Below are 72,089 nucleotides of genomic sequence, written 5' to 3' on the forward strand. Positions count from 1 at the left end.
ACATGCCAGCCTACTGAGCCAGTTGAAGATATTCCTTCTTCAACACCACAAGCATATACCACTGAGAAATTGCTCCAACAGTTACTTGAAAAGTTGGATCGGCATGAATAGAAAGCTAAGATGAGAGAGCGCCGTAACAAGCGCCGATTCACATACCTCAAGGAGCTGATCATGGGCAAATTCAAGGACTCAGACACTCCGGACTCCACTTCTTTTACCAGCACCGGGAGCCATGATGGTCCCGACTGTGGAGATACTGCTACCAGCCCACCCCTGTTTCTGACAGATGGCACCGAGGACGGTGCAAAGCCTTAAGTGTGGGGAGGTCGGTCAGTACCTGACTTCCGGAGGTAATTTCTCTTCTCTGGCACTAATAATTAGGATATTTTAGTTAGATTTTCTTTCTTTTATAGAATAGAATAAATTGCATAGGTTAGAATAGTTGCATGCATGTTCTACTTGATTGAAAAGACAATAAGTTTCTTTTAAAAATCTATCTTTGGAACAAAATTTCACTAATTTTTCAAAATTTTTATGATAAATCTGCTTGAGTTGTATTTGGAACATGATGTTTGAGCTAAAGAACACACAACCTGTGAAAGATTTGAGCCTTTATGTATGGTTAAATTATTTAACCATAATCATTTTATTCTTGTGTGTTTACTTCTCTATGATTGTAATCTATATTTTGTTTTATCTTATATGTCCAATATTTATTATATTTACATGCTTGCACATGATTGAGGCCATTATTTGTTTAAACTCACTTATCCAAATCAAGCCTACCCTTCTCAATTACCTTTGTTAACCACTTTGAGCCTTTAATTCCCATTTGTTCGATATTTTATCACATTACTAACCTTAAGCCGAAAAAAACAATTATATATCCCAAATTGAATCTTTGGTTAGCTTAAGATAGAATTGTGTGTGTTAGTTAAGTATGGGAAATTATGGGAACAAAAGTTGTTGAAGGAATATGTCATGAAAATTTAAAGGGAATTCGGATACCTACTCATGTGAAAATATAACAATGAAAAATCTATGTGCATTGATAAGCTTTATGTATTCCATAAAAAAAATCAAGAAATAAGGGGACAAAATTACTCCAATGTTAAATTCAGAATTCAAAGATCAATGCACATATGATATAATTAAAACACAAAGTTGAAACATGAGTATGGGTTGAAAAAGGGAATTATGGGTAGCTAAGCATGAATTTAAAAGTATATAGAATATATGTATATTAGGTGAGAGCTTAGGTTAATTAAAGATTCAATTTATAAAGCTCACTTAGCCATATGTATATCCTTACCTGCACCTTGGCCCCATTACAACCCTGAAAAGACCTCATGATGTTTGCATTGGTATATTAACTGTTGTTGATTGGTTAAGAGAAAAACAAAAGCTGGAAAACATGACTAGAGAAGAATATAGTGATTACCCTATACACTAGAGATTAGAGCATACATACATTATCAGTGAGGGTTCAATACTTAAATTTTCATGTTTCCTGCTTTCATAAGCTATCTTCTTGCACTTTTATCAGTTTTATTGTATGATGATAGAATTAGGGGAATTTGATTTGTAACTGTTTTGAAGGGCTTATTTACTTTTGATCAAGTGGACAATAATCATATAGTTGCATTTATTTATATATGTAGGACTGCATTGCATTTCATGAGTTTTTGCATGTTCATACTTATTTCCTTGTCTCCTTCAATTTAGCATGAGGACATACTAATGTTTAAGTGTGGGGAGGTTGATAAACCACTATTTTATAGTTTATATTGTGTTTAATTGTGTGGTTTTGTCATGATCCTTACCCACTTATTCATCAATTTAGCATGCACTTAGATTTCCTTCCTAAATTCAGTACATGTTTGAAAATTGCTTCTTAGAGACTTTAATTATTTATTTTTAATTCTCCTTTATTCCATTCGACGTCGTGATCTGTTTGTTAAGTGTTTCAGACTTTATAGGGCATGAATGAGTTGGAGATTGGAAAGGAAGCTAGCAAAAAAATGGAAGGAACACAAGAATTTGAGGAGATAACCAGCGAGAAGTGACGCAGCTGCATGGCTTGCGCGGCCGCGCGGGTTGGAAAGCGCAAGCGACGCGGTAGCGTGGACGACGCGAACGCGTGGAGAGGAAAAAGCGCAAGCGATGCGTCCGCATGGACGACGCGATCGCGTGACATGCGCGATCTGCATAATCCGCAGAATTCGATGGGGGCGATTTTGGACCTTATTTCGGCCCAGTTTTCGGCCCGGAACAGCAGACTAGAGTCAGAGAATATGCAGAAACAACAGACATTCATTCAGTAGTTTTAGATCTAGTTTTTCACTCTCTTAGGTTTTTCTCTCTAGTTTTTAGAATTTTAATTTTCAATTGGTCTTAGCATTAGAACATTGATAAGAGTTATTTCCTCATCAAGACTTCATCATTCTAGTTTGTTCTCTTAACTTGGTTCTAATCTTCCATGTTCTTTGTTATGTTCAATTTTGTCATTCAGATACTTTTATGATTATTTCTTTTTAATTCAATTTCAATTCCAATAATCATGTCTTCTTTTAATTCCCTTTCATGTGCTATGGATTCTTTATTTACAATGCGTGAGTAGTTCCCTTACTTGATGGGGAGTTGATTAAAAGGAACTCTTGAGTTGGAAGGATTGAAAGAAAATTTGTAATTGGGTTAAATGTTGGATTGCTATCCTGTCACCGACGCCAATCCCTTTGAACTAAGTGGGTTGCAACTTGTGAACAGATCTGGCATTCCCACTTGTTTGACTTTCCCTTACCTAGTAAAGGATAACCAAACAGAACAACCATTAATTATAAATTAATCTTACAATCACACCATCAATGATAGAGATTCTAACCAATCAATTTCCAGTCAAGGCTTTTATTTATATTATTTAAAATTCCTCAATTTAATTTCCAATTTACTTAGCTCAACTTCTTAGAACATCTGATTAATAAAACAGCATACTTTTCTGCAACTCGTTGGGAGACGACCTGGGACTTAAAACTCCCAGTAATTTTAATTTAAACTCTCTGTGACATATTTCTAAATTGATAGGCAGATTTTAGGTGAGTTAAGAACTATACTTGCAACGTAACTATTTTAATAAATTTTTAATTCACCAGCTTCTGCTTCCCATCAACAGCCAATTCTCAAGATTTCTAGAAATCTTCAAGAAACTACAGATTAACATACCCTTTGTTGAAGCAATAGAGCAAATGCCACTCTATGCCAAGTTCTTGAAGGAATTGATGACCAAAAAGAGAAGCTGGAAGAATAACGAAACTGTGATACTAACGAAGAGTGTAGTGCCATCATTCAGCATAAACTACCCAAGAAATTAAAGGATCCTGGGAGCTTCCAAATCCCTTGTATTATAGGGGAAATCATAGTAGAAAAGGCTCTATGTGACTTAGGAGCCAACATAAATCTGATGTCCGTAGCTATGATGAGAAAAATGAGGATTGAGGAGGCCAAGCCAACAAAAATGGCCCTGCAACTGGCAGACCGATCATTCAAGTTTCCTCACGGCATAGTAGAAGACTTTTTAGTGAAGGTAGGAGACTTTATCTTCCCCGCAGACTTTGTGGTATTGGATATGAAGGAAGGAGCCAAGGCTTCTATCATCCTGGGAAGACCATTTCTAGCCACTGCTGGAGCTATCATTGATGTCCAAAAAGGTGAACTTACCCTGAGACTACACAATGAGAAGATGATATTCAACGTATTTAAGGCCATGAGTTACCCACAAGAACCATTGGGAGAGTGTATGAGGTTGGATTCACTGGAAGATGCAGTACAAGAGACTCTTGAAGAAGAAGAACTTGAGGGGTTAATAGAAGAGGAATCAGCATCAAGCGAAGAAGTTGCAACAGCAGAGTTTCATGTTCAGGGCACACTAGAAGAGAAGAATGAAAGAAAAGAAGCACCCAAACTTGAACTCAAAGCACTGCCACCCAACCTCAAATATGCATATTTAGGAGAGAATGAAAGTTACCTAGTGATCCTAAACTCAGCCCTCAGCCAAGAACAAGAAGATGAACTACTCCAAGTATTACAAAAGCATAAGGATGCCATTGGATGGGCCCTCGCTGACCTGAAGGGAATCAGTTCGGCCATATGCATGCATAAGATACTGTTGGAAGATAATGCCAAACCATCCATTCAACCCCAAAGGAGGCTGAATCCAGTCATGAAGGAAGTGGTAAAGAAAGAAGTCATGAAGTTATGGCAAGGAGGTGTGATCTATCTGATCTCAGACAGCCCATGGGTTAGCCCCGTGCAAGTTGTCCCAAAAAAAGGAGGAATCACTGTAGTCCCCAATGAGAAGAACGAACTAATCCCTACAAGGACCGTCACAGGATGGCGGATGTGCATAGACTACAGAAAACTCAATGAAGCTACAAGAAAAGATCATTTCCCCCTTCCTTTCATGGATCAGATGCTGGAAAGACTTGCAGGACACGCATATTACTTTTTTCTCGATGGTTATTCAAGATATAACCAAATAGTGGTTGATCCGAGAGACCAAGAGAAAATCTCATTCACTTGCCCATATGGAGTGTTTGCCTACAAGCGCATGCCATTTGGGCTATGTAATACACCTGCAACTTTCCAACGCTACATGCTCTCTATTTTCTCAGATATGATAGAGAAATTCATTGAAGTCTTTGTGGATGACTTTTCAGTATTCGAAGATTCCTTTCCTAATTGCCTAAATCACCTGGCCTTGGTATTAAAAAGATGTCAAGAGACTAATTTGGTCTTGAACTGGGAGAAATGTCACTTTATGGTGACAGGAGGAATAGTTCTTGGCCATAAGGTTTCTAACCAAGGCATTGAGGTAGACAGGGCTAAGGTGGAACTCATTGAAAAATTAACCCCACCAGGTGATGTCAAGGCAATTAGGAGCTTTTTAGGGCATGCTGGCTTTTACAGAAGGTTTATTAAAGATTTTTCAAAGATAGCCAAGCCCTTAAGCAATCTCCTTGTATCTGATACACCATTTATCTTTGATGAAAAGTGCATGCTAGAATTCGAAAACTTGAAAAAGAGGCTGTCCTCTGCCCCTATCATTTCCCCACCTGATTGGAACTTACCATTTGAACTGATGTGCAATGCATCTAATTTCGCAATTAGGGAAGTGTTAGGACAGAGGAAAGATAACTTGGTCCATGTGATATACTATGCCAGGAAAGTCCTCAATGACACTCAAAGAAACTATACCACTACTGAAAAGGAGTTGCTGGCAATAGTTTTTACATTTGACAAGTTTAGATCATACCTCATTGGTGCCAAAGTGATTGTTTTCACAAATCACACAGCACTTAAATATTTGTTTGCCAAGCAAGAATCAAAACCAAGACTAATAAGATGGATATTATTGTTGCAGGAATTCAATATTGAAATTAGAGATAAGAAAGGAATGGAGAATAAGGTAGCAGATCACCTATCCAGAATCCCTCATGATAAAGGAGGAACACATGATACAAGTGTAAATGAGTTCTTCCCAGATGAGCAGTTGATGACGGTTCACAAAGCACCCTGGTTTGCAGATATTGCCAATTTCAAGGCAACTGGGGCTTTACCTCCAAAAATCAACAAACATAAAAAAAAAGCTCATCAATGACGCAAAATATTTTATTTGTGATGAACTATATCTCTTCAAGAAGTGTTCAGATGGAATCCTGAGAAGATGTATTTTGAAAGAAGAGGGACGAGAGGTCTTGTGGAACTGCCACCGCTCGTGCTATGGAGGCCATTTTGGAGGGGACAGAACTGCAGCCAAGGTGTTACAAAGAGGATTCTTTTGGCCCACCCTTTTCAAGGATACCAAAGAACTAGTAAAGAACTGCAATGAATGCAAAAGAGCTGGAAACTTACCCAAAAGAAATGAGATGCCACAAAGTTTTATCTTAGAACTTGAACTGTTTTATGTGTGGGGAATCGATTTCATGGGACCATTCCCAACCTCACATTCAAACAAGTATATCTTGGTAGCAGTAGATTACGTTTCCAAGTGGGTGGAGGCTATCGCAACCCCAACAAATGATAGCAAGGTGGTCATGAACTTCCTCAGAAAGAATATTTTCAGCCGGTTTAGAGTCCCACGAGCGCTCATCAGTGATTGAGGGAGCCATTTTTGTAACAGACCACTAGAAGTTCTTCTCCTAAGATACGGGGTAAAACACAAGGTTGCCATGCCTTACCACCCCCAGACAAGCGGGCAAACCAAGATATCTAACAGAGAGTTGAAAAGGATTCTGGAAAAGACTGTAAGAACATCAAGAAAGGACTGGTCAAAAAAGCTAGATGATGCTCTTTGGGCATCCAGAACGGCATTTAAAACACCGATTGGGATGTTCCCATATCAACTGGTGTATGGAAAAGCCTATCATTTACCACTAGAACTGGAACACAAAGCCCTCTGGGCTCTCAAGCTATTAAATTTTGACAGAATTACTGCTGGTGGAAAAAGGGTCTTGTAGTTGCAAGAAATGGAGGAGTTTAGATCTCAAGCCTATGAAAATGCCAAGATCTATAAAGTAAAGGTGAAGAGAAGACACGACCTCAATCTGACACCCAGGATTTTCGAAAAAGGACAGCAAGTACTCCTCTACAACTCCAAATTGAGACTTTCCCCAGGGAAATTCAAATCAAGATGGTCAGGACCCTTTCTCGTTACAAAGGTCTCGCCATATGGACACATAGAAATCATGGAGGAAAGTTCAAAGAGGACTTTCACTGTGAACGGACAAAGGCTCAAGCACTATATGGGCAACATGGGAAAAACCCCAAAATGAAGTATCATCTCAACTAATGGAGGAATCGTCGAGCTAGCAACGCTAAAAGAGCGCTTCGTTGGGAGGCAACCCAACCTAAGTGCACCATCATCCAAGGAGGCGAAGAAGGATGCAGAAGCTATGGATAATGACAACAAAAGGATAGCTAGAAGTCACCACCAAAAGGTTGTATTGTTACTTGATTCCATATGAGTGCTCAAATTGGAAGTCTGAATGTACCCTTGATTAATAGTTACTCTTCAGATTAAGTCACTAGAATTTAATGTTTGTTTTCTTTGCTTTCTTCACATGTGTGCTGGTCCTAGTTACCTGCTGCATTTTCACCCTGCTCACTTGTATGCTTGTCCTTTAAGTCAAATAAAAAGAGATGTTATGAAATACTAGAGTGAGGTTCAATTTGTGGAGTAAGTTCTTAAGCTTGTGGTGTAGTAATTACTTAGCTAAGTTGGTTCACCAACAAGGTCGGAAGGCAACTATCTGTCCTGAATCATATACTTGAAACAAAACCCATGAGACTAGCTAAATAACAAGATCCTAATAAGAAAAAGGGAAAGAAAAATGAAAGTTGAGAAATAAAGAAAAAGAGTAAGAAATAAGGCTAGGCACCAAGGGTTAAATCTTGAGGCATGTGTCTGTGGTGCTCCTGTGTAAAGGATATGCTTGGATGAATAAGCTCTCAAGGGTGCCTTATCACTTTGTAACTTGGGTTAACTAACCCATGATTATCAGCTGAAAGTCCACTATCAAGAGTAACCTTTGCTACAGAACACTTAGTAACCCAAAGAGGTGCTGGACACCAAGGTCTCAAGCAAGAAAATAACAAACCATGTGCTTGTAGTGGGTATATATGGGGGAAAGAGACTTGAGGGAGTAAGTCCTTAGGGGTGTCTTAACACCCAGCACCTTGGACCAACTGGTTCGGGAGTGCTGGCTGAAAGCTTATCTTAAAGAGTCGCCCCCTCACAAAGCACCTAGTCTAAGAACATAATTAAACCTTGAAAAGACAAAGGGATCAATGAATAAAAGTCTCAAAGGGTGCAATCAAGTGAGTATTCCAGGGCATGATAAAGGTCTGAAAGCCAGTGAAGGAATGAACCTAAGTTGCTATGCATGAAACCCCATAAAACCAAGGACATGACTTCCACAATAATGACTCATTTCTCTTGTTATTTCATTCACCATTCTCATGTTTCAGTACTTGCTTAGGGACAAACAAGCTTTAAGTTTGGTGTTGTGATGCCAGGGCATTTTGGCCAGTTTCACTGACCTTTTCTTTACTGTTTAGGGTAGTTTCATGCATTTTATTAGTTAATAAGCAAGTTTTGGGTAGATAATCACTTACATCTTGATTCAAGCAAACATTGTGAATTTTACATGATTTTATGATAATTATGCATGAATTGAATGATAAAATGGATGATGCATGATCTCATGAGTTAGAACCTAGCTTTGATGCACTTTACTTGCTTGATTTCAAGACAAAGGAAGCAAGGAAGATGCCACGTTAGTCTAACTAACATGACCATTAACGTGGAATGGAGGCTAGCTTGCAACGTTAATAAGAAAAGTGAACACCAATAACGCCTTCGTGAGCCATCATAGCCCACGTTAGTGTCCACGTTAACTACATTAACGTGGAAGCTAACGTGGAGGAAAAAGAAAGCCCCAACGTTAGTGGTAAAAGTGGATACCACTACCGTTCCAAAAGGTACAATTGGCCACGTTAAGAGTCACGTTAACTACATTAATGTGAATTCTAACGTGGGAGGAGCAAGGAAGAGCCAACATTAGTGACACTCACCTTTGTCACTAACGTTGGACCAAGCCACTATTAGCCACATTAGTTGCCATGTTAATTACATTAACGTGGAAGCTAACGTGGAGGAAAGAAATGATGAGCCAACGTTAGTGACACTCACCTTTGTCACTAACGTTAGAGATGGCAATCACCACCACGTTAGGGGTCACATTAATACAATTAACGTCAGGCACTAACGTGGGAAGGGGCGTTTGGAGCGTTAGTGACAAAGGTAAGTGTCACTAACACTCTCGAAGCTGAGGCATGCCCACGTTAAGGGTCACATTAGCTACACAAACGTGGACTCTAACGTAGGGAGGAAGGGCAACAAGCAAATGTTAGTGGTCACGTTAGTGCCACTAACGTTGAAGTTAACGTGGACCATTTTGGGTTTGGAACGTTAGTAAAAAAGGTGATTGTCACTAACGTTCTCGAACCCACATTTTCACTTAACGTTAACACCACTAACGTTCTAACTAACGTCCATGCCTAACTCACACTTTTTTCTGCAAGCAAAGCTAAGCCCACTGAAGATGATAATTGCTTCAACTCAAAGATCCAAAGGCCCATATCTAAGACTTGAAAAGCTAACTAGAAGATCAGAAGAGTAGTATATATAGGAGTAATTTTGAACTAGAAAGGGAGCCTTTTGGCATTGGGAGAACTACTCTCTGTATAATTTTACTTTTTCTGCAACTTCTAGTTTTACTTTCAGAATGTATTTTCCATCTTTGCTTTCCATTCCCAGAGCTATGAACAATTAAACCCCTTTCATTGGGTTAGGGAGCTCTGTTGTAATTTGATGGATCAATAATAGTTTTCATTATTCTTCTTCTTTCTTTTCTCTTGATTTTACTAGAAAGCTTTCAATCTTCATCCAATTGGGTAGTTGTCTTAGAAAAGAAGCTATTCATACTTGGATCTCTTCGGAACCTTGGAAGAGGAATGAAGAGATCATGCTAGAAATGCTTTTTCATGTTGGACCAAATTGGGGTTTGGACGGATATAGTGACATATAATTCTCCCAATACTTTGATTTGGAAATACATGTGGTATAATCAATGAGCATACTTCATCTCTTCTCATGAGCAATTAGACCAAGGAATTGGCTATTGATCAAGATTTTAGAGATTGAATTACCAAGGAATTGGAATTCAATCACTTAAGATTGCCAAGGAGATCAATGAATGCATTGATTGAGGAAGAGATGAAAATGAACTTGATCCGGAGAATACAACATCTCCTGAGCCCAATGAACTCCCCATTTCTGATCTTACCCATTCTCTTTACTTTCTGCCATTTACTTTTATGCTCATCTTCCCCATTCCCCATTTAAGATTCCACAATTTACTTTCCGTCATTTACATTCAGTTCTTTATTTCCAACATTTACATTTTCTGCCATTTACTTTCCCGCCATTTAATTTCCTGCAATTCTCAAATCAAATTCTGCTTAGCTCAACTAGAACATTCCTCCAATTAATGTTGCTTGACCAATCAATCCCTGTGGGATTCGACCTACCTCTATTGTGAGTTTTTACTTGACGACAATTCGGTATACTTGCCGAGGGAAATCTGTTGAGAGACAAGTTTCCGTGCATCAAGTTTATGGCGTCGTTGCCAGGGATTGATTTTGTATCAACAATGATTAAATTGGTGGATAAATAGATTGAGCATTTTTCTTTTGTTTGATTTAATTTTTGTTTGATTGATTTACTTTCAGTTTCAGTTATTTTCTTCCCTTTACCCCTACCCGTTGTGGTGTTCTCTTATTTGTTACAATTCAGTTCACTAACCCACTAACTGTTTGATATATTGCATCACTCATACTAACATTATTTTTAACAAGAATACTCTCTATCTCCCTTTTGCTTTGGCCTTGTTGGTTGTATGACAGGTAGAAGAAGCGGGGCTTCAACTTCCTTTGATTCTGAACCTGAGAAGACTTTCCTTAGACTAAGGAGGAAAGCAAGAGGAAAGAGAGTCGTTGGTGCTGAGGAAGAAGAGGAGTATTTTGAACCAGTCATGGATGAGAATATGGAGAATCATCATGAAGAAGAAGCTCACAACCATGGCAGAGAAGGTCCAGTGCATCATGCTGGGTTTATGTAGCTCCAGAAAGCACTGGATGTCTACTTTCCAACACAATTGAGAGCGCGCCATTTGGGTTTATGTAGCTCTAGAAAATCCACTTTGAGTGTAGGGAGGTCAGAATCCAACAGCATCTGCAGTCCTTCTTCAGCCTCTGAATCAGATTTTTGCTCAGGTCCCTCAATTTCAGCCAGAAATTACCTGAAATCATAGAAAAATACACAAACTCATAGTAAAGTCTAGAAATGTGATTTTTATTTAAAAACTAATAAAAATATATTAAAAACTAACTAAATCATACTAAAAACTATGTAAAAGCAATGCCAAAAAGCGTATAAATTATCCGCTCATCATAAACCAACACTTATAATGAAAAAGTAGAAAATTAAATGAAAAGTACACTAACTAAACAACCAACTAATTAACTAAAAGAAATGGTTATAACTGGTGTTTGGTAGTGTTGGACTAGGGGTAGGAGAAGGGAAGAAGAAAGAAGAAGGAAAGGAATGGGAAGAGGATGAGAAAAGAAGGTGATAGGAGAAGGCCATCCACGCGTAAGCGTAGGTGACGCGTGCACGTGGGTGGTGCTGAAATGCGACTCGTACGCGTGGATCATGCGTACGCATGCATGGCAAACCAGAGAGACGACGCGTGCGCGTCCTCCACGCTTACGCGTAGGTTGGTTTGTGCCTCAGGCTCAATGTTCGCACAATGTAGGCGCAACTCTCGGGTTTTTGGCTGGGAGGTGAAAATTTTGCATCCACGCGTACGCGTGGGTGACGATTGCGCGTGGATGGTCGAAAATGCTTGGGTCACGTGTACGTGTGAGGGATGCACACGCGAGGGTTGGTGCTCTGTTTTTCAAAATTTTTCTATGTTCTTGCACCAAACCAAGCATTCCAAACCTCCAAACAGCTACCAAAACACCATAAAACCTTATTCAACTTGCTAAACTACCAAATAAACTTAACAAACAAAACAAAACATGAAATAAAAAATGAAAAGAGTTATGGGGAGAAAAGATTTTACCATGGTGTGGTGCCTCCCACCTAGCACTTTTGTTTATTGTCCTTAAGTTGGACTTATGGGGAGCTCTTCTCAAGGTAGCTTGTGCTTAAATTCTTCTTGGAACTCCCACCAATGCTTGGTTCTCTATTGTGCCCCAAGATTTCTCATGAGTTTCACCAAGTCTTGATGGAGTTCTTCACAAGCTTGGGGCTCCCAAAGTTGATCCTCTTCTTGTAATCCGGGATCCCACACTTTATTTTCACACCCGTCTTGAAGTTGGTCATCATTATTCCATGTGGGTAGCATGATCTTAGAATTCTCAATTGAGCACCAAAACAACTTCCTACACCCCTTCAATGCAGCATGACTCCAACCTTTACAATTCAACCTTGATGATCCAACCATAATGAGCCGAACATTATTTTTCCAACCACTACACCACTTTCTCTTACTCTTAATTCCACAAAGAGTTCTAAGTTGCCCATCCATTTTAATCAAACCATATTCAAGGGGAATAATGAAGCTCAAGGGTAAGGGATTTACCCCACTTGAATGAAGGAATGGATGGTGATGACTTGGGGAGAGGTGTCTCCAGTGGCCTTGCAAGATTTACTCCCTTGTGTTCTTCCTTTGTTGCCTCCACCTCTTCACAAACTACTTCAACTTCAATCGTTTGTTCATCAATTTCATCTAACTCTTCTCCATCACTCAAATCATAAATGGGAGAATGAGAAAAATCTACCTCCACATTGCTTTCTATCTTATTGGGAGAAGGTTCTTCAAGTTCAAAGGAGTCACCACCAAGAAGATATGATGCATGATCTTCATCTCCAAGGGAACTCAATCCTTGCTTCATTCCTTCCAAGTCTTCATTCAAGAATTGTTTTGGAGGTTGTGCACTCTCCTCCTCAACATCAAATTCAATCTTCTTGGAGGAATTCTCTATGATTTTAGCTTCCCATGGAAGTTCCGCATCTCCTAGGTCTTCAACCACTTCTTCCTTTTCTTCAATGATCATAGGCTCCTCCAATTGTTCCAAAATAAAGCAACACCCCTCATTCTCCACCGGGGTTTCCAATCTCTCTTTCATGCTATGCTCGTCAATTGATTCTCCACATGTGACCATGGGAGTGCTTTGAGTCTTCAAGCATTGGGAGGCTAATCGGCTTACTACCTCAGTCAAGGTAGCCACAAATTCTAGTGTCTCTGATGAACGGATTTTTGCTAGTAAAGAATTCACAATAAATTCTCGTTGCTAGTATAGTTTCTAAACCAACAAAGAATCCTTTCATACAAAAATATGGTTGTCACTAAAGCAAACCCAATAAAATAAATCGAAGTATTTAAACCTCGGGTTGTCTCTCAAAGAATTGCAGGGAGGTGTAGTTTATTATTGGTTGTGGAAAAGTATCTTTTTGGGTTTTTTTGAAATAAGGAACAAGGAAATAAACTGGCAAGAAATTAAATTAATAACTAAGAAAAGCTCTTGGCAAGGTATGAGAATTAGAAGTCCTTTCGTAGTTATCCTTATCAATTGTTGCATCAATTGTCCATTGCTCCCACTTAGTTAACCTTTAACTATGAAGGAAAGTCAAGTGGATGAATCAATTTGATTCTTCAAGTCCTAGTCAACTCCTAAGGAAAGACTAGCTTTAGAGGGATTCAAATCAACTAGCAACTTTCAATTATCAATCAACAAAGGAGTTTGATAACTTAAGAGTCTCCAATTACTCAACCAAGGCCAAGAGGAGAAAAATCTATTATAACATCCAACCAATCATTTTATCAAACACTTGGAAGGCATAACATAAAAATATAGAAATTAATAAGAGATAATAAAATCCAAACAACAAATTGCAAGCATCAATAAAATAAATTGAAGAAAGCAACCATAAATATGAAGTACCTCAAATTGCATTAAATAGAGAAATCAAATCTAACATGAGAATTCATAAACTAAAATAGCAACATAAAGTGATCAACAAGGGAAATAAATAAACTAGAATCTTAGAACAATTGAAAGTAGAAGAGAAACTAAATTGAAATAAGATAGAATTCATAAATTGAGAAGGAATAAACTAAGAACCCTAAAACCTAGAGAGAGGAGAGAGCCTCTCTCTCTAGAAAACTACATCTAAACCCTAAAATTATGTGAATGAATTGTTGTGTCAATGAATCTCTGATTCCCCCACTGTGCAGCCTCTAATCTGTGTTTTTCGAGCTTGAAACTGGGCCAAAAACAGCCCAGAAATTGCCCCCAGCGTCTTCTGCAATTTCTGCACGTGACACATGTCACGCATACGCGTCAGTCATGCGTACGTGCTGATGGTCCTTTTCGCATGTCACGCGTACGCGTTAGGTATGCGAACGCGTCACTATGCAATCTCGCTTATCACGCGTATGCGTCAGGTACGCGCACACGTCGCTGTGAAATTCTCCAAATCACGCGCACGCGTGAGCCATGCGTGCGCGTCGATCCTCGCTGGTTATCCCCTTTATTTCTTATGCTCCTACCATTTTTGCAAGCTTCCTTTCCATCTTCTAAGCCATTCCTGTCCTATACAGCCTGAAAACACTTAACACACAGATCATGGCATCGAATGGAAAAAGGGAAATTAAAATACACAATTTAAAGGCTTAGGTAGCAGGTTTTCAACCATAGAACAAAATTGGGAAGGAATTGTAAAATCATGCAAATTGTATGAATAAGTGTGCAAAGAGTTGATAAAAATCACTCAATTGAGCACAAGATAAACCATAAAATAGTGGTTTATCAATCTCTCCACACTTAAACATTAGCATAACCTCATACTAAGCTCAAGGAGATAGAAAGAATGAATAGGGAAAAGTAAGACTCATGTAATGCAACCTATGTATGTGAATGCAACTATATGCTAGGATGTTTCTATCTACTTGGTTAAAAGTAAACAAGTTCTCCAAGACAAGTATAAATCAAATTCCACTAATTCAAATCATACAATAATATACAAGTAAACTTGTAAGAAGATAGCTCATGAAAGCAGCGAATACATAATCAAGCATTGAACCCTCACTGGTAGTGTATATGTACTCTAATCGCTCAAGTGTCTAGGGTTAATCCACTCTACTCTTCTCTAGTCATGCTTTCTAAAAACTTTGTTCTTCATCTATCCAATCAACAAATATTTAGTGTACAAATGCAAATATCATGAGGGCTTTTCCAGGTTGTAATGGGGCTAAGGTAAGGGTGAGGATATATGTATGGCAAGTGAGGTATAATTTGAATCTTTGACTAATCTAAGCTATCACCTAACATACACACACTCTATATAATTTTAAAATCATGCCTAGCTACCAATAATCTCACTTTTTGTGTATTTCACATACTCATGTATCAAATTTTCTTTAATTTCACCACATATGCATTGATCTTTTATAATTAAACTTAGCGTTGGAGTAATTTTATCCCATATTTATTTGTTTATTTATTTATTTTTTTTATGAAAGCAAACATAACATTTCAATGCATATGATTTTTCTTGTTTCACATGAGTAAGCACCCAAATTCCCAATATCTTGTCAATAAAACTCAACACTTTCTCATCAACCCAAGTTCCCACAATTTCCCACACTTAGTTGATACATAATTTCTATCTTAAGCTAACCAAAGATTCAATTGGGGTAATTAATTATTTTTCCGCTTAAGACTAGTGATGTAGTAAAATATAGAACAAATAGGGATTAAAAGGCTCTGTTCATACCCTGGGTCGAGTTGTCCGACCCGAGATGTTTAGCGACAAGGCGACCGACCTCTTCAGGTCAGATTATCCAACCTCTTCTCAAAGAGCTCGGCCAAAATTGCCAGGAAAGCCCAACAAGGGCCCAGATAGAGGAACACGACCAAAATCCAAAGGCAGCCCAAGCCTATAGAGATAAGGGCGGTTCCCTTGAAGATAAGATGACTTCACTTGAAGATAAGATAAGATAAGATAACTATCTTATCCCCAGAAAGGTCATCTCCTACTATTATAAATACACTGGAGCACCCAGGTATAACTCATACTCTGATTCTACTAAAAACCTACTTAATACCCTTGCTAACTTAAACATCGGAGTCCCTTGCAGGTACCACCACCCTCCGGTGACAAAGGATCAGCAGCATTGTCAGTCCAACAAGTCGGGCGCGACAGCTCCGGCCACCATCCACCAGCCGGATACGTCATCTCCGACCAGCATAGAAAATCTCGTCCGAGATTGACCTACAGTTTCAGGTAACCCTCGGAACAGGATCAAAGTGGCAAACAAAGGTAAATGGAATGGTAGGCTATTAGGATAAGTGAGCTAATAACAATTAATAGCCTCAATCATATGTATGTATGTACATACACTAAACAATTGGCATATAGAATGGAACAAACTATAGATTGCAATTGTAGAGAAGAAAACATACAAGAATAAATATTATGGTTAAATAATGTAACCATATAATTAAGCTCAAAATCTCACGAGTTGTGTGTTCTTAGCTATAAATCATGTTCCAAATTACAATCCTCAAACAAGTTTAACACAAATTTTCAATTTAAATTAGTGAATTACTATAAAATAGGGTCTTGAAAAGAAACTCATTACTTTAACCAAGCAGAACATACATGCAAGCAGTTATTATCATGCAATCTATCCTATCTAACAAAAGAGAAAGTCAAATGTTGGTGTTAAGAGAGAGAAATTACCTTCAGAAACCAAGGACTGACTTCCCCACACTTAAGTCTTGGCACGGTCCTCCGTGCCATTAGTAAAGAACAAGGGTGAAAGGGAATCCGGGGTGTCCTTCGGTTCCAGAGATGGGTGAGTACCAACAATGAGCTCCTTCAGATAGTTGTATCAGCGCTTGTTGCGGCGCTCCAATTGCTCCATCCGCCGGTCTTGCCGGTCAAACCTCTCAAGAATCTAAAGGAACATCTGATAGGTGGATAGTGCTTGTGGTGTGGATGGTGGTGGAGTAGAAGAAGGAGGAGTACCCAAAGATGGGTCTGCAGGCTGGCTCGCAGAGGGGATTGGTGGCCTGATGTACTTCCCATTCGGAACATACTGGACGGCCCTAGGGATCATGACCTTCATGTCTCCTGCCCAATAGGACACACCTACTGCAGAGACTAAATCTGAAACCAAGGTGGAAAAAGGCAGTACGTGCACGTATCGCTGTGAAATTCTCCAAATCACGCGCACGCGTGAGCCATGTGTGCGCGTCGATCCTCGCTGGTTATCTCCTTTATTTCTTGTGCTCCTTCCATTTTTGCAAGCTTCCTTTCCATCTTCTAAGCCATTCCTGCCTTATACAGCCTGAAAACAGTTAATGCACGGATCACGGCATCGAATGGAAAAAGAGAAATTAAAATACAATTTTTAAAGGCTTAGGAAGCAAGTTTTCAACCATAGAACAAAATTGGGAAGAAATTGTAAAATCATGTAAATTGTATGAATAAGTGTGCAAAGACTTGATAAAAAACCACTCAATTGAGCACAAGATAAACCATAAAATAGTGGTTTATCAATCTCCCTTTGCATCTCTCTTTGCCCTTGAAGTAATAAAGTGAGAAAATCACCCATTGAGGCTTGGGATGGATAGGAGGGTTCATCATTTTGGAGAAAGAGTTCATGGTAGGAAGGTGATTCATTATGATAAGGATGTGGTGGTGTATATTGAGGTGTTCTTGGGAGTATTGATATTGGAATGGTGGTTCCATATATGGATCATATGGTTCAAAAGGTGGTTGGTATGGTGGACATGGGTCAAGGTCATATGGAGGTGTTTGGTGAAAAGAGGCTTGTGAGTGTGGTAGATGCCTATGTTGAGGATATAGCTCGTAGGCATATGGTGGTGGTTCTTGAAAGTCACAAGGGGATTCACCATAGCCATTTGATTGATATGCATCATAAAATGGCTCTTGTTCATAGTGTATTGGTGGAGGTTGTTGCCATAAAGATTGATCATATGCATATGGCTCTTCCCACCTTTGGTTGCCCCATCCTTGATACACATCTTCATTGTAGCTTCCATTTCCTACAACATAGTTAGAACTAAACTCATAGCCAAAGTGAGAATTCATAATGAAAAGAGAATTCAGGCTGGCATATACCCCTGCATGCCACGCCCAAGACTGGCGTGCCACGCCCATGTAGAACTCTTCAATCTTCTTTGCTGGAATGTTGGCCTGGCGTGCCACGCCCAGGTCTCAAGTGGCACGCCCTCTTTGAGATCTTGACTTCACAGGCTTGGCGTGCCACGTCCAGAGCACCAAGTGGCATGTCCATTGATGAGAGTTGGGTCCACAAGCTTGGCGTGCCACGCCCATAGCACCAAGTGGCACACCAATTTTCTTTGTTTCTTTTGTGCTTTTTTGCTTCTTTTTCCTCCATTTTCTACAAACTTAAACAATTCAAATAAATCAAAGCAATATACAACTTAAGCACAAAAATACTCAATAATTAAGCATAATGAATTAAATTTTGATAAGAAAAAGCATACAAAAACATAACGTGATGCGCACTCATCACCATCTCTAATGAGAGTGGCATGAGGTTGATGCTTGACCATAGGTCACACAGAGCCTTTTCAAAGGTCATAGTGCCTATGGTGCAAGGAATCAGAAAGCATCCAGGATCTGGAAGCTTCTAAGGTAGCTCTTACTGAAGCAAAGAATGGAGTTCTTTGGTAATCAGTGGAGGTTCTTCTTCCAAAGGATTTGTACCAAATAACTTGGTATTTAGCTTCATTAGAGCTCCTAGGAAATGAGCAACTTGCTCTTCCCTAGTGTCTTCATCCTCACTTGAGGATGAGTAATCATCATAACTCATGCACTGCAGAAGTGCATTCAAAGGAACCTCAAAAGTCTTTATGGTTTCCTTTGGTTCTGGGCTAGAGGGTTCTTGAGTGGGATTTAGGCACTCAGAGGGTGTGCTTTGGTTGGTGTTCAACGCCAGCTCTGTCAGCTTATTGGGCGTTGAACGCCATTACTGTCCACCCTGACTGGCGTTAAACGCCAGTTCCTCTAGCATTATGGGCATTGAACGCCCAGTGAGGGGTTCCTCACTGGCTTTCAACGCCAAAATGGCTGCATGGTTGCGTGTTGAATGCCCGGTGAGGGGTTCTGATGAGTATTTTGTAGGAAAAATAAATTTCTCCCAAAACACACAAATCTAACCGGCAAGTGCACCGGGTCGCATCAAGTAATAAAACTCACGGGAGTGAGGTCGATCCCACAGGGATTGATGGATCAAGCAACTTTAGTGGGTGATTAGTTTAGTCAAGCTAACATTGATGTGAATTGTGTGAAATTGTAACCAACAGGAAGTAAAGGACAATGAATTTAAAGTTGCAGAAAGTAAATTGCATTGAAACTTAAATTGCAAGAAAAGTAAATTGGCAAAATCTTAAATGACAAGAAAAGTAAATTGCATCAAATGTAAAGGGAATTGGGTGCAGAGAAATTAAAGAAAGCAAACAAGGAAGTGTAAATAGCAATCAAACAGAGAAGTAAAAGATGTAGCAGGTTCAACAGATTTGGAAAATCACTTGAAAAATCAAAACAGAAAGCAACTTGGCTCAATTGCAAAATCTGAACGAGAGATTGAAGATCTCAGGGGTTGGATGAGACTAGAGACCAAGTCTAGATCTCAATTCCTTCCTTGATCCAACAGAGAATAATTGCAGAAGAAAATAGAGAGGAAAGCAGTAAAGAGAGTTTTGATTCAAATCACAATTCCTTCAAATTATGCAGCAAGTAAACAGAGAGAAATCTCAGAGGGAGAATGAAACAGAACACCTTCAATTCTCCACCCAAGACTCAAAAACAAAGAAAAGAAAATTAAAGAGAGAGTTCTCGAATCCTAGTGCTCCCTAGTGGAGCCAGCCTCCTCACAAATATGAAAATGATGCCTTATATAGGCTTTACAAAATGGAAATGAAAATGAAATTAAAAACAAATTACAATTAAATGAAATTCCTATTTTATCTATTTCTTGTGCCTTTGAGTGATGATCATTTGGGCCCTTGCTCTTGATGGAATTGGGTTGATAAAGGCCTTGGTTGATTGCTCTTGGAGTTTGAAGAAGAACCAAAGTGAACCAATTGAACCGGATTTGAGGTTAGCCAAAGTTGGACCTAAAGTTTGAGCCAAAGTTAGGGGTCTAACTTTGGCCCCAACTTTTCATAGCAGCAAGCCAAATCCTTCTGGTATGGACGTTGGTGCCAACGTTAGGGGTCTAACTTTGACCCTAACGTTGGCCTCCCTTATGCACATTTATGGGGCCAACTTTGTCCTCTTGTCATGTTGCCAATTTTATGCCCAATATAGACTATCATATATGGTTGGAAAGCTCTGAATGTCAGCTTTCTAACCCACTTGGAATCACTTCAATTGGACATCTACAACTCAAGTTATGATCATTTGAAGAGGGCATGGTCGCTGGCTTTGGTGTGCAGCGTTTGAGGTAACGTTAGCCCTCAAACGTTGGCGAAAACGCCAGTTCTGGAGGCTCAAATGTATTGTCCACCCCATACTATTATACATTGTTGGAAAGCTCTGGATGTCTACTTTCCAATGCCTTTGGGAGCACATCATTTGGAGCTCTACAGCTCGAGTTATACTCCTTTGAAGGTGCAGAGGTCAAGTGGCCTCACTGCAGGTTTCCACCATGTTCGTTTATGCACATTGTGGGGCAGTTTTCTCCCTCAATTTTAGTGTCCACCATGCAGTGCCATATATGCTTGGAAAGCTCTTGATTCCTACTTTCCAATGCTTCTTGAATCACCTCATTTGGAGCTATGTAGCTCAAGTTATTCTTGTTGGAAGTATACCCCTTGTATGCCTTGTGGTGTGTGGCGCCAACGTTAGCCTCCAAGTTAGGGGGCTAACGTTGGCGCAAACGTTGGCTCCTTCCCCCTTTGTAATTCATGTGCCAACGTTAGGGTCAAAGTTAGACCCCTAACGTTGGCACCAACGTTGGATGGCCAGGGATGAATTTCAAGTTCCAACGTTAGCCTCCAAGTTAGGGGGCTAACGTTGGAGCTAACGTTGGCCTCTTCCTTGCAATGTCATGTGCCAACGTTAGCCTCCAAGTTAGGGGGCTAACGTTGGCTCAAACGTGGGGAGCCCAGGGAGTGATTTTCATGCCCAACGTTAGCCTCCAAGTTAGGGGGCTAACGTTGGGGCTAACTTCATGCATCCCGGTTCAATTTCTTTTATTCCATTGTCCTCTCTTCACTCCTAGCCATTCCTCTTTGCTTCAACCTTTCTCCAAGCTTTCTTCACCTATCATGAATCAACCAAACTTATCAAAGCTATGCTTAAAATCATGAGGTATTCAATCTTTCATAATATGCAACAAATATAGCATAAAACCTCATGAAATGGCATGAATTCATATATGGTTGGTTAAATCCAAGGAAACATGAAAATCTACTCAATTGGCTTGCTTATGGCTCAAGAAAGTGCATAATTCAATTGAAAACAAAAGAAAAAGGCTAGTTAAAATAGGCTAAGATGACTTGTCATCACAACACCAAACTTAAAGCTTGCTTGTCCCCAAGCAAGAAAAGAATCATGCAATAAAGATTGACAATCCAAGGTAAGAAGAATAGCAACTCAATGTTCATGGTAAGCTAGTTTTCTAAGCATGCTACAATCACAAAAGAAATGTAAATGATTGATGCTTCCATCTAGCTCAATTTATGAAATCTTTCTTATATTTCTTCCTTGAAACAAGCTTTTGATTTTCTTATTAGCTTCTCCTTTTTGGGTGCTTTGCCCCATGATTTGATAACAAAGCTACGACTTCTAAATGCTTTGTTTTCAAGTATTACCACTTGATACATAAGCACCACAAGCATTTGATTAGAGGACTTCATTAAGCTCATTTTTCTTTTCTTTTCTTGACTCTCTAATCATTGATGCTCAGAGCCTTGAGCTTTGAGGGAGTGCTTTTGCACTTTTGAGCCTAACCTTGACTTCTAAGTGTTTTGTTTTCAAGCATTTGGCTTGATACATAAACACCACAAGTACTTAACAAATGAATTGCCATTGGTACTCAGAGCCTTCAGCTTTCTCATTCTTTCCCTTTTTCTTTTCTTGCTTTATTTTGCATTTGCTTCTTCAAGGTTTTCATGATTTTAAAAGATTTCACAAAATGTCCTAGATGAAAACTTCAATTAAATAAAATCTAATGCAATTAAGCAACAATCAAACATACTAGCTTACCAATACTTTTATGCACATGCTAAAGTCTTCTTTAATGCCTTGTTTGTTTATGATCATGATACTTTTGTTGCTTTTGAATTCACAAAACTCAAGTTGGAAATCATAATGACATAGCACCATGTTGCAATTTAGAAATCAAACTATGCCTTTTCATACACACATGCATACAGAGAAGGTAAAGACAATCATGCAGTTCATAGTGCTTGAAACAAATGAGAGGAAAAGGAACTTTACAACCTTGTAGTTCATCTTCTCTATTGTTGTCATTTTCCTCCCATTCTCCTCCTTCCCATACCAAACTCAGAATGCTTGCTCATCCTCAAGCAACTATTAGAACCGTGGCTATGGGGCTAAGATGGATCATGAATGTCTTTCACAAGGAATGTTAGTAGTACATGTGTTTCAAGCAAGCAAAATTAAAGATAATAATCAAGGCACAAGAGACAGAGACATTGTGATTGCAAGCTTAAGAAGGTGAGCATAATACTTTGCATAAAAGATAAGTGGCACACCAAACTTAGTGTGACACTTTCACTTGGAATTAATGCAAGTATCCAGTAAAGATTTGAAGCAAACTGTGTTGCATAGCAACACCAAACTTAGAATGCAATCCTATGTCAATTTATTTAAACTAAAACTAAACAAAAGAAACTGTTATATGTTAAATACAATCACCAAATGAAGAGTCTGTTATAAATAAGGATGTCTTGGTGATGTATTAACAAAAACAGTTAATGAAGGAAAGCATTAAAAACAAGTAAATAAATGAAACAAAGGGAAAACAAAAATTATCCAACTAAGAAGAAAAATAACACTGTAAAAGGCCATATGATTATGCAGACAAGTGATGTTGCTGGATTGAATTGCATAGAAAAATAGGTGGCACACCAAACTTAGAATCTTGGTGTGTCACTTTCATGTAAAATTGATGCAATCATCCATGAAAATGGAAAACAGTTTGTTGCAGGGCAACACCAAACTTAGAATGTAATCATATGCCAATTTATTGAAATTTAAACAAAGCAAGGAGAAGAATTGTACCTACTGTCTACCTGTTCTTTACTTTCTTCCTTTTCTTCCAATTTGTTAAGAGAAATGACTTCAAAGGAGGAGAAGTTTCAGCTAGTGCCCCCTGTCTTGGTCTCTCCTCAGCAAGCTTCCTTGTGAAATTGGCTTGATTGATCTTGCTTGCTGGATCAGGGGGAGGATTGTTTGCAGTTGACCTTCTCATGAATGTTGTCCTTGGTGTCTTGGTCACAATCCTCTTCTTGGTGCTTTTGTTAATTGCCTTCACTTCTTGGATGTCAAGACATGGTTGCTGTGTGATTATTGGAGTGATTTCTTCATTCAGGGCCTCTTGTATTGGTGGTTCCATGAACTCCTCCTTTATGTACTTTTCTGCCTCACTTGAGTTTGGAATGACTTCTTCACTTTCTTGCTCCTCCACTTCCTCTTTTACACTCATCAATTGGCCTTCATTTTTCTTGCTCAGTGGTTCTAAGCTCCTCCTTATTTTCTCTACTTCTCCATTCATATTTTTGAAGACAGCCTCTTGCCTTTTTTCGAATATTTGTGCTTCTTTCGCATATTTTTCGAGCTTGGACTCAAGCTCTGAAAGCCTTGAGTGGTTCATGGAAGTTTGTGGAGGTTGTGAGTGTTCAGGTTCTTTTGTCACCTCAAGTGTAGTTTCATTTTCAACCTCCTCATTCTTTATTGAAAGTTCACTTGATGCAGTAGCCTCCTCATCTTGTTTTTCCTCCTTCTTCATTGCACTTTCACTTGACACAAGGACCTTTTGTTCTTGCTTTTCCACTTCCTCACCCACAAATTTGTCTTCATCCTTACTGTTTGATGGTTCTAAGTTCCTCTTCGTTTGCTCTAAGGACCCATTTATCTGCTCGAGGATGGTTTCTTTCCAAGATGGGGATTTTGTGTAAAATTCCACTAGTTTTCTCTGTATTTCAATGCCTTCACGGTATTCTTCCTCTGTTAATTCAAGAGATGAAGGTTGAGAGTAATTTTGGTGACGTGAATGTGTTGTGGTGAATTTGTGTTGAGGGGTGTGGAATGAGTTGTGTGATCGATGGTATGACTGGTATGGATTTTGGAGGAAACTTTGTGTTGAGGCATAATCAAGTGATGAAGAATTTTTAAATGAGAAACTAGGACGTGAGGGTGGCTGCTCTTCCATTCTTTGGCGACACTTCCATCTTCCATGAGGATAATGATATGAATCATTTTGTGGTGGTGGTTGGTATCCCATATGATTCTCTTTCTCATCTTGTGGTTGTGAAGCAAATCTCCATGAATTGGAGTGCTCAGAATGTGTATTCTCTTGGTGATATTCCCAGCCACCATTAGAGATTGGTGATGGTGGATGATATCCAATAGAATTTGTTTGATCATAAGATGAGTTGAACTCCATTTGAGTTTTGTAAAACACACAACCAAGGAAAATTGAAATTACTCATATCAGAGATGAGAATTTCTTAGTGAGGCAAAAACTCAAACACCTTGGTTTCACTTTGAAACAGAAAACAAAAATAAAGAAAATGCTTGATCTAGACTTCTCACCCACTTAATCATTGTTGATCTAATCAATCCCCGGCAACGGCGCCAAAAACTTGATGAGTATTTTGTAGGAAAAATAAATTTCTCCCAAAACACACAAATCTAACCGGCAAGTGCACCGGGTCGCATCAAGTAATAAAACTCACGGGAGTGAGGTCGATCCCACAGGGATTGATGGATCAAGCAACTTTAGTGGGTGATTAGTTTAGTCAAGCTAACATTGATGTGAATTGTGTGAAATTGTAACCAACAGGAAGTAAAGGACAATGAATTTAAAGTTGCAGAAAGTAAATTGCATTGAAACTTAAATTGCAAGAAAAGTAAATTGGCAAAATCTTAAATGACAAGAAAAGTAAATTGCATCAAATGTAAAGGGAATTGGGTGCAGAGAAATTAAAGAAAGCAAACAAGGAAGTGTAAATAGCAATCAAACAGAGAAGTAAAAGATGTAGCAGGTTCAACAGATTTGGAAAATCACTTGAAAAATCAAAACAGAAAGCAACTTGGCTCAATTGCAAAATCTGAACGAGAGATTGAAGATCTCAGGGGTTGGATGAGACTAGAGACCAAGTCTAGATCTCAATTCCTTCCTTGATCCAACAGAGAATAATTGCAGAAGAAAATAGAGAGGAAAGCAGTAAAGAGAGTTTTGATTCAAATCACAATTCCTTCAAATTATGCAGCAAGTAAACAGAGAGAAATCTCAGAGGGAGAATGAAACAGAACACCTTCAATTCTCCACCCAAGACTCAAAAACAAAGAAAAGAAAATTAAAGAGAGAGTTCTCGAATCCTAGTGCTCCCTAGTGGAGCCAGCCTCCTCACAAATATGAAAATGATGCCTTATATAGGCTTTACAAAATGGAAATGAAAATGAAATTAAAAACAAATTACAATTAAATGAAATTCCTATTTTATCTATTTCTTGTGCCTTTGAGTGATGATCATTTGGGCCCTTGCTCTTGATGGAATTGGGTTGATAAAGGCCTTGGTTGATTGCTCTTGGAGTTTGAAGAAGAACCAAAGTGAACCAATTGAACCGGATTTGAGGTTAGCCAAAGTTGGACCTAAAGTTTGAGCCAAAGTTAGGGGTCTAACTTTGGCCCCAACTTTTCATAGCAGCAAGCCAAATCCTTCTGGTATGGACGTTGGTGCCAACGTTAGGGGTCTAACTTTGACCCTAACGTTGGCCTCCCTTATGCACATTTATGGGGCCAACTTTGTCCTCTTGTCATGTTGCCAATTTTATGCCCAATATAGACTATCATATATGGTTGGAAAGCTCTGAATGTCAGCTTTCTAACCCACTTGGAATCACTTCAATTGGACATCTACAACTCAAGTTATGATCATTTGAAGAGGGCATGGTCGCTGGCTTTGGTGTGCAGCGTTTGAGGTAACGTTAGCCCTCAAACGTTGGCGAAAACGCCAGTTCTGGAGGCTCAAATGTATTGTCCACCCCATACTATTATACATTGTTGGAAAGCTCTGGATGTCTACTTTCCAATGCCTTTGGGAGCACATCATTTGGAGCTCTACAGCTCGAGTTATACTCCTTTGAAGGTGCAGAGGTCAAGTGGCCTCACTGCAGGTTTCCACCATGTTCGTTTATGCACATTGTGGGGCAGTTTTCTCCCTCAATTTTAGTGTCCACCATGCAGTGCCATATATGCTTGGAAAGCTCTTGATTCCTACTTTCCAATGCTTCTTGAATCACCTCATTTGGAGCTATGTAGCTCAAGTTATTCTTGTTGGAAGTATACCCCTTGTATGCCTTGTGGTGTGTGGCGCCAACGTTAGCCTCCAAGTTAGGGGGCTAACGTTGGCGCAAACGTTGGCTCCTTCCCCCTTTGTAATTCATGTGCCAACGTTAGGGTCAAAGTTAGACCCCTAACGTTGGCACCAACGTTGGATGGCCAGGGATGAATTTCAAGTTCCAACGTTAGCCTCCAAGTTAGGGGGCTAACGTTGGAGCTAACGTTGGCCTCTTCCTTGCAATGTCATGTGCCAACGTTAGCCTCCAAGTTAGGGGGCTAACGTTGGCTCAAACGTGGGGAGCCCAGGGAGTGATTTTCATGCCCAACGTTAGCCTCCAAGTTAGGGGGCTAACGTTGGGGCTAACTTCATGCATCCCGGTTCAATTTCTTTTATTCCATTGTCCTCTCTTCACTCCTAGCCATTCCTCTTTGCTTCAACCTTTCTCCAAGCTTTCTTCACCTATCATGAATCAACCAAACTTATCAAAGCTATGCTTAAAATCATGAGGTATTCAATCTTTCATAATATGCAACAAATATAGCATAAAACCTCATGAAATGGCATGAATTCATATATGGTTGGTTAAATCCAAGGAAACATGAAAATCTACTCAATTGGCTTGCTTATGGCTCAAGAAAGTGCATAATTCAATTGAAAACAAAAGAAAAAGGCTAGTTAAAATAGGCTAAGATGACTTGTCATCAGGTTCCTCATTGGCGTTCAACGCCAGAAAGACTTCCTGTTTAGGCGTTGAACGCCAAGCCAGTGCTCCCTGGCTGGCGTTCAACGCCAGCTTTTCTGCCAGGATGGGCGTTAAACGCCAGGCTTGCTGCCATTTTGGGCATTGAATGCCCAGTGAAGGCTTATTCATTGGCATTCAACACCTTCCCAATCTCCTCTATTTTAGCCTCAACCTCCATGGTTATGGCCTTGAACTCTTCTCTAGGATTAACCTCAGTATTATTGGGAAGAGTTTCAGGAGGAATCTCAGGGATTCTCTTGCTTAGTTTACCAACCTGTACCTCCAAATTTCTAATGGAGGATCTTATTTCGTTAATGAAACTATGGGTGGTCTTAGTGAGGCTGGAAACAAGAATGGCTAAGTCAGAAAGGCTCTGCTTAGATGTCTCCATATTCCCTTGAGAAGATGGGAATGGTGGTCTGTTATTGAACCTATTCTGGTTTTTTCCACCTTGATTGTTATTAAAACCTTACTGAGGTTTCTGTTGATCCTTCCATGAGAGGTTAGGATGATTCCTTCATGAAGTGTTATAAGTGTTTCCATAGGGCTCACCCATGTAATTCACCTCCTCCATGGTGGGTTGATTAGGATCATAAGCTTCTTCTTCAAGAAAAGCTTCTTGAGTACTGCCAACTGCAGTTTACATCCCAGTCAGATGTTGAGAGATCATGTTGACCTGTTGGGTTAGGATCTTATTCTGAGCCAGGATAGCATTAAGAGTCTCAACTTCATGAACTCCTTTCTTTTGAGAGATTCCATGATTTATAGGATTTCTTTCATAAGTGTACATCAACTGGTAGTTAGCAACCATTTCAATGAGTTCTCTTGCTTCTGCAGGTGTTTTCTTCAAGTGGACAGATCCACCTGCAGAGCTATCTAAGGAAATCTTGGATATCTCATACAAGCCATCATAGAACACGCCTATGAGGGACCAGCTGAGAGCATGTCAGGAGGACATTTCCTGATCAGCAGCTTGTATCTTTTCTAAGCTTCATAGAGGGATTCACCTTCTCTTTGTCTGAAGGTTTGAACTTCCACTCTAATCTTGCTCATCCTTTGAGGAGGAAATAACTTAGCTAGAAAAGCATTTACAAGCTTTTCCCAAGAGTCAAGACTCTCTCTTGGTTGGGCATCCAACCAAAACTTAGCTTTGTCTCTTAAAGCAAAGGGGAAAAGCATCAGCTTGTAGACTTCAGGATTAACCCAAATAGTCTTTATAGTATCACAGATCTGTAAGAATTCTGCTAAGAACTGATGCGGATCTTCCATTGGAAGTCCATAGAATTTATAGTTCTGCTGCAGAAGAGAGACTAACTGAGGGTTAAGCTAAAAATTGTTAGCTCCAATGGCAGGTACAACAATGCTTCTGCCATAAAAGTCAGAGGTGGGTATGGTAAAGTCACTAAGAACCTTTCTAGGCTCCTCTTGTGGTTCGGCCATGTCTTCTATTTCTTGTTCAAAACTTTCTGAAAGGTCTCTTCCGGAGTGTTATGCTTTAGCTTGTTGTAAACGCCTTCTTAGAGTCTTCTCAGGTACAGGATCAGGAGTCAATAGGGGTTCCTTATCCCTATTCCTGGTCATAAACAAGAAGAAAAGAAAAAGAAAGAAAAGAAGAAGACTTTCTATGCCAATAGACAAGAAGCTCCTCCTTAAAGTCAGAAGTAAAGAAAGAAGAAGAAGAAAGAAAAGAAATAAAAGAAGTAACAGAAAAATACCTTGGAAATAGTTGATAAGATTAAAGAAGAGAAGATAGAAAAAGAGAAAAGAAGAAACCTTTTTGTGCCACATGGATCAAAGAGCTTCCAGTCAAATGTGAAGAAGAAAGGAAAGAAGATAAAGAAGTGTAGGTAGAAGAAGAGAGAGAGATAGAGTTCGAATGATATGAGTGGAGATGAGAAGAAGTATAAACAGAAAAAGTAAATAAGAATTAAAATATTTTTATTTTTATTTATTTAATTAATTAATTTTCGAAAATAAGTTAATTAATTTAAACAGAATTTTAAATTTAAATGTTAAATTTTCAAAAATAGAAAAGAGAGAAATTTTTGAAAATTAAGAGAGATGAGAGTTAGTTAGGTGGTTTTGAAAAAGAAGAGAGAGATAAGAAGATATTATTTTCAAAAATTAAGTATAGAAGAGTTGGTTAGGTAGTTTTGAAAAAGAAGAGAGAGAAGAAGAGAAGTAGTTTTCGAAAATTAAGAGAGATAAGAGTTAGTTAGGTGGTTTTGAAAAAGAAGAGAGAGAAGAAGAGAGATGATTTTTCGAAAATTAAGAAGAGAAAAAGTTAGTTAGGAAATTTTTGAAAAAGATGAGAGAAAAGATAAGATATTAAATAAGGAAGGATAATAAATAAAAATAAATATAAAAAATAAGATAAGAAAAGATTTGAAATCAAAATTTGAAATTAAAAAAAGATAACAAATGAAATTAAAAAGATTTGAAATTGATTTTAAAGACATAAGATTTTAAAATTTGATTTTGAAAAAAATATGATTTTGAAAATTTGAATTTGAAAAAGATAAGATAAGATTTTTAAATTTTGAAAAAGATATGATAAGATTTTGAAAAAGATAAGATTTTTTTTTAAAAAGATAAGATTTTTAATTTTGAAAAGATTTGAATTTTGAAAACTTGACAACTAAGATATGATAAGATAAAATTTTAAAATTTTAAAATTGAAATCTGAATTTTTTTTGGTTAATTTTCGAAAATAATGTAAAAAGATAAGAAAAGATATTTTTTTTGAATTTAATAATGAAAGAGAAAAACACAAAAAAGAAACAAGGCTTAAAATTTTTGGATCTAGCACCCCTTTATTTTCGAAAATTTGGACGAAAATACAAGGGGACACCAAACTTAAAAATTTTAAAATCAAAACACATACAAGACTTAAGAACACCTTGAAGACTAACAAAAACACAAAGAATAAAATTTAAAGACTCAAAGAACACATGAACATAAAAAGAACACCAAACTTAAAATTTTTAGAAAACCAAAATACAATTTTTCAAAAATTTTAAGAAAAATAACAAGAAAACACCAAACTTAAAGACTTGACACAAGATTAAACCAAAGAAAAATTATTTTTTGAAAAATTTTAGAAAGACTCAAAGGAACAACAATTACCAAGAATGTGAACACAACGCTCTAACCAATTGAACAACAAAAATAAAAAATATTTTTGAAAAGGTTTTTATGATTTTCAAAAATTTGAAGAAGAGTAGAATAAAAATAAAAGACTCAACGACTCAAACCAAGAATACAAACAAAGAATCAAACAGAGAAAAGACAAATATTTTAAAAAAAGGGTTTTAAAATTTTTGAAAATTTAAGGAAGAAGAAAACAAAAATAAAAGTCTCAAATCAAAGTTATACTCTTGAAAAAATCAGAGACTCAACAAGAACATAAATTGAACAAAGAAAAGAAAAATATTTTTGAAAAAATTTTTAAATTTTCGAAAATTAGAGAAGAAGAAAACAAAAATATAAGACTCAAACAAAAATAAAAATTACCTGATCTAGGGAGCCAAACAATCCGTCAGTTTGTCCAAACTCAACAATTCCTAGCAACGGCACCAAAAACTTGGTAGCGTGTACGCAAACCCCACACTTCGGTACAGCAGTTCCAGTAAGTGCACTGGGTCGTCCAAGTAATACCTGAGCGAGTCAGGGTCGATCCCACAAGGATTGTGGCTTGAAGCAAGTTCTAGTTATCTTGCAGGTCTTAGTCAAGAGGAATCAGAAGGTTGTTGGTTTTCATTTATCAAGAGAAACTATTTAATGCTGAATAAAGAAAAGAGGTAGAAAATACTGATAGCAATAAAGTTGAGAGTTGGAGTTGCTTTGTCTTTCTGAATTAACTCTGGTACTACTGTCTTTTCTGCTTCTGAATGACCTTCTTCTATGGTAGGCTGTATGTGATCAACGCCATGGGCGGTGGTCATTGATCTCTTCTGCTACAGATTGAATGCCATTGGCCGTGGTCATCGAATCTGACGAAGGGTGAAGCGCATAGCAGTCCATTCTCTTGGCGGCCCTACTCAAAACGCCACAGACAAGGTCGAATCTTCCGGATCAGAGGATGCTGCTTCTTAGGATTCTAGCCTATACCACAGAGACCCTAATCTCCCTAGAAATCAGCTGAACTGGTGTCTCGAGAAGTCCCCAACGAAGTCATGGATTAACCGTCTGAGAGATGTATAAACATAGCTATTGGCTGGTGATTTCCAGTCACGTATTCACACGAACCCAAGTAGACGCGGGTATTTGTCAGGCACGTTCGTCTTAATGTGATGAACAGAGCTAATTGTTTAGATCATTCTATTCATCATGATGAAGATCGGATATACATCTTAAAAACAGATCAAACACGGATCGGAGAAGAAATAGTAATACTTTTATTAATTCATAGGACTCGACAGGGCTCCTCCCCTCAACCTAGGAGGTTCAGAAACTCATACTGATAAGAAAATACAAGTGAAAAATAAAATAATGCTGAATGGTAGTATGTTGTCCACGAGAATCATGTGAAATTCACTTTAAATACTAAATAGATGACTAGTAAGGGTAAAACAGTCTATTTAGTGCTAAAATCCACTTTTGGGGCCCACTTGGTGAGTGTTTGGGTTGACCTTTGATGAGATCTACGTGGCTTGATGTCTCTGGGCATGGAACGCCAGCTAGAGGGTCCTCTTTGGGCGTTTGTACACTAGTATCTGCTCTTTTGGGTGCTGGATGCCTGGAAGGGGGTAGGTAGTTGGCGTTGGACGCCAATTTTTTGCCTTCTAATCCGAAGCAAAGTATAGACTACTATATATTTCTGGAAATCTCTGGAAGTTAGCTTTCCATAGAGGTTGAAAGCGCTACATTTGGACTTCTATAACTCCAGAAAAGCTCTTCCGAATGCAGGCATGTCAGATTTGGACAGAATCTGCAGTGCTTTCTGTCTCTGAATCAGACTTCTACTCCAGCTCCTCAATTTCAGCCAGAAAATACCTGAAATTGTCCAAAAATACAAAAACTCATAGTAGAATCCAAAAATATAAATTTAACACTAAAAACTATAAAAGATCAATAAAAACAAAATAAAACACACTAAAAACTATATGAAAGTGATGCCAAAAAGCGTATAAAATATCCGCTCATTAAGCACGCATCCATGTGCATAAGCATGCTTGCTGCAGCTTCCAAACTCCATTTTCTTCATGATTTCTCCTCTTTTGAATGCTCTTTTCTCACTTCTTCAACCCATACGTGCCTTGGAAACCTTAAATCACTTAACAAATACATCAAGGCACTAAATAGGATTAAAATGAACGAAATTTAGCAATTAAAAGGCCTAAAAAGCATGTTTTCACTTTTAAACACAATTTAGGAAGAAATCATGAAACTAGGCTATTTCAATGGGTAAATACAAGAAAAGTTTATGAAATCCACCCAAATAGAGCAAATAAATATCATGAAATTTGGATTCATCAACCATCCTCACCAAAATAACTTCAACCCCCCATTACCAATCCTCAAAACCATCACAACCATCCCAAATTCCTCAAAAGCCTTTCTCTATGGAAATCACCTTAGAAAAACCCTCCCAACACACCTCTACCTTTGTCCAAACTACTCAAAATTTCATGCATGAAACTAAAACCTCCATTAGAAACTTAGAAGTGCAAGTGGGACAAATTTCTCAACAATTAGCAAAACCCACCAACACATTCCCAAGTGATACTGAGATCAACCTAAGAGAGGAATGCAAGGCTATCTTTCAACAAAGTGGGAAATCTGTGCAGAAAGAAGTAACCAGCCATGAAGTACACGATGAAGGAGCTACAAAAGAGGAATTAGAAGTGCAAAAGCAAGACCAAGAGACCCCTATACTAAGAAAAATTCCAATGAAGAAGGATGTAGTAGAGACATACAAACCAAGAATCCCATACCCTCAAAGGCTCAAAGAGGAGAACAAGGAAAAGTAATACTCCAAATTCTTGGAGATATTCAAAACACTACACAACAACATTCCATTCATAGAAGCATTAGAAAAAATAACAATCTATGTTAAATTCATGAAGGAAGCGTTGTCTAAGAAAAGATCCTTAAAACGAGGTCAAATAGTGGTTATGACTAAAAAGTGTAGTGCAATCATTCAAAGGAATCTTCCAAGGAAGAAGAAAGATCTTGAAAGCTTCCAAATCCCCTGCACCATTGGAAACACATCCTTTGAAAGAGTATTGTGTAATTTAGGGACAAGTATCAATTTGATGCCTCTCTCTGTAATGAAAGAGCTACAAATCCAAAAGGTGAAACCTACAAAAATAGCTATCCAATTGGCAGATAAATCAATAAAGCAAGCACATGTAGTGGTTGAGAATGTATTAATCAAAGTGGGAAAGTCTATTCTCCCAGTAGATTTTATTATTCTTGATATGAAAGAGGATGAGAATTCCTCCATCATTCTAGGGAGACCTTTTCTAGTTACTGGTAGAGCCTTGATTGATGTTGAAAATGGTGAATTGATGTTGAGGGTGCATGATGAACACTTAATGTTCCATGTTTTCAAAATCATGCATCACTCGAGTGACAAGGAGGATTGCATGAAGGTTGAATTAAATAATCCAAACCTCAAAGAACCCCCTGATGAAGCAACTCTAGAAGCTCCACCACCATGCTTGAAAGGGAAAGAGAAATAGAAGTCGTAAAACAAGTTAAAGACACGATAGAAGCTAACAAGACATTACAAACTAAGCCCCCTTTTGTGGAAACCAACAAAACTCTCCCTGACATCAAGCCCAAGTTTGGTGTTAAGTGTACCATCACCAAAGAGATAAGAAAAGACTCTGAAGATGTCTAGGGGGTAGAGAAATAAGAAGATCCCTACAAATGACTTCTCACCTAGACAACAAGTGATACAATTTCCCTTCCCCACTGATAAATCCACATTTAATGATAAATTTTGTTTGGAAATGAGTGGATTTTATCATGTAAACCCATATTTATTACCTTATATAGTATGCTTTTGAGCCTTCCTCCTAAATTGTACTTGATTGTGAAAACATGCTCTTTTATGCTTAAATTAATCAATTTTTATTCTATTTGTATCCCATTCAATACCTTGATATTTTTCATAAGTGATTTCAGGAGTAATAGGTAGGAATGGCTTGATTAGAATGGAAGAGGAGCATGAAAGTGGGAGAAAACATGAAGAAACAAAGGAGAAAAGCATTTCAAAGTGTGTATGTGCACAACCTCTTGTGCGTATGGGAGCACTCCAATCCATGGAGAATTGCTTCAGAAACACAAGATGAGAAAGAAAATCATATGGGATATTTCCCTCCACCACAAAATAATGCAAGTCATGATTCCAATGGTGGCTGGGAGTATTACCAAGAAACTGCAAATTCTAAGCAGTCAACTCACATGAGAGATTGTCCAACCTCACCTCCCACTTATACATTTAAAAATTCTTCATCACCTAAATATGCCTCAACACAAACTTCCACGAGCCAAAGACTCTCAAAGCTTGAGGCCATGTTTAACAGAATTGTGGAGGAACAGCAACAATCATGGAGAGAACTAGAAATCCTTTCTCAGGAGACGGATGAGCAATTGGAGGACACAGAGAAACGCTTAGAACTACTAAGCAAGGAAAATGAAGACCAATTGATAGATGTGAAGGATAAAGTGGAAGAGCAAGATGAGGAGGCTACTGCATCAAGTGAATTTTCAATGAAGAATGAGGTGGTTGAAAATGAAACTACACTTGAGGTGACAAAAGAACATGAACATTCACAACCCTCACAAACTTCCCTTGAATCTGTGATCGAAAAATATGAAGAGGAGATGAAGAAATCTTGGGAAGAACAAAAAACCTCCTCCATAAAAGAACTATTAAGTCAAATGTTGAGTGCAAAGAAAGGAATGGAGGAACAAAAAAGTGAGGAATTCATTCAAGAAAATTCACACTCAAGTGGGGCAGAGAAGTACATGAAGGAAGAGCTCATTGAGCCACCAATTCAAAAGGCTTAGGATGAAGACAAAACTCCAATAATCATACAGCAACCAAGTCTTGAATCCAAAGGAGTGAAGGCAACTAGCAAGAGCACCAACCCTTTCCCTGATCCAGCAAGGAAAATCAATCAAGCCATTTGCAAAAGGAAGCTTGCTAAGAAAAGGCCAAGACAAGGGACAGTAGCTGAATCTTCTCCCCCCCCCCCCCTTAAAGACATTCCTCTTAATAAACTGGAAGAAGAGGAAGAAAGTGAAGAACAGGTAGACCGTAGGTACATTTCTTTCTTCGCTTTGTTTAAATTCAATAAATTGGCATATGGTTACATTCTAAGTTTGGTGTTGCCTTGCAACAAATTGTTTTCAATATTTTTTGTGATGATTGCATCAAATAAAAAGTGAAAGAGACACACCAAAATTCTAAGTTTGGTGTGCCACTTATTTTCTATGCAATTCATTCAAGCAACAATACTTGTCTGCATAATCATAATGCCTCTGCAGTTTTATTTTTCTCTTTTGATTTGACACTTTTTCATTCTACTTGCTTTAGTCATTTTTTCTGTTTTTAAATGTTTTCCTCTAGTTTTCTTGTTAACTGTCGTTCTTAGTACATCACCAAGAGATCCTTATTCTGACAGATTCTTGGCTTGGTGATTGTACTTAACAAATAACAGTTTCATTTGCTTAGTTTTTATTTAAATAAAATTGACATATGATTGCATTCTAAGTTTGGTGTTGCTATGCAACAAAATTTGCTTCCAATCTTTACTAGATACTTGCATTAATTCCAAGTGAAAGTGTCACACTAAGTTTTGTGTGCCACTTATCTTTTATGCAATGTATTGTGCTCACCTTCTTAAGTTTGCAATCATAATGTCTCTGTCCTTTGTGCCTTGATAGTTATTCTTCAATTTTTGCTTGCTTAAACACATGTACTACTAACATTTCATTGTGTGAGACACTCATGATCCATCTTAGCCCCATAGCCATTGTTCTAATTGTTGCTTGAGGATGAGCAAGCATTCTGAGTTTGGCAAGAAAAAGAGGAAAAATAGAGGAAAAAGGACAACAATAATGAAGATGGACTACAAGGTTGTAGAGTTCCTTTTCTTCTCATTTGTTTCCAGCACTTAAATTGCATGATTCTCTTCATCTTTTCTGTTTACATGTGTGTATGAATAAAGCATAGCTTGAATCTTGATTTGTAACATGTTGCCATACCATTATGACTACCAAATTGAGTTTTGTGAAGTCAAAAGCAGTAAAGTATCATTATCATAAACAAACAAGGCATTAAAGAAGAACTTAGCATGTGCATACAAGTTTTGGAAAGTTAGTATGATTAATTGTTGCTCAATTGCATTAGATTTTATTTAATTGAAGTTTTCATCTAGGACATTTTGTGAAATCTTTTGAAAATCATGAAAACCTTGAAGAAGCAAATACAATTAAAGCAAGAAAAGAAAAATGGAAAGAATGAGAAAGTTGAAGGCTCTGAGTACCAATGGCAATTTATTTGCTAAGTACTTGTGGTGTTTATGTATCAAGTAAAATGCTTGAAAACAAAACACTTAGAATTCAAGGTTAGGCTCAAAGTGAAAAAAAAGCACTCCCTCAAAGATCAAGGCTCTGAGCATCAATGATTAGAGAGTCAAGAAAAGAAACAAATGAGCTTAATGAAGTCCTCTAATTAAATGCTTGTGGTGCTTATGTATCAAGTGGTAATACCTGAAAACAAAGCATTTAGAAGTCGTAGCTTTGTTATCAACTCATGGGACAAAGCACCCAAAAGGAGAAGCTAATAAGAAAATCAAAAGCTTGTTTCAAGGAAGAAATATAAGAGAAAGATTTCATAAATTGAGCTAGATAGAAGCATCAATCATTTACATCTCTTTTGTGATTGTAGCATACTTAGAAAACTAGCTAACCATGAATATTGAGTTGCTATTCTTCTTACCTTGGATTGTCAATCTTTAATGCATGATTCTTTTCTTGCTTGGGGACAAGCAAGGTTTAAGTTTGGTGTTGTGATGACATGTCACCATGTCATGTTTTTCTATGCTTATTCATACAAGAAATTGATGATTTGTGCTTGAATAATGAATGCTTTTGTAGTTAATTGGTATATTTCCTTGATCTTTTAATTTTATAAATCTTGTAGGAAATAAGAAGAAAAAGAAGCAAAGAAGCACAAAATAAGCTAAAAAGGAGAAAAAAAGAGCTTTGGGGCACACTTTGAAGTTGGAGCACACTTTAGAGGCTTAAGCCACGCTTTTAAAAGCGTGGCCCATGACCAAATCAAGGAAGAGAAGCGTGGCCCAAAGGAAGAAAAGCGTGGCTCAAAACAAGGAGCAAGAGCACAAAGCTCTTGCCAAGAGCTTAGAGCTCTTGTGGAGAGCTTTACTTCAAATAATCAAAAGCCAAGCTCTTGCCAAGAGCTTAAAAGCTCTTGCCAAGAGCTTTATCTAAAGCACATGGAAGAAGGAAGCAAGGCAAGCTCACATGCAAAGCTCTTGCTGAAAGCTCTTGCCAAGAGCTTTTTCGGGCTTGCCTCAAGGAAAATGAGCTTGGAGGCAAAAATTTTCGCTAAGTTAAACTTGAGCGCTCACAACATAACCATGCCTCCTTCAAAGGGCCATAACTTGAGCTACAGAAGTCCGATTGATGTGCTTCTAGTTGCGTTGAAAAGCTGACATTCAGAGCTTTCCAATGATATATGACAATCCATATTTGGCAAGAAATTGAGCCATGAGTGAAAGGCATCTTTAAGGACCAAAAACAAGTAAAAATGAATCAAAGTGGCTTCACCAGGATTCGAAGAGGGAGACCAAGGGAAGCAAGGAAGTAGCGCTCTCCTTGAGAGCTCTAAAGCTCTCAAGGAGAGCTTTATCGTGGGTCTCCTCATGAAAATGTAAGAAAAATGTCTCACAAAATACTTCCATCATGGTTCGAACTTGGAGTTTCTCTCCAAAACAAAGGGGTGCTTCTAATAGAGCTCTTACGGAGAGCTTTGAAGCTCTTGGGGAGAGCTTTGCCCTGGGAGTGTGACCTATGGTCCAAAAATCAAATTAATTCAATCCTGCACCAAAATTTAAAAGCCCATGGACATCACTTCAAGGCACAAGAACAAGTTAGCTTAGGAATTTATTTTTAATTGTAATTTGTTTAGAATTTCATTTTTTATTTTCATTTTCATTTTGTGAAAAGCCTATAAAAAGGCATCTGTTTCATTTCTTTTAGAGGGGAGCTCCATTGAGAAGGCTAGCTCCAATAGGGAGTTTTGCACTCTTTAGTTTTCATTTTGCTTTCTCTCTTAGTTTTCTATTCTGTTTTAAAATTTTGGATTGAGATTGGAAGGAATTCTGTTTTCATTCTCCATCTGCAACTCCTCTTGTTATTTTTCTGCATAATTCAAGAAATTGTGATTTGAATCAAAGCTTTCATTTAGTGCTTCCATTTGTCTTTATTCTTCAATCTGTTTGCTGTTGGATCAAGGAAGGAATTGAGATCTAGACTTGTTTTCTAGTCTCTTTGATTTCCTGAGATCTTCAATTTCATTTTGCAATTAAGCTGAATTTCATCTCTGTTTAGCTTTCTCAAGCAATTTTGCTTTGCTGTTCTTTTTTTACTGTTTCATTGAAATTGTTGAGTGCTCTTTGAGATTTCAAAATTGATTTAAGTCTTCTTGCTGATTTCCTTTTCTGCTACAATTTCCTTCTCTGCAATTTTTACTTTCTGCTCATATTGCTCCCAATTTACTTTCCTGCATGTGTGTTTCTCTGCACTTTACATTTCAGCCACTATGATCTGAATTTACTTTTCATGCAATTTTAATTTCCTTGCAATTGTTCTAAGCTTTGATCTACTGCTTTCATTTAATTTCCCTGCTCCCACTCCCCTTTATATTTGATGCAATTTACATTTCTTGTCATTTAAGATTCTGTCAATTTATATTTCGTGCTCTTTAAGATTCTGCTCATTTACTTTCTGCAATTTTACATTCTGTTGATCAATTTCACCCAATCACTCAATGTTAGCTTGACTAAACTAATCACCCACTAAAGTTGCTTGATCCATCAATCCCTGTGGGATCGACCTCACTCTAAGTGAGTTTTACTACTTGATGCGACCCGGTATACTTGCCGGTGAGTTTTAGGTGATTGGAATTCGTTTTCCAAAAGTGATTGGAATTTGTTTTCCAAATTATCCATCACCTTGGCTTGGGGAAAATTAGCATATGGGATACTAGAGTTGTAATGTCCAACATTTAGTGATAATTCTTGGATTTTTAATTGTTCTTGCTTCCACTAACGCTAGCTTTTTACTAAGGTAATTAGTACGTGAGCTAGGATTTGTGGATTAATAACAATTATGCTCACTTGACTTACTCTTCGATGTTAAGGGTTGACTAGGTGAGATTAATCCATTATAATTATCATAGTTGTGGTTATGACAAGGAAGGAATGCGATAACTCATCCCAAGTCAAGGTTCCATTTATGTTTTGAACCACATCTCCATCATTTAAAAACATTACTTGTCCATATTAGTTCTTTTATTCCTTTATTAGTTTATTAATTGCAATTTTGATTGTTCTTTTATTCCTTTAATTGTTCGCCTCCTTATTGAATACCCCTTGATTTTTACAACTAAAATTGTACGCTTGTTGTCACTAGTTCCTAGGGAGAACGACCCGAGGTTTAACTACTCTCGGTTATTTTTATTTGAATTAAACTTTGATTGGGAGAGTTACTTGTCGGTTTGGACTATGCTACCGACCAAAAAATTGTTTTGCTAAATTTTTGAATCGGCATTTCCCTCTCCTATCACCCACCATGGATATGGCCAGACAAGTCCAACAAATGGTATGGACCTTATACCGTGAACAATATCCTCTCCTTGGAACACATTGAAATCATAGATAAAGACAATGGAAGGACATTCACAGTGAGAAGGGAGGCATTGGAGCACTATGATCCACCTCCAACTTAGCAAGAAGAAGCGCTTGTTAGGAGGTAACCCGACCATCGGTAACCTTTTATTTTCTCTTTAATTTTGTTTTGTTTTTAATTTTGTTTGTTTTATTGGAATAAGCTCTTGTATCACTTATTTGTTTTACTATCTAATCATGATTATTCATAACTGCATCACCACTATTTTTCTTTGTTGCTTGAGGACAAGCAACCACTCTATGTTTGGTGTTGGAGGCTAGGCTCTACATAGCCTAAAAGACAATGAAAAAGGAGGTATCTTTGAGGTTTAATTTCTTATATGTTGCATCTATTTTGATAATCATGATTCAATCTTCCTCATTTCACCTAACTTTTAAAATTGCTTCCACCCAATATTCTAAGCATGTAACAAATAGTTTTTGAATGGAAAAAGTTGAAGAAAATTTTTAAAATTTGGGACAAAAAAAGATTAAGAAAAGTAGAGGTTCTGATAGTATGATTGTGTCATGAGGTCACATGTTTATGAAAACTTGAATGGAGAGTTCTAAGACATGGGATGAATATTAAAAGAGTATTATGAAGGTTTTCAAAAATCTATAAAACCAAGAAGTAGCAAAGAAAAGCAAAAAAAAAGTAAGCCTCAAGGCTCTGAACACCAATGCCTAGGAAGTTTAAAAAAGAACCAAATTTTAAAGAGTTGTTTTCCTAGTTAAGTGCTTATGGTATGACTTTGTCGAGAAAATCTTAAGACAGAACATTTAGAGTCAAAGCTGTAACACCCTACCACATAGAGCCTTACGCTTAAGTTATAAGGCAGAGGTGGCAAGGTATTACAACCTCTAAAAGAAAAAGACGTATATATAAATATAGTTGAAAGAAATTATAACAAGGAGCCTTGAAGAAAAAGCTAAACAAAGTCAAAACAGAAAATCGCATCACACTCGTACAGATAAGCATAAAACAGATAACGAGATCAAAAGGAAAGATAAAACATATATAAAGAACAAAGTTCCAAAAGATACAAATATCAAGCTCCAGACTCGACTTGCAAAGCTAAGGCCGGCCAAAGTATATATATAAAATAAACACCCGTTTCTCCACTTCACCCTCTAAGAGGGACAAAATACAAGTTATATACAGAGGAGAAGATAACTACATATATATAAAATCTAAACACAAGAAAGAAAAGACCCAAAATATAGTTCTTCGCTTCCATGGAGGGTCTGCAGATGCTCAACGAGGTGACTCTTGACCTGCATCTGAAAAAAATAATATATGTATGGAAGGAGAAACAGATGTTCTCATCATGGTAAAAGTTCCCACATAGATAATATATAAGATCACGGGAAAGCCAGAGGCATTCCTAGAACTCCAACACTCGAAATCAAACTTAAAATTTATTGTAAACTAAAAGTCTCGGTAATCTATCTAAGGAATTCTAGCTCTAATCTAACTATGCACCTTCTGTCTCCTCCGAACCTCCTAACCACCGGGCAAAACAACCCTTATCACGCCTCTGCCAGGAGAGGGTCTCTCAGATACATACACATGCAAGTCAAACAAAGAAAACACGGGTAGGGTACAGATACAGCAAGTAAGCAAGTAGCAGATAAACATAGTTAAGCAGTTAGGGAAACCAAAACAATGCACACTCAAGCAAAACACACAAATGCATATGATGCATGCCTGTCCTATGGCTGATGAGTCTCATCTATCGGTTACATAGCCAAACCCGACATGTCCAGTAGTTAACGATGGACAGTTCCTCTATGTGTGTATACCCAAGCTCTAAAATATCCACATTTCAGGGTATTTATTTGCTCTAATTGGGTGGATTTTATCAACTTTTCCAACACTTATTCCATGAAATAGCTTGGTTTTGTAAATTCTCCATAAATTGTGCTCAAAAGTAAAAACATGCTTCTCATGCCTTAATTTCTAAATTTCATTTACTTTAATTCCATTTGATGCCTTGATTTTGAGTGATTTCAGGTTTACAAGGCTAATATGGATTGAAGAAGTGAGGAAAAAGCATGCCAAAGTGGAGAAATCATGAAGAAATGAAGTTTGGAGCTTTTCAGCAGTGTGCGCACACACAAGTATGCATGCGTACGCACAAGTGAGAGTCAGCAAGTGTGCGTGCGCACAACCTTATGTGCGTACGCACAAGTGGAAAAAGAGAAAGTGTGCGTAGAACACGTCTGTACGTATGCACAGGTCCCAACATGTGACCTCATTAATGCAATTCGCTGGCTACGAATTTTGGGCCCCCAAAACTCAATCCAACTCATTTCTGAAGCTATTTCAACCCTAATTCAAGTGGAGGCAAGGAGAGAGCACTTAGTTTTAGGTTTTTCTAGGTCCTTGTCTTAGTTTTCTTGAGAGAGAAGCTCCCATTCTCTCTAGAATTTAGGTTTTCTTAGTTTAATTCTCTTTAATTTTAGTCTTTAATCCTTGTTTTAGTGTAGTTTCCTTCATGTTTTCATGCTTTATTGTCTTAATCCTCTTAGTTCTTCTTCTTAATTTCTCATTTATGTCACTTTTCATTTTATGAACACTCTTGTAATCTTAATTTTCTATTAACGCAATTTAATGTTTCTTTGCTTATTGTTATTTAATTCAGTTGTTATTATGATTTTCTTGCACTTGGTAGTTAGATTTTATTTTTAAGGCAATTTAATATTATCTTATTCTCATGCATACCAAGTGTTTGATAAAAATGTTTTGCTTAGTTTTTACTTAGTTTTTTTTCACTCTTGGCTTGGAGTTGAAGGCTTTGGTGATCCTTGAGTCATTGATGTCCATTCTTGACAGATATATTTGAGTAGTTTGTTGATTTGGTTTCCTCTAACTCTAAGTCTTCCATTAATAGAGTTGACTTGGACTTGTGGATTGAAATCAATTATGCCTATTTGACTTATCCTCAATATTAGGGTTGACTAAGTAGGATTAACTCTTCATAATCATCATATGTTTGTGGTCAATGACTAGGATAGGTAACCTTAGCTCTCAATTCATGCCAAGAGGTTCCTTAGCACTTGAATTTTCCTTTCTCTTGATTAATTGCCTTTGAATTCAATTGCTTTCATTTAATTCCTTGCATCTTTATTTACTTTCTTGCTATTTACATTACTTATCTCTTACCATCATATCCCTTCACCTGATAGCCAATAATTGATCACTTAATTGCAACTCCTAAGGAAGACGACCCGGTACTCAAAACTCTAGGTTGATATTTTTATTGATTGTGACATCTTTTGAATTAAAATTTGATTGATGGTCAATTGTAGGGTTGGGACTATAATTGCAACGCTGGTGCAGGGAATTGCAATCACACCTTTGCAACTCCGCACAACTAACCAGCAAGTGCACTGGGTCGTCCAAGTAATACCTTACGTGAGTAAGGGTCAATCCCACGGAGATTGTCGGCTTGAAGCAATCTATGGTTATCTTGTAATTCTTAGTCAGGAGATTAGTGATAAAACTGATTTTGTTTACGAAAAGTAAATAACATGAATTGAATAATACTTGTGATTCAGTGATGAGGAATAGGTTCCGGAGATACTCTGTCGTCTGAATCTATACTTTTCTACTGTCTTCTTCTCCAAACACGCATGGCTCCCTTCTATGGCAGGCTGTATATTGGTGGATCACCATTATCAATGGCTACCATCCGTCCTCTCAGATGAAAAATACCAGGTACGGTTTCTGTATGGCTAATCATCTGTCGGTTCTCACTTGTGTCGGAATAGGATCTCTCTATCCTTTTGCACACTATCACTGCGCCCAACATTCGTGAGTTTGAAGCTCGTCATAGTCATCCCTTTCCAGGTCCTACTCAGGATACAACAAACAAGGTTTAGACTTTTTGGATCCCAGGAATGCTGCCAATTAGTTCTAGCCTCTACCACGAAGGTTCTAATCTCACGGACTCGGTCGGTGGATCAGAGACCCAAGAGATATGCACTCAAGCTGTCGCCCAATGACTACGTTGAGCTTAGATAGAATGGGAGTGGTTGTCAGGCATGCGTTCATAAAGTTGAGAATGATGATGAGTGTCACGGATCATCATATTCTTCATATTGAAGTACGAGTGAGTATCTTATAACAGAATCAAGCGTATTTGAAAAGAAAACAATAGTAATTGCATTAATCCATTAAGACACAGCAGAGCTCCTTACCCCCACCTATGGGGTTTAGAGACTCATGCCACCAAAGATACAATATGAGATGTAAAAAAAATGTCATGAGTTGCTAAATGAATCACTAAAAGTAGTTTTTATACTAAACTAGAAACTTAGGTTTACAAAAAATGAGTAACTAGGTGCAGATAGTGTAGAAATCCACTTCCAGGGCCCACTTGGTGAGTGTTTAGGCTGAGCTTTCAAGCTTCCACGTGCATATGCCTTAAATTGGAGTTAAACGCCACCCTGGGTGCCAAAATGGGTGTTTAACGCCAAGAAGTGTGCCAGTTCTGGCATTTTACGCCAGAAAGTATATGGCTGGCGTTTAACGCCAGTTTGGGCCATCAAATCTCGAGCAAAGTATGGACTATTATATATTTCTGGAAATCCCAAGATGTATACTTTCTAACGCAATTGAGCGCGCGCCAATTGGCCTTTTGTAGCTCCAAAAAATCCATTTCGAGTGCAGGACGGTCAGAATCCAACAACATCTGCAGTTCTTTCTAAGCCTCTGAATTAGACTTTTGCTCAGGTCCCTCAATTTCAGCCAGAAAATACCTAAAATTATAGAAAAATACACAAACTCATAGTAAAGTCCAGAAATGTAATTTTTGCATAAAAACTAATAAAAATATAATAAAAAGTAATTAAAACATACTAAAAACTATGTAAAAACAATGCCAAAAAGGGTATAAATTATCCGCTCATCACAACACCAAACTTTAATTATTGCTTGTCCCCAAGCAACTAAAAACAAAATAGGATAAAAAGAAGAGAAAATACAGTAAAATTCAAAAATATCAATGAAGATTAGTTTTAATTAGATGAGCGGGACTAGTAGCTTTTTGCCTCTGAACAGTTTTGGCATCTCACTTTATCCTTTGAAGTTCAGAATGATTAGCATCCATAGGAACTCAGAATTCAGATAATGTTATTGATTCTCCTAGTTTAGTATGTTGATTCTTGAACACAGCTACTTTATGAGTCTTGGCCGTAGCCCTAAGCATCTTGTTTTCCAGTATTACCACCGGATACATAAATGCCACAGACACATAACTGGGTGAACCTTTTCAGATTGTGACTCAGCTTTGCTAGAGTCCCCAGTTAGAGTTTCCCAGAGTTCTTAAGTACACTCTTTTTTTCTTTTTACTTTGGACCACGATTTTAACCGCTCAGTCTCAAGTTTTTCACTTGACACCTTCACGCCACAAGCACATGGTTAGGGACAGCTTGATTTAGCCGTTTAGGCCTGGATTTTATTCCTTTTGGGCCCTCCTATCCACTGATGCTCAAAGCCTTGGATCCTTTTTACCCTTGCCTTTTAGTTTAAAGGGTTATTGGCTTTTTCTGCTTGCTTTTTCTTTTTCTTTATTTTTTTCTTTTGCAAGCTTTGTGTTTTTCACTGCTTTTTCTTGCTTCAAGAATCAATTTTATGATTTTTCAAATTATCAATAACATTCTCTTTTTTCATTATTCTTTCAAGAGCCAACAAATTTAACATTCATAAACTTCACTATAAAAAATATGCACTGTTCAAGTATTCATTCAGAAAACAAAAAGTATTGCCACCACATCAAAATAACTAAACTAATTTCAAGATAAATTTTGAAATTATGCACTTCTTGTTCTTTTGCAGATAAAAACATTTTTCATTTAAGAAAGGTGAGAGATTCATGGAATCATTTATAGCTTTAAGACATAGACTCTAAACAATAATGATCATGTAATGAAGACACAAACATAGTTAAAACATAAAGCATAAAAACCAAAAACAGAAAAGAAAATAAACAAGGAGATTAAAGAACGGGTCCACCTTAGTGATGGTGGCTTCTTCTTCCTCTTGAAGAACCAATGGAGTTCTTGAGCTCCTCTATGTCTGTTCCTTGCCTTTGTTGCTCCTCTTCCTAGAGGTTTCTCTGGCCTTAGGTGCCGTTAGTGGTTATGGAAAGCAACAAGCTGAGCTTTTCCACACCAAACTTAAAAGGTTTGCTCGTCCTCGAGTAAAATAAAATATAAGGGAGTAGAAGAGGAATGATGCAATTAATTTTGACAACTTATTACTATATACAAGAAAAATTAAAAAGAGTGGAAAAGAATTTTGAAAAGATATGTAAGTTTTGAAAACATTTTGGAAGGAATTGAAAAGAATTGAAAAAGAATTAAAAAAGAATTGAAAAGATTATTAATTTTTGAAAATAGAAATTGAAAGATGAACGTTTAAAATATGTTTGATGCAAAAGAAAATTATGAATTAAAACATGAAAAATTAAAAAAAAATCAAATTAGAAACAAAATTACCTCCCTTGTGTTATCCTGGTGTTAAACGCCCAGAATACTATCCATTCTGGCGTTTAACGCCCACTTGACTGCCTTTTTGGGCATTTAACGCCCAACCAGATCCCTGGCGGGCATTAAACGCCAAGAATCCTTCTTTACTGGGCATTTTTCTGAATGCCCAGAATGCTGCCATTTCTGGCGTTAAACGCCCAGAATGCTGCCTGCATGGGCGTTTAAACGCCCATTCTGCTATCCTTACTGGCGTTTAAATGCTAGTAAGCCTGTCCTCCAGGGTGTGCTATTTTTTTATGCTGTTTTTGATTCCGCTTTAGTTCTGCAGCTATTTTTGTGACTCCACATGATCATCAACCTAAAGAAAACATAAACTAACAATGGAAAATGAAATGAAAAAGTAATTAACATAGATAAATAAGATTGTGTTGCCTCCCAATAAGCACTTCTTTAATGTCTTTAGCTGGACTTTTACTGAGCTTTTTAATTTAGTCTCAGTTTTGAGCACTCTTGCTCAACATTGCCTTCAAGATAATGTTTCACTCTCTGTCCATTAACAATGAACTTTTTGTCAAAGTCACTATCCTGAAGCTCTACATATCCATATGGTGACACGCTTATAATCACATATGGTCCCTTCTACCGGGATTTCAGTTTCCCAGGTAACAATCTGAGCCTATAGTTAAACAGCAGAACCTTCTGCCCTGGCTCAAAGACTCTAGATGACAGCTTTCTATCATGCCATCTTTTTGCTTTTTCCTTGTAAATTTTAGCATTTTCGAAAGCATTGAGTCTGAACTTCTCCAGCTCATTCAACTGGAGTAATCTTTTCTCTCCAGCTACCTTAGCATCTAGGTTTAGGAACCTGGTTGTCCAGTAGGCCTTGTGTTCCAGTTCCACTGGAAGATGACAGGCTTTTCCATACACAAGCTGGTATGGAGAGGTCCCTATAGGAGTCTTGAATGCGGTTCTGTATGCCCACAGAGCATCATCTAGACTTCTTGCCCAATCCCTTCTACAGGTACTTACAGTCCGTTCCAGGATTCACTTTAGTTCTCTATTTGAGACTTCAGCCTGCCCATTTGTCTGTGGATGATATGGAGTGGCCACTTTATGGTTAATTCCATATCGGACCAGAGTAGAGTCAAGCTGTTTATTGCAGAAATGAGTGCCTTCATCATTGATCAGTATCCTAGGGACACCGAACCTGCTGAAGATATGCTTCTGGAGGAACTTCATCACTGTCTTAGTATCATTAGTGGGTGTTGCAATTGCCTCTACCCATTTAGATACATAGTCTACTGCCACCAGAATATAAGTGTTTGAGTATGATGGTGGGAAAGGCCCCATGAAGTCAATACCCCATACATTAAACAACTCAATCTCTAAGATCCCTTGCTGAGGCATGGCAAAACCGTGAGTTAGATTACCAGCTCTCTGGCAACTGTCATAGTTACGTACAAACTCTCGGGAGTCTCTATAGAGAGCAGGCCAGTAGAAGCCGTATTGGAGAACCTTTGTGGCTGTTCGCTCACCTCCGAAATGTCCTCCATATTGTGATCCATGGCAATGCCATAGGATCTTCTGTGCCTCTTCTCTAGGCACACATCTACGGATTACTCCATCTGTACACCTCTTAAAGAGATATGGTTCATCCCACAAGTAGTACTTTGCATCAGAAATCAATTTTTTTGTTTGCTGCTTACTGTACTCTTTGGGTATGAATCTCACAGCTTTATAATTTGCAATGTCTAGAAACCACGGTACTTCCTGAATGGCAAAGAGTTGCTCATCTGGAAAGGTTTCGGATATCTCAGTAGGAGAGAGGGACGCTCCTGCTACTGGTTCTATCCAGGATAGGTGATTGACGTTTGGATTTTTGCCAGTAAAAAATGTCATAAAAACAGTCGTGTTGTAGATATAGTCTCTAAACCGACAAAAATCCCTTCGTACAAACGTTTTGGTTGTCACAAGTAACAAACCCCTTTGAAATTGATAACCGAGTATTCAAACCTCGGGTCGTCTTCTCAAGGAATTGCAGGGAAGTATGTTCTTATTATTGGTTATGAAGATTGTAAATTGGGGGTTTTGGAAGTAAGGAAGCAATATGTTGCACAAAAAGAATAAAATAAAATAGTAATAATAAAATAAACTCTTGGCAAGGTATGAAGAACTGGAGGTCATATCCTAGTTATCCTTATCAATTGTGATGAGAATTGGATTCTTCCCCCACCTTATTAACCTCTAGCTATGAAGGTATGTTAAGTGGACAAATTAATTCCAATTTTCAATCAACAATGAGTTTGATAACTCAAGAGTTACCAATGTCTCAACCAAAGCCAAAAGAGAAAAATCCAAATTATTTATATAATAAAAAGGAGCAATCATAAGTCTGAAATACCTCAAGAAATATATTAAATAGAAAATCAATCTAAACATAGAGAGTCATAAACAAAATTGAGAAAAGCAATAAAAGAACATTGAACCTGGGATTGAGAGTCACTCTAAAACTAAGAGAAATCCCAAATCCTAATCCTAAGAGAGAGGAGAGAACCTCTCTCTCTAAAAACTACATCTACTCCTAAAATTGTGAATGTGAGAGCCTCCTTCTGAATGGATGCAATCCCCCACTTTATAGCCTCTAATCTGTGTTTTCTGGGCCGCAAACTAGGTCAAAAACAGTCCAGAATTCGCTGGTTTCGAATTCAACTGCGCTGATTTTTGTCACTGCGACGTGGCCACATGGATCACGCGGTCGCATCACCTAGCGTCAAGGGAACCAAAGCATATTATATATCAAATCGAAGCCCCGGACATTAGCTTTCCAACGCAACTAGAACCGCGTCGTTTGGACCCCTGTAGCTAAAGTTATAGCCATTTGAGTACGAAGAGGTCAGGCTAGACAGCTTAGCAATTTCTCCAACTTCTTGCATTCCTTCCACTTTTGCATGCTTTCTTCCCATCCTCCAAGCCATCTAAAACACTTAACACACATATCAAGACATCTAATGGTAATAAGAGAGGATTAATAATAAGCAATTATAAGATCAAAGAAGCATGTTTTCAATCATAGCACAAAATCATGAAGGAAATATAAAACCATGCAAATATTATGAATAAGTGGGTAAAGAGTTGATGAAATCCACTCAATTGAGCACAAGATAAACCATAAAATAGTGGTTTATCAGTGATCAGCTACTTGGTTCTCTGTCCTTTTTCTGTCTCTTATTTCTATATCAAACTCTTGCAGCAGCAACACCCATCTTATGAGTCTACGGTTTGAATCCTGCTTTGTAAGGAGATATTTTACAGTAGCATGGTCAGTGTACACAATCACTTTTGATCCCACTAAATAATATCTAAACTTGTCAATGGCATAAACCACTTCAAGTAACTCCTTTTCTGTGGTTGTGTAATTCTTCTGTGCGTCATTCAAATTATGGCTAGCATAGTAAAAGACATGCAGAATCTTGTCATGCCTTTGTCCCAATACTGCACCAATGGTATGGTCACTGGCATCACACATTAATTCGAATGGTAATGTCCAGTCTGGTGCAGAAATGACTGGTGCTGTGACCAGCTTAGATTTCAGAGTCTCAAACGCCTGCAGACACTCTGTGTCAATGACAAATGGCGTGTCAACAGCTAGCAGATTGCTCAGAGGTTTTGAAATTTTTGAAAAATCCTTTATAAACCTCCTATAGAATCCTGCGTGCTCCAGAAAGCTTCTGAATGCCTTAACATTGGCAGGTGGTGGTAATTTTTCAATTACCTCTACCTTAGCTTGATCCACCTCTATTCCCTTGTTCAAAATTTTATGCCCAAGGACAATTCCTTCAGTCACCATAAAGTGACATTTCTCCTAGTTTAAGACTAGGTTAGTCTCTTGGCACCTTTTCAGAACAAGTGCTAGATGGTCAAGACAGCAGCTGAATGAGTCTCCAAATTCTGAGAAGTCATCCATGAAGACTTCCAGAAATTTCTCTACCATATCAGAGAAGATAGAGAGCATGCACCTCTGAAAGGTTGCAGGTGCATTGCACAGACCAAATGGCATCCTTCTTGTAGGAACCAGTTTATTCTTTTCATTATGAACCACTATCATTCCTCCCTTCTTAGGGACAACTTGGACAGGGCTCAACCAGGGGCTATCAGAAATAGGATAAATAATCCCAGCCTCTAGTAACTTAGTGACCTCTTTCTGTACCACCTCCATCATGGCTGGATTCAGCCGCTGACGAATCGGTTTTTCTATCGGTAAAGAAATATAAAAATATGATCGCGTTGTAAGTATAGCTTCTAAACCAACAAAAAATCCTTTCGTACAAACATTTTGGTTGTCACAAGTAACAAACCCCTTTAAAATTGATAACCGAAGTATTTAAACCTCAGGTCGTCTTCTCAAGGAACTGCGGGGAGGTGTTCTTATTATTGGTTATGAGTTTTGTAAATTGGGGGTTTCAAAAGTAAGGAACAAGTGATTTAAATGACAAGTAAAATAAATAAATAATTGTAAAATAAACTCTTGGCAAGGTATGAGAACTGGAATTTCTATCCTAGTTATCCTTTTCAATGGTGATGATAATTGGGTTTTGATCCCACTTAGTTAACCTTTACTAAACAAAGGAAGGTCAAGTAGACTAATCAATTTGATCCTCAAGTCCTAGTCAATTCCTAAGGAAAGACTAGAGTTATTGAAATTCGATTCAATTACCAAAAATAACAATTATCAATCACGATGAGTTTGATAACTCAAGAGTCTCCAATTAATCAATTAAAGCCGAGAATATGAAGAGCTAAATCATAAATCTGAAATACCTCAATTGCATTAATAAAAGAAAATCAATCTAAACATAAAGAATTCATAAGCCAATTTGGCAACATAAGTAATTAAATGAGAGCATTAAAGTATCTGAAAGTAAAAGAAAATTATAAAGTAAAAGAGATATTGAACCTGATAAAGAGTTGAAATACTAAATCCTTTAAGAGGAATCCTAATCCTAAAACCTAAGAGAGAGGAGAGGACCTCTCCCTCTAAAAACTACATCTAAACTATGAAAAGTTAATTATCGAAAGGTCTCCTGAATGGATGCATTCCCCCACTTTATAACCTCTAATATGTGCTTTTTGTACTTGGATATTGGCCAAAAAGAGTTTCAGAAATTGCTGGGAGCGTTTTCTATAGTTTCTGGTGCGTGGCGTCTGTCACACGTCCGCGTGGGTCACACGGTCGCGTCATCTGGAGTTTTCCTTGTCACGCGTTCGCTTCGGTCACGCGTGCGTGTCATCTGCGTTCTGCTCAAGGCGCGCGTCCGCGTCCATCACACATTCGCGTCGCTGCCTTTTCGCGCTGGGCATGCGGCCGCGTCGTCCATGCATTCGCGTCGCTGCCAGTTCCTTCAAAAACTCCATTTTGTGCATTCCTTCAATTTTTGTATGTTTTCTTTCCATCCTTTAAATCATTGCTGCCTTAGGAGATCTGAAAATACTCAACACACAAATCACGGCATCGAATGGTAGTAAAAGGTAATTAAAATAATTTCTTTTAAAGCATAGAAAAACATATTTTTCACATATATCACATAATAAGGAAGGGAAAGTAAAACCATGCAATTTCACATGAATAAGTGGGTGAAGGGTTGAATAAATCACTTGAATTGAGCACAAAATATATCATAAATTATGGGTTTATCAGCCGCCTCTGTGGTTGAACCACTGGCTTAGCATCATCCTCCAATAGGATCTTGTGCATGCCAGTGGGCTAATGCCCTTAAGATCACTTATGGACCTCCCAAGAGCTGTCTTGTGTGTCTTTAGCACCTGAATTAGTGCTTTCTCTTCCTGTGGCTCTAAAGCAGAGCATATGATTATTGGAAAAGTGTCATCTTCTCCCAGAAATGCATATTTCAGGGACGGTGGTAGTGGTCTGAGCTCGGGTTTAGGAGGCTTCTCCTCTTCCTGAGGAGTTTTCAGAGGTTCTTCTGTTTTCTCTGGTTCCTCCAGATCAGGCTGAACATCTTTAAAAATGCCCTCTAGCTCTGATTCGAGACTCTCAGTCATATTGACCTCTTCCACTAGGGAGTCAATAAGATCAACACTCATGTAGTCGTTTGGGGTGTCTGGATGCTGCATAGCTTTGACAGCATTCAACTTGAACTCATCCTCATTGACTCTTAGGGTCACCTCCCCTTTTTGGACATCAATGAGGGTTCGTCCAGTCGCTAGAAAAGGTCTTCCTAGAATGAGAGTTGCACTCTTGTGCTCCTCCATTTCCAGCACCACAAAGTCAGTGGGAAAGGCAAATGGCCCAACTTTGACAATCATGTCCTCAATTATGCCTGATGGAATTTTAGTAGAGCCATCAGCAAGTTGGAGGCATATCCGGGTTGGTTTAACTTCATCAGTCAAACCAAGCTTTTTAATAGTGGATGCAGGTATCAGGTTGATACTTGCCCCAAGATCACATAGAGCTGTCTTGGTACAAGCACCCTCTAATGTGCATGGCATCATAAAGCTTCCGGGATCTTTAAGCTTCTCTGGTAAGCTTTTCAGAATGACTGCACTGCATTCTTCAGTGAGAAAAACTTTTTCAGTTTCTCTCCAATCCTTCTTATGACTTAAGATCTCTTTCATGAACTTAGCATAAGAGGGTATTTACTCAACTGCCTTTGCAAACGAAATCTTTATTTCAAGAGTCCTGAGATAGTCTGCAAAGTGGGCAAATTGTTTATCCTGTTCTGCTTGGCAGAGTTTCTGAGGATAAGGCATCTTGGCTTTATATTTTTTAACCTTAGTTGCTGCAGGTTTGCTTCCTACAGAAGTGGTTGGAGAAGCCTATCTAAGGGGGTTGTTATCAGCATTTGCAGGTGTCTGATCCCTCATTGGCATTTGAACGCCAGAATTGGGTGCTGTATGGGCGTTTAATGCCCGATTGCCACCCTTTTCTGGCGTTTAGACGCTAGAATTGGCCATCCACTGGGCGTTTAACGCCAAATTTTCACCCTTTTCTGGCGTTTGAACGCCAGAATCATTCCTCTCTGGGCTCTTACTGTCCTCAGAGGGATTTTGGGCAGTGGCTTGGTCATCCTTTGTCAGTTGTTCCATTCTTGGCTTTCTGCTGCTTTGAGTTGAGACATTTAATGTCTTCCCACTCCTTAAATGAACAGCTTGGCATTCTTCTGTTATCTGTTTAGATAACTGATGTCTTGTCTGATCCAATTGTGCTTCTATATTCTTGTTAGCTTTTTTAGTGTCTTGTAGCATCTCTTCAAATTCTGCTAACTATTTTGTTATAAGCAACAATTGCTGATTGAATTCAACAACTTGTTTTGGAGTACTAAGTTCAGTAGATAGTGCTTTAGCCTCTTCTTTCATGACTGACTCCCTACTTAAGTACAGATGCTGATTGCTAGCAACTGTATTAATGAGCTCTTGAGCCTCTTCAATTGTCTTTCTCATATGTATAGATCCACCAGCTGAGTGGTCTAGAGACATCGAGGCATTTTCTGTAAGCCCGTAGTAGAAGATGTCTAACTGTACCCATTCTAAAAACATTTCAGAGGCGTATTTCCTTAGCATCTATCCGTACCTCTCCCAGGCATTATAAAGAGATTCATTATCCTCTTGTTTAAAGCCTTGGATGTCCAGCCTTAGCTGCGTCATCCTTTTTGGAAGGAAATATTGATTCAGGAATTTGTCTGATAACTGTTTCCATGTTCTTATGCTTGCTGTGGGTTGGTTATTTAACCACCTCTTAGCTTGGTCTTTTACAGCAAATGGAAACAGTAATAATCTGTAGCATCCTGATCCACTTCTTTATCATGTACTGTGTCAGCAATTTGTAAGAACTGTGCTAGAAACTCAGTAGGTTCTTCCTATGGAAGACTGGAATACTGGAAATTTTGTTGCACCATGATAATGAGTTGAGGGTTTAGCTCAAAATTGCTGGCTCTGATGGGTGGTATGCAGATACAACTCCCATATGAAGTAGTAGTGGGGTTAGCATATGACCCCAGAGTCCTTCTGGACTGTTCATTTCCAATTAGGTCTATGTTGGAGAAAGGGAGATGATGTGGATTGTAATTAAAATTATTTTTTTTAAATTAACAAAATTAAAATAAAGTAAATAAAAATTGATACAAGTTTCGAAAATTAAGAAAAGAAAAGGAAATAACCGAAATTAGAAAACTAAATTAATTAATTAATTAAAAAGATTTGAAAATTTTTGGGTGAGGATTTTCGAAAAAATGAAGAGAGAAAAAGTGGTTAGGAAGTTTTGAAAAAGATATGTCTTAAAATTAAAGATACTTGTAAGAAAATAAATAAGAGAAAAGATTTGAAAAAGATTTGATTTTAAGATTTGAGATTAGAAAAGATAAGATAAGTTAGGTAAGAGAAGATAAGTTTTTTTAAGAGAAGATAAGTTTTTAAATTAAAAAGTTTTGAAATTTAAATTTTAAATTCGAAAATTAAATTTTGAATTTTAAAATTTGAAATTTGAAATTTGAAATTTGAATTTTAAATTTTGAATTTTGAATTTTGAAAAAGTCAACAATATAAGATAAAGATTTTGAAAAAAAGATTTAAATTTTGAAAAGGTTTGATTTTTAAAAATTTAAATTTAAATTTTGAATTTTGAATTTTGAATTTTGGAATTTAATTGAAATTTGATATTTAAATTTGAAATAAGATAAGATAAGATTTTGAAAAAGATATGATTTTTGAAAAAGATTTGAATTTTGAAATTTAAAACAAAAATGACACCAAACTTAAAATTTTAAGATCAAAACAAAGAAAACAAAAAAGAAAACTTTGAATGTCAAGATGAACACCAAGAACACTTTGAAGATCAAGATGAACACCAGGAACAAATTTTGGAAATCTTTAGGAAAATAAAAACACAAAGGAGACCAAACTTAAAAATTTTTATACTTTGGATACTAATAATTCGAAAATGTACAAGAAAAACAAGGAAAGACACTAAACAAGAAAAATTAAAGATCAAACAAGGAAAATAAACAAGAACAACTTGAAGATCAAGAAAGAACAATGACATAAAACTCGAAAATATGAAGAATAAAAAGAGCATACAATTCAAAAAATTGAAAGAAAATAAAAACATGCAATTGACACCAAACTTAAAACATGAAACTAAACTCAAAGGAAAATTAAAGATTAATAAAGAAAAATAAGATTTTTGAAAAGAAAATAAAAGACTCAAATTTAGTGACTCTAAACCAAAAAGATAAATTCTTCCTAATCTAAGCAACAAGATGAACCGTCAGTTATCCAAACTTGAACAATCCCCGGCAGCGGCGCTAAAAACTTGGTACACGGAATTGCAATCACACTTTTGCAACTCCGCACAACTAACCAGCAAGTGCACTGGGTCGTCCAAGTAATACCTTACGTGAGTAAGGGTCGATCCCACGGAGATTGTCGGCTTGAAGCAATCTATGGTTATCTTGTAAATCTAAGTCAGGAGATTAGTGATAAAACTGATTTTGTTTATGAAAAGTAAATAACATGAATTGAATAATACTTGTGATTCAGTGATGAGGAACAGGTTGAGGTTCCGGAGATGCTCTGTAGTCTGAATCTCTGCTTTCCTACTGTCTTCTTCTCCAAATACGCATGGCTTCCTTCCTATAGTCATCCCTTTCCAGGTCCTACTCAGAATACCACAGACAAGGTTTAGACTTTCCGGATCCCAGGAAGGCTGCCAATTGGTTCTAGCCTCTACCACGAAGGTTCTAATCTCACGGACTCGGTCTGTGGATCAGAGACCCAAGAGATACGCACTCAAGCTGTCGCCCAATGACTACGTTGAGCTCAGATTGAACGGGAGTGGTTGTCAGGCATGCGTTCATAAAGTTGAGAATGATGATGAGTGTCACAGATCATCATATTCTTCATATTGAAGTACGAGTGAGTATCTTAGAACAGAATCAAGCGTATTTGAAAAGAAAACAGTAGTAATTGCATTAATCCATTGAGACACAGCAGGGATCCTCACCCCCACCTATGGGGTTTAGAGACTCATGCCGTCAAAGATACAATATGAGATGTAAGAAAAAATGTCATGAGTTGCTAAATGAATATCTAAAAGTAGTTTTTATACTAAACTAGTAACTTAGGGTTACAGAAAATGAGTAACTAGGTGGAGATAGTGCAGAAATCTACTTCCGGAGCCCACTTGGTGAGTGTTTGGGCTGAGCTTTCAAGCTTCTACATGCATATGCCTTAAATTGGAGTTAAACGCCACCCTGGGTGCCAAAATGGGCGTTTAACGCCAAGAAGTGTGCCAGTTCTGGCGTTTTACGCCAGAAAGTTTATAGCTTGCGTTTAACGCCAGTTTGGGCCATCAAATCTCGGGCAAAGTATAGACTATTATATATTTCTGGAAAGCTCAAGATGTCTACTTTCCAACGCAATTGAGAGCATGCCAATTGGGCTTCTGTAGCTCCAAAAAATTCCATTTCGAGTGCAGGAGGGTCAGAATCCAACAGCATCTGCAGTCCTTTCTCAGCCTCTGGATCAGACTTTTGCTCAGGTCCCTCAATTTCTGCCAGAAAATACCTGAAATTACAGAAAAACACAAAAACTCATAGTAAAGTCCAAAAATATGATTTTTGCATAAAAATTAATAAAAATATAGTAAAAAGTAATTAAAATATACTAAAAACTATGTAAAAACAATGCCAAAAATGGTATAAATTATCCGCATGAACAACCTTATGCACCACACTTAGAGCTACCATACCATCAACCTTATGCACCTCATGAACAACCTTATGAATCACACTTAGAGCTACCACAATTCCAACACCAATGCACCACACCACCTCAATACTCTTATCAATACCAACCACCTTCAACATATGAGGACCCTCTCCCACATGATGAACATTCTTTTTCCCCACAACCTTCAACGGAGGAAGCATTCTAATTCTTCCTTCAAGAGTAAGAAGAATACCAAAAGAGGCAAGACAATATCATGGCTACCTTAGCCGGAGCCCTATCCTACTTAGCCTCACTACACTCTTCCAACAATTCAAGCACTTCCATGGATGAAAGTAAAGAATCATCTCAATTGAAGCTTGTGGAGTGGAAGAGAGCTTGGAACTACAAGGAAAAGAAGGGGAATTAAAGCATGATTTGCAAGTGGAGAAGGTTGAATTCAAGGAATTAGAAGAATTGGTTGAAAGACTTGAAGGGGTGGAGATTATACAAGAAGCACTATCACCTCCTTCATTTAAATGGGTAACATCCTTAACCTTAAGCTTCCTTATTCCACTTGAATATGGTTTGATTGAAAATGATAGTCAACTTAGGAATATTTGTGGATTGGAAAATAAAGAAAAATTAGGTAGTGGTTGGAAACATGATCATAGGTTCATAGGAGTTGAATCTTTAAAATTTTGCTTGAATGGTTAGTGTAATTCTCAATTGGATGGTTTTTTTTGGATACTTGAGTAAGAGTTCTAGATACTTGCCACCCAGATGGAATCACATGGATCAACAAGAAGATCGGGTGCGCAAGATTTTGGATCCTGGAGGCTATTGGCGAACCAAACATTGGTGGGAATTTAAGGAAGAATTCAAGCACAAGCCACCATAGCCAAGGTTCTCCCAATTGTCTAGCTTAAAGACAATAAATGAAAGTGCTAGATGGAAGACACCCCACCATGGTAACATCCTTCTAACTTTCTCTTTGTATATAATTTTAATTCATTGCATTTAGTTTCTTGGAGATAGCTTAGGTTTAGCCTAATTTCAAGCTTAATTTGATTAGATTTTAGTTTTGATCATGTGTTCTTGAGGAAGAATATGTTTTCGGGTTGGAAAAGCTATTTTGGATGTCAAGTTGGTGCCTTAAGGCACTAAAAAATTTTTGGAAAAAAACAGAGCATGTACACCTCCCCTGTGCGTACGCACACCTCCCCCAAAATCTGCATCCTGTGCGTACGCATCAACCTGTGCGTACACAAACTCATTAACACAGCCTCTGTTCAGAGCGCTCGCACGCCATGTGTGTGAGCACCCCTTTGCATTTTGCACCCTATCCGTACGCACCAGCTTGTGCGTACGCACACAACCCTAATTTTTGCGTTCTGTGCGCACGCACCCTCCTGTGTGTGCGCACACCAGCTTATACCCCCTCTTGTTCACAGCGCTCGCACACCTTGTGCGTCTGCAGCCCCCTTCTTTTTGCGTTCTGTGCATACGCATGGACCTGTGTGCGTACGCACACACGTCGAGATAGCTGGCAATTTTGAGGTTTCATTTTCTCGGGAAAAAATCATTTTGTGTGCGTACGCACACATTGTGCTCTCGCACACACCAATTTTTACCTTCTCCCAGAGCGCTCACACACTCTTGTTCGTGCGCACACTTCCATTTTACACCTTTTGTGAGTACACACGGTCCTGTGTGCGTATGCACGACCCTATTTTCTCACCACTATACTTCTTTTCTTCTCTTATCTCTATTTTGTTTCTTCTTTTCTCTTCTCCTTTCTTCTTTCTCTTCTCTCTTTTCTCTAACCATCATCTACTACTATCATTCACCACCCACCATACTCACCTTTAGTTAGTTGGTTAGTTAATGTTTAGTTAGTTAGTTAGTTATTGCATTAGTTAGTTTAATTTTCTATTTTTGGTGCTAAGTGTTGGATGATTGAGTTGATTTGTTAATTCTATTTAGATATTGCTGCTGAATTATTGATATTATTGTTGCTATTTATTGTTGGATATCTTCATTGAAGTCATATTTTGTTGCTTGGTATTGAGTACTTCATGTTTAATTTTGTGCATACCAAGAATTCATAACATTGCCTTTGAGAATGCTTTGGGTTTTCTGAATTACATGTTTTGGCCACCATGTAATTTGATTTCATTATCTATCATTAGGCAATTTGTTCTTAGTTGAGGCATTTTTTGTTAAGTGATGCTTGTTATGATTGATTTTTATTTAAGTCACCTAGTTGATGCATTGAAATTAAGGATTTGTAAAATTGAATCATAAGCATACCTAGTGACATTTTTTGAGCTTTTTAAGCTTTGTGGACTATGCTTGCCATGTTTTCTACTTCATGTCAATTAGGTATTGCTTCATTATCCAATTCGCAAATTCCTTGTTTCTTGCTTGAATACTTTTATGCTCCTTTATTACTTGTTTGTTTATCTTGGCATACAAATTTCTTTTAAAAGTATCTCAAGCACACTAGAATGGGTGAAGTGCATGCTTCTTTTGTACAATTGTGACATAGCTTTCTATGCTAGTGTGTGTATTCTAAACCGCGCGCAACTTAGAATACTCACACTTGTTTCTTTCATGTCACAAACTAACTCACTCACTCATTTTAGTGAATATCACCTTATTCCAATAATCCATGCTTCTTTGTTTTTGCATTTACTTGTATTGCCATCTTATTTTCTATTTTTCATGGATGAGTCACCATTAACAACAAAGAAAGCAGGAGGAAAAGCATGTAGCAGCCGATTGATCCACCAGCTGAAGGTAGCAATCCAAAGTCGCCATACCCACTTGCTCACCTTTGAGTGCACGGAGGACCGTGCAACCCTTTAAGTGTGGGGAGGTCGTCACCGATTGACCATCTTGGGTGACATACTCTAATCCCAAATACTTTCACCTTTTATCTTTCTTAGTTGTATATATTTTAGAGCTTTAATTGCATCTTTTCTTAGTTATTGCATTTCTTTGCATATATATAATAAGCTTAATTAAAATGATAAAAATTTTCCAAGAAAAACATTCTTGATAGGGCATTGACATCCTAATTGATTTGAGTTGGAACTTTTGATTGAAACTTGCTTGAAAAATATTGTGGAACATGTTTTTGAGCTAAGAACACATAAGCATGTGAGTTTTGATCCTAATTTTGTGGTTGCATCATATAACCACTATGTTCATTCTTGTGTGTGTTATTCCCTTTTGATGATTGCAATATTTGAATTGTTTGATTCTTTATGTCCATTGTTTGATGTATATATGCATTTACGTGATCGAGGCCATCTTTTCATTAAGCTCACTTACCCAAATAGCCTACCCTTTTATCTTCCTTTGTTAACCAATTTTGAGCCTACTTTAATTCCTTTTTTGTTCTTAATTTTAACACATCACTGTGAAAAACAATAAATGTCCTTTATTTGGATCTTTAATTAGTTTAGGCTAGTAAGAGTGTGTATCATCTAAGTGTGGGAAAATTTGGGAACTTTGGTTGAGGTAAAAGTGGATTTTTATACTTTTGTTGAAAATCTTGGGAATCGGGTACATACTCATGCATTAAATACTTAAACCATATGCATTGACACTCTTGTATATATTTTGTATTGAAAAAGAGAGAGAGAGAGAGAGAAAGAAAATAATAGAAAAGGGGACAAAATGCCCTAAAGTTTGAGAAATAAAAATACATATGGGATGTGAATTGAAAAGAATGCATGAGTGTGTGAAAAATTGAGGAATGGGTAGTTAGGTTTGCTTTGAGTTGTATAGGTTGTTATATATGTTAGTGAGAGCTTAGGCTAATCAAGGATTCAAATATCAAGCTCACTTAACCATATATAACCTTACCTTTACCCTAGCCCCGTTACAACCATGAAAAGTCCTCATGATACTTGTATGCATGCATTGAATGATTGTTGATTGTTAGATGGTAAACAAATCTTAGAAAGCTTGATTAGAAGAGAATTGAGTGAATCAACCCTAAACACTTGAGCGATTTGAGCGTATACACATCCGGTGAGGGGCTCGATTGCTAAAATTCTATATTTCCACCTTTGATTATCTCCTTTCTTGCAAGTTGTTAATTCTTTTCAATAACTCTTATCAATTATGGTTTTGAGTTGGTTATCATTGCTTTGGCCCTTATGTTCATATATGCTTTCTTGGAAATTAATTTATTTTGACTAAGTAGTTGCATTCATGTATATATATTGCATATAGGTAGTTTACTTGCTTTGAATAAATGTAATACCCCTTGTTTCTTTCTTGATGTATATCACGAGGACATGCTATTGTTTAAGTGTGGGGATGTGATGAATCCACATTTCATGGTATTTATTTGCTCTAATTGGGTGGATTTTATCAACTTCTCCTACACTTATTCAATGAAATAGCTTGGTTTTGTAAATTCTCCATAAATTGTGCTCAAAAGTGAAAACATGCTTTTCAGGCCCTTAATTGATAAATTTTATTTACTTTAATTCCATTTGATGCCTTGATGTGTCTGTTGAGTAATTTCAGGTTTACAAGGCTAATATGGATTGAAGAAGGGAGGAAAAAAGCATGCCAAAGTGGAGAAATCATGAAAAAATGAAGTTTGGAGCAATTCAGCAGCGTGCGCATGCACAAGTATGCGTGCGTACGCACAAGTGTGCGTGCGCACAACCTTATGTGCGTACGCACAAGTGGAAAAAGAGAAAGTGTGCATACGCACAGGTCCCAGCATGTGACCTCATTAATGCGATTCACTGGCTGTGAATTTTGGGCCCCCAAAACCCAATCCAACTCATTTCTGAAGCTATTTCAACCCTAATCCAAGTGGAGGCAACGGGGGAGCACTTAGTTTTAGGTTTTTCTATGTTCTTGTCTTAGTTTTCTAGAGAGAGAAACTCCCCCTTCTCTCTAGAATTTAGGTTTTCTTAGTTTAATTCTCTTTAATTTTAGTCTTTAATCCTTGTTTTAGTGTAGTTTCCTTCATGTTTTCTTGCTTTATTGTCTTAATCCTCTTAGTTCTTCTTCTTAATTTCTCTTTTATGTCACTTTTTATTGTATGGACACTTTTCTAATCTTAATTTTTTATTAATGCAATTTAATGTTTCTTTACTTATTGTTATTTAATTGAGTTGTTATTATGATTTTCTTGCACATGGTAGTTAGATTTTATTTTTAATGCAATTTAATATTATCTTATTCTCATGCATACCAAGTGTTTGATAAAAATGCTTGGCTTAGTTTTTACTTAGTTTTTCCTCACTCTTGGCTTGGAATTGAGGACATTGGTGACCCTTCAGTCATTAATGTCCATTCTTGATAGATATATTAGAGTAGTTAGTTGATTTGATTTCCACTAACTCTAAGTCTTCCATTAATAGAGTTGACTAGGACTTGTGGATTGAAATCAATTATGCCTATTTGACTTATCCTCGATGTTAGGGTTGACTAAGTAGGATTAACTCTTCATAATCATCATATGTTTGTGGTCAATGACTAGGATAGTTAACCTTAGCTCTCAATCCATGCCAAGAGGTTCCTTAGCACTTGACTTTTTCTTTCTCTTGATTAATTGCCTTTAAATTCAATTGCTTTCATTTAATTCCTTGCATGTTTATTTACTTTCTTGCTATTTACTTTACTTGTCTCTTGCCATCATATCCCTTCACCTCATAGCCAATAATTGATCACTTAATTGCAACTCCTAGGGAAGACGACCCGGGACTCAAAACACCCAGTTTATATTTGTATTGATTGTGACATCTTTTGAATTAAAATTTGATTGATGGTCGATTGTCGGGTTAGGACTATACTTGCAACGCCAATCTTATTTTGAGAAAAATTTCTAACCCGCTTTAGGCTTCTATCACGTACGCATGCAAGTTTTTGCATACACATGCCTTGTGTTTTTCCAAAAAGCTATTAAGTCTTCAAAAATCACTTTTAATACACCCAACTTCGAACGCACATTACTTTTTTGTTAAAAATCATTTTTATTTCGTTCTTCGAACGTTATAAACTTCACGGACCGAAATTTCATTCAAGACAAGTTTGAAAAAAATGAGGGTCCAAAAGTGAAGTTATGGCTCGCAGAAGTTGGTCAAAAACCAGTTTTTACCCAAAAAAAACCAAACCTTAATTTTTCCAAAATCCTCAATTCAAAATCCATTATTTTACCGCCCAAAAAAGCACCACATGTCTCTAATCACATTCACACAAACTTCCCATTCATACCATAAACATGCCAAGATATAAATTCATTCAATCCATTTAAAAATTTCCATCAATAATCACTAATCCTCAACAATTCATATAGTTTAACTTATCCGAAGTTTTCACGTAACATTATACATTGACTACGAGAAACTAGTGCACAAAACTGACTCCACACGTTTCCCACAGATAGACCGGCAAGTATACTGGGTCATCCAAGTAATACCTGAGGCGAGTGAGGGTTGATCCCACGAGGATTGTTAGTTTGAGCAAGCTATAGTTACCTTGCAGATCCTAGTTACGCGGATAGAAAATATAGTTGTCACGAGAAAACGCATAAAATAGATAGATAAATAAATAAAATGTTACTAGATAGGTGTGAATTCAATGGTATGAAAATGGTTGAGGCTTCAGAGATGCTTTGTCTTTCTGGATTAACTTTTCCTACTTCCGACTTCAATAACTTTTTGATTCATTCAACGGCAGCCGTAAGTGATTAACTCATGTCCTCTCATCAAGTTAACCTCCTCCACTGCAATAATCTACCATGTTACAAGTGACTCATGTCCTCTCATCAAGCCACCTCTAGGTTTCTCACTGTAGCGGAAGATGAAGCTCTAAGCAATCCATTCCCCTTTATGATCCTACTCAAAGTGCCACAGGCAAGGCAGATCTTCCAAATCAGGGAACGTTACTTCTCAGACTCTAGCCTTAGCGCCTGATAAACCACTATTTTATGGTTTATCTTGTGCTCAATTGAGTGGATTTTATCAATCTTTCATACACTTATTCATACTATTTGCATGGTTTTACGTTTTCCTTCCTGATTTTGTGCTATGATTGAAAACATGTTTCTTTGATCTTAATTTAGCTAATTCTAATCCTCTCTTATTACCGTTTGATACCTTGATCTGTGTGTTAAGTGATTTTAGAGTTTATAGGGCAGGAATAACTTAGATGATGGAAAGGAAGAATGCAAAAGTGGAAGGAATACAAGAATCTGAAGAAACTGCTAAAGCTGTCCAGCCTGACCTCTTGGTACTAAATCGACCATAACTTGAGCTACAGAGGTCCAAATGATACGGTTTCAGTTGTGTTGAAAAGCTAACATCTGGGGCTTCACAACGATATATAATTTGCCATAGCTTCTCTAAAGCCAGGCAACGCAAACGCATGGATCACGCAGACGAGTGACCTGGCAAAAACCCAATCCGCGCAAACGCGTGGACGACGCTTCCGCGTCACTTTCACGCAACCTGTACGTACCAGAAATCGCTGGGTGCGATTTTTGGGCTGTTTTTGACCCAATTTTTGGCCCAAAAAACACAGATTAGAGGCTATAAAGTGGGGAAATGCATCCATTCAAGATCATATGTCTTCCATTATTCACTTTTCATAATTTAGATGTAGGTTTTAGAGAGAGAGGTTCTCTCCTCTCTCTTAGGATTTAGGATTGGGATTCCTCTTAAAGGATTTAGGATTTCTTCTTCTCAAATTCCAAGTTCAATTTTCCTTTTATTTATTTTATCAATTTAGTTTATGAACTCTTTATGTTTAGATTGATTTTCTATTATTAATGCAATTGAGGTATTTCAGATTTATGATTTTTATTTAGCCTTTTATATTCTTGGCTTTAATTGATTAATTGGAGACTCTTGAGTTATCAAGCTCATCGTAATTGATAATTGTTATTTTTGCTAATTGAATTGAATTCCAATAACTCTAGTCCTTTCTTAGGAATTGGCTAGGACCTGAAGATCAAACTAATTAGTCCACTTGACTTTCCTTTGCTTTAGTAAAGGTTAACTAAGTGGGATTAAAACCCAATTCTCATCACACCTGATAAGGATAACTAGGATAGGAATTCTAATTCTCATACCTTGCTAAGAGTTTTATTAATTATTAATTTATTTTTCCTGTCATTTAAATTACCTATTCCGTATTTTAAAAACCCCCAATTTACAAGACTCATAACCAATAATAAGAACACCTCCCTGCAATTCCTTGAGAAGACGACCCGAGGTTTAAATACTTTGGTTATCAATTTATTTAGGGGTTTGTTACTTGTGACAACCAAAACTTTTGTAAGAAAGGAATTCTTGTCGGTCTAGAAGCTATACTTACAATGCGAACTTATTGTGAAAATTCTAGATCGCGCAAGAGTTTCGCTCTTTCAAAATGGCGCTGTTGCCGGGGAATTGCAAACGTGTGCCTTATTATTGGTTATTGTAAATATTTGCTTTTAAATTGATTTATTTTCGAAAAAAAAAAATTTCAGATTTTTATTTAAAATTTTTTTTATCTTATCTTATCTTAGTTTTAAATTTCAAAATTCAAATTTTTTCAAAAAATCATATCTTTTTCAAAAATCTTATCTTATCTTATTTCAAATTCAAATTTCAAATTTCAAATTTCAAATCTTTTCTCTTATTTATTTTATTTTATTTTATTTTTCTTTGCTTGTTTATTTATTTTTATTTTTAATTTTTATTAGCTACTATGAATTCTCACCCCTTTGGCTATGAGTTTAGTTACAATCATGTTACAGGAAGAGGAGATTATAATGAAAGCTTGGGTCATGGATGGGACAATCAAAGATGGGAGGAGCCACAAGGATTTGATCAACCCTCTTGGTAACAACCACCTCCAAGGCACTATCAACAACCATTCTATGATGCGCACCAAGACAATGGTTATGGTGGACCTCTTCGTGACAATCAACACCCACCACAAAATACCTATGAACCTCCTCCTCCACGTAATTTTGAACCACCATACTCACAAGTCCCTTACCACCAAACACCACCATATGACCCTAACTTATATCCACCACACCAACCACCATATGAACCACACCCAGAACCACCACCTTAATATTCACCATCTCCATATCCTTATCAAGAAGAACCACCTTCCTATTATGAACCCTTTCTCCAAAATAATGAACCCTCATATCCACCCCAATCTCCAATGGATGACATCCTTCGTGGTCTTCTTCAAGGGCAAGCGAAGATGCAAAGGGATGTACTGGAACTCGCGACTGCCTTAACCGAGGTAGTAAATAAATTAGCTTCTCAACATCTAAGCACTCAAAGTACTCCCATGGCTGCATATGGAGAATCAAAAGAAGAGCGTAGCATGAAGGAGACACTAGAAACTTCGGTGCATAATGAGGAACATGGCTTTGTACTGGAACAAGTGGAGGAAGCCAAAATTATTGAAGAAGAAGAATTGGTTGAAGACTTAGGAGATGTTGAACCTCCATGAGAAAGTCAAGTTATAGAGCCTTCTTCAAAGACGTTTGAAATAGATGTTGAGGAGGGTGTACAACCTCCAAAGCATATCATGGTTGAAGACTTTGAAGGGGATGATCAAGAGATGAATTCAATCATTAATGAATTTTTATCTACAATTGAATCCTCTCTCATTGGACTTAAGATAGAGATTCAAGAAGAAGAAGCACAACCTCCTATGCCTTTCATAAGTAATGAAGAAGAGACTGAATTGGAAGAAATCTACCAAGAGGAAGAGGTTGAAATTGAAGAAGCTTGTAAAGAGGTGAAAGTTGTCAAAGAAGAGCCCAAGGGAATGGAGCTGGAAATCACCTTGCCAAGGTTGCTGGAAACCTCTTCCCCAAAGCCATCACCATCCATCCCTTCATTCAAGTGGGTAAATCTCTCATCTCTAAGCTTAATTAGCTCACTTGAATATGCTTTGCTTGAAACAGATGGTCAGCTTAGAGCTCTTTGTGGCTTTAAGAGTAAGAGGGAGATGGTTAGTGGTAGGAGTCGTCATGAAAGATTCAATATGGTGGAAAGCTCAAAGTTTAAATGTAAAAGTTGGTGTAAAGCTCAACTGAATGGGTCTAGGAAGTTGTTTGGCCGCTTTAGTGAGAATTTAGATTGCCTGCCACCCGGTTGCAACACTAATGATCAACAAAAAGACGGGTGCAAAAGCAAGGTTTGAGACCCCGGAATTTAGTCTAGAAATCAACACTCTTGGGGCCTTGTCACTTGCTTTAACCTGCTTAAAGGCTTTTTGCACCTAGTTTGGGACCCCGAAGGCCATTGGAATCACAAACATTGGTGGAGATTCCTGGATGAGTTCAAGCACAAGCCACCATAACAAAGGACTCTCCAAATGTCCAACTTCAGGACAATAACTAAAAGTGCTAGGTGGGAGACAACCCACCATGGTATGATCGTTCCTTTTCAATTTTGATTTTATTTTGTTTTGTTTGTTTTAAAGTTTTGTTTTATTCTATTGAACCTAGAATTATTCATAACCTCCATATCAGCATTTGCATTCTACATTCTGCATATTTCATAAAAAAAAACACGCACGCGACGCGTAAGCGCCATTAACGCGTCCGCGTCACAAGTGCATTAGGAAGAAAAGAAAAGTGAACAGAGAGTCCCGCGAGAGCGTGGCTAGAGGCATGCCTTAGGCACAAATATGCCCACACGACTGCGTTATTTGAAAAATAGCTTCCCCATGCGTCCGCGTCACCCACGCGAACGCGTGGCTCTGTAAAATCGACGTAAAGGGGTGTATGGCAGTATGTTGGGCTGGAATGGGGCTGGACTCGTGCTGGAAGCCCATGCCCTCCCACGCGGACGCGTGCCCCACGCGTCCGTGTCATTTTGCAAATATCGCCATCCACGCGATCGCGTCACCCACGTGAACGCGTCACCCCAGATTTTTGGTAAAAATGCATTTAAACAGAGAGTTGTGCGTACGCGAGGCTGCTCTCGCGCGACTAGCACAACTCGAGTCACGCGTCTGCGTGCCCCACGCGTCCGCGTCACCTGAACCTATCGCACACCACGCGACCGCATCACTCATGCATCCGCGTCGCCTGCGCCGCACAACTTATCCAGATTAGTGCCAATTATCTTATCTTTTCTTCTCTAAACATAATTTCTTCTATCTTTTCATCTTTCTTCCTTCTTTCTTACTTTCTTTTTCTTCATTCCTTTAACCTCTCATCCTTCTTCACTTTCATTCTATTTTACTTAATTTATTTACATACTTTCATTCATTGCATTTTAATTTTGTGTATATTTTTATTTTTCTTTTCTAAATTTATTATTTTTTCATTGTTGTAAAATTTTCTTATTCAACTGTTACATCTTTTCTTAAATTATTCTGGTGCATCATGACTATTCATAAGTCAATGCTATTCTTTTATGATACCGATGCTCCTTTTGCATTGATATGAACATATACTGTCTTTCATTACCCACACTCCTCCTCATTGTTGCTTTTTTTGCACTCTTGATTTGCCATGTGCTTCTATTATTTTCTATCGGTAAAGAAATTTTATAAATATATGATCGCGTTGTAAGTATAGCTTCTAAACCAACAGAAAATCCTTTCGTACAAACGTTTGATTGTCACAAGTAACAAACCCAATAAAATTTATAAACCGAAGTATTTAAACATCGGGTCGTCTTCTCAAGGAGTTGCAGGGAAGTATGATTTATTATTGGTTATGGAAAACAGTATTTTTGGGTTTTGAAAAGGTTTGAACAAGAGAAATAAATTACAGGAATTAGTAAATCAATAACTAAGAAAACTCTAGGCAAGGTATGAGAATTTGGAAGTCCTATCCTAGTTATCCTGATCGATGGTGATGAGAATTGAGTTTTAATCCCACCTAGTTAACCTTTACTAAAGCAAAGAAAAGTCAAGTGGACTAATTAGTTTGATCTTCAGGTCCTAGCCAATTCCTAAGAAAGGACTAGAGTTATTGAGATTCAATTCAATCAGCAAAAATAATAATTATCAATCACGATGAGTTTGATAACTTAAGAGTCTCCAATTAATCAATTAAAGCCAAGAATATAAAAAGCTAAATAAGAATCATAAATCCGAAATACCTCAATTGTATTAATAATAGAAAATCAATCTAAACATAAAGAGTTCATAAACTAAATTGATAAAGCAGTCCTAAAATTGAGAGAAATCCTAAGAGAGAGGAGAGAACCTCTCTCTCTCTCTAAAAACTACATCTAAAACCTAATATTGTGAATTATGGAAGACCTCTCCAGAATGGATGCATTCCCCCACTTTATAGCCTCTAATCTGTGTTTTCTGGACTTGGATCTGGGCCAAAAGGGTTTCAGAAATCGCTGGGGCATTTTCTGCAGTTTCTGCACGTGGCATCTGTCACGCGTTCGCGTCATCTGGAGTTTTTCCTAGTCACGCGTACGCGTTAGTTACGCATCCGTGTCGTATGCGTTTCGCTCAAGTCATGCGTTCGCATCGTCCAACGCGTTCGCGTCGCTTGCATTTTACGCCAGGCACGTGGTCGCATCGTCCATGCGTTCGCGTCGGTGCCTTCTCTTCAAAACTCCATTTTACTGCTTTCCTTCCATTTTTATATGTTTTCTTTCTGTCCTCTAAGCCATTTCTGCCCTATGAAAACTGAAAATACTTAACACACAAATCACAGCATCGAATGGTAATAAGGGATAAATAAATTTTAATATTAATAAAGCATAGGAAACATGTTTTTATAAATCTCATAAAATGAGGAAGAAATGGTAAAACCATGCAATTTATATGAATAAGTAGGTGAAGACTTGATAAAAACCACTCGATTGAGTACAAGATAAACCATGAAATAGTGGTTTATCAACCTCCCCACACTTACACAACAGCATGTCCTCATGCTAAATCCAAGAAAAGAGTAAGGTAGAGTGGTAGAATTCCATGCAATGCAATCTATCCTAAATGCAACTACCTGAGTGAATCATGGAATTCTAATTATTATCCACCTATGTATATATAAAGCTTACATGCGGTTAGTTTATTTCATATTTTCAAGGAATCATAAATGTACAAGTAAGGCCAAACCAAATTAAAACATGTTCACAATTGAGTTGGGTTGAAATATTTCACAAACTTGCAAGATAATTAACAATTTAAACATGGATATATGGGAATGAGCTATTGAACCCTCACTGGATTTTTGTGTTTACTCTCTAGTCACTCAGTGTTTATTGGGTTAACCACATCACTAGCCTTAAGCAGAAAAACAAATTAATTACCCCAAATTGAATCTTTGGTTAGCTTAAGATAGAGATTGTGTATCAATTAAGTGTGGAAAAATTGTGGGAACATGGGTTAATAAGGGAATGTGTTATGTTTCTACTTTGATAAAATATTAGAATTTTGGGTACCTACTCATGTGAGACCAGAAAAATTAAAAATCCACGTGCATTGATAAGTTATGTTTATTTTTATATTTAAAAAAATAAAAAAAAGAAAAGAAAAAAAAGAGAGAGAAAAAAATAAAAAAATATTCAATAAATAAGTAAATAAATAAGGGGACAAAATTACCCCAATGCTAAGTTAAGATAAGGAAAAGATCAATGCATATGTGATGAAAATTAAAAGAAAGGTTGATACATGAGCATGTGATACAAAAGTGGGAAAATTTTGGGTAGCTAGGTAAAGCATTTTAAATTATATAAAGTATGTATATGTTAGGTGAGATCTTAGACTAATCAAAAATTTACTTTGTTAGCTCACTTAGCCTTATATATATATATATCCTTACCTTTACCTCAGCCCCATTACAACCCTGAAAAGACCTCAAGATGTTTGCATTGGTATACTAAATATTTGTTGATTGGTTAGATGAAGAACAAGGTTGAGAAAGCATGACTAGGGAAGAGTAGAGTGATTGACCCTAGACACTTGAGAGTTAGAGTGATATACACTACCAGTAAGGGTTCAATACTTGATTCTATATTCCCTGCTTTCATGAGCTATCTTCTTACAAGTTTACTTGTTTTTACTATATGGTTTGAATTAGTGGAATTTGATTTATGTTTGTCTTGGAGAACTTATTTATTTTTAAACAAGTAGATAAAAACATCTTAGCATATATAGTTGCATTCATATACATAGGTTGCATTTCATACATTTTACCATTCCTCTTCACTCCTTTATAGCTTCTCTTGAGCTTAGCATGAGGACATGCTAATGTTTAAATGTGGAGAGGTTGATAAACCACTATTTTATGGTTTATCTTGTGCTCAATTGAGTGGATTTTATCAATCTTTCATACACTTATTCATACTATTTGTATGGTTTTACGTTTTTCTTCCTGATTTTGTACTATGATTGAAAACATGTTTCTTTGATCTTAATTTAGCTAATTTTAATCCTCTCTTATTACCATTCGATGCCTTGATATGTGTGTTAAGTGATTTCAGAGTTTATAGGGCAGGAATGACTTAGAGGATGGAAAGGAAGCATGCAAAAGTGGAAGGAATACAAGAATCTGAAGGAACTGCTAAAGCTGTCCAGCCTGACCTCTTGGTACTAAATTGACCATAACTTGAGCTACAGAGGTCCAAATGATGCAGTTTTAGTTGTGTTAGAAAGCTAACATCTAGGGATTCACAACGATATATAATTTGCCATATCTTCCCCGAAGCCAGCCAATGCGAATGCGTGGATCACGCGGATGCGTGACCTGGCGAAAACCCAATCCGCGCAAACGCATGGACGACGCTTCCGCGTCACTTTCCCGCAACCTGTACGTACCAGAAATCGCTGGTGGCAATTTCTGGGCTGTTTTTGACCCAGTTTTTGGCTCAGAAAACATAGATTAGAGGCTATAAAGTGGGGGAATGCATCCATTCAAGATCACATGTCTTCCATTATTCACT

This window comes from Arachis ipaensis, chromosome B6 (assembly GCF_059453495.1).
Source record: "Arachis ipaensis isolate K30076 ecotype BB chromosome B6, ASM5945349v1, whole genome shotgun sequence".
In the NCBI taxonomy this organism is placed as follows: domain Eukaryota; kingdom Viridiplantae; phylum Streptophyta; class Magnoliopsida; order Fabales; family Fabaceae; genus Arachis; species Arachis ipaensis.